Raw genomic sequence first — 55,671 nt, 5'->3', positions numbered from 1 at the left:
GCATTAGTTTGTAATGGACGTGCTGGATTGAGGGGGTGTTGCTGTACAGTCAGTGTTGTGTGTTTATTTGTTCACTGTGTGTGTGTGCATTAGTTTGTAATGTACGTGCTGGATTGAGGGGGTGTTGCTGTACAGTCAGTGTTGTGTGTTTATTTGTTCACTGTGTGTGTGTGCATTAGTTTGTAATGTACGTGCTGGATTGAGGGGGTGTTGCTGTACAGTCAGTGTTGTGTGTTTATTTGTTCACTGTGTGTGTGTACATTAGTTTGTAATGTACGTGCTGGATTGAGGGGGTGTTGCTGTACAGTCAGTGTTGTGTGTTTATTTGTTCACTGTGTGTGTGTGTGCATTAGTTTGTAATGTACGTGCTGGATTGAGGGGGTGTTGCTGTACAGTCAGTGTTGTGTGTTTATTTGTTCACTGTGTGTGTGTACATTAGTTTGTAATGTACGTGCTGGATTGAGGGGGTGTTGCTGTACAGTCAGTGTTGTGTGTTTATTTGTTCACTGTGTGTGTGTACATTAGTTTGTAATTGACGTGCTGGATTGAGGGGGTGTTGCTGTACAGTCAGTGTTGTGTGTTTATTTGTTCACTGTGTGTGTGTGCATTAGTTTGTAATTGACGTGCTGGATTGAGGGGGTGTTGCTGTACAGTCAGTGTTGTGTGTTTATTTGTTCACTGTGTGTGTGTGCATTAGTTTGTAATGGACGTGCTGGATTGAGGGGGTGTTGCTGTACAGTCAGTGTTGTGTGTTTATTTGTTTACTGTGTGTGTGTGCATTAGTTTGTAATTGACGTGCTGGATTGAGGGGGTGTTGCTGTACAGTCAGTGTTGTGTGTTTATTTGTTCACTGTGTGTGTGTGCATTAGTTTGTAATGTACGTGCTGGATTGAGGGGGTGTTGCTGTACAGTCAGTGTTGTGTGTTTATTTGTTCACTGTGTGTGTGTGCATTAGTTTGTAATTGACGTGCTGGATTGAGGGGGTGTTGCTGTACAGTCATTGTTGTGTGTTTATTTGTTCACTGTGTGTGTGTGTACATTAGTTTGTAATGTACGTGCTGGATTGAGGGGGTGTTGCTGTACAGTCAGTGTTGTGTGTTTATTTGTTCACTGTGTGTGTGTGCATTAGTTTGTAATTGACGTGCTGGATTGAGGGGGTGTTGCTGTACAGTCATTGTTGTGTGTTTATTTGTTCACTGTGTGTGTGTGTACATTAGTTTGTAATTGACGTGCTGGATTGAGGGGGTGTTGCTGTACAGTCAGTGTTGTGTGTTTATTTGTTCACTGTGTGTGTGTGCATTAGTTTGTAATGTACGTGCTGGATTGAGGGGGTGTTGCTGTACAGTCAGTGTTGTGTGTTTATTTGTTCACTGTGTGTGTGTGCATTAGTTTGTAATGTACGTGCTGGATTGAGGGGGTGTTGCTGTACAGTCATTGTTGTGTGTTTATTTGTTCACTGTGTGTGTGTGTGCATTAGTTTGTAATGTACGTGCTGGATTGAGGGGGTGTTGCTGTACAGTCAGTGTTGTGTGTTTATTTGTTCACTGTGTGTGTGTGCATTAGTTTGTAATTGACGTGCTGGATTGAGGGGGTGTTGCTGTACAGTCAGTGTTGTGTGTTTATTTGTTCACTGTGTGTGTGTGTGCATTAGTTTGTAATGTACGTGCTGGATTGAAGGGGTGTTGCTGTACAGTCAGTGTTGTGTGTTTATTTGTTCACTGTGTGTGTGTGCATTAGTTTGTAATGTACGTGCTGGATTGAGGGGGTGTTGCTGTACAGTCAGTGTTGTGTGTTTATTTGTTCACTGTGTGTGTGTGCATTAGTTTGTAATTGACGTGCTGGATTGAGGGGGTGTTGCTGTACAGTCAGTGTTGTGTGTTTATTTGTTCACTGTGTGTGTGTACATTAGTTTGTAATGTACGTGCTGGATTGAGCGGGTGTTGCTGTACAGTCAGTGTTGTGTGTTTATTTGTTCACTGTGTGTGTGTGCATTAGTTTGTAATGTACGTGCTGGATTGAGGGGGTGTTGCTGTACAGTCAGTGTTGTGTGTTTATTTGTTCACTGTGTGTGTGTGTGCATTAGTTTGTAATTGACGTGCTGGATTGAGGGGGTGTTGCTGTACAGTCAGTGTTGTGTGTTTATTTGTTCACTGTGTGTGTGTGCATTAGTTTGTAATTGACGTGCTGGATTGAGGGGGTGTTGCTGTACAGTCAGTGTTGTGTGTTTATTTGTTCACTGTGTGTGTGTGCATTAGTTTGTAATTGACGTGCTGGATTGAGGGGGTGTTGCTGTACAGTCAGTGTTGTGTGTTTATTTGTTCACTGTGTGTGTGTGCATTAGTTTGTAATTGACGTGCTGGATTGAGGGGGTGTTGCTGTACAGTCAGTGTTGTGTGTTTATTTGTTCACTGTGTGTGTGTGCATTAGTTTGTAATGTACGTGCTGGATTGAGGGGGTGTTGCTGTACAGTCAGTGTTGTGTGTTTATTTGTTCACTGTGTGTGTGTGCATTAGTTTGTAATGTACGTGCTGGATTGAGGGGGTGTTGCTGTACAGTCAGTGTTGTGTGTTTATTTGTTCACTGTGTGTGTGTGCATTAGTTTGTAATGTACGTGCTGGATTGAGGGGGTGTTGCTGTACAGTCAGTGTTGTGTGTTTATTTGTTCACTGTGTGTGTGTGCATTAGTTTGTAATTGACGTGCTGGATTGAGGGGGTGTTGCTGTACAGTCAGTGTTGTGTGTTTATTTGTTCACTGTGTGTGTGTGCATTAGTTTGTAATTGACGTGCTGGATTGAGGGGGTGTTGCTGTACAGTCATTGTTGTGTGTTTATTTGTTCACTGTGTGTGTGTGTACATTAGTTTGTAATTGACGTGCTGGATTGAGGGGGTGTTGCTGTACAGTCATTGTTGTGTGTTTATTTGTTCACTGTGTGTGTGTGCATTAGTTTGTAATTGACGTGCTGGATTGAGGGGGTGTTGCTGTACAGTCAGTGTTGTGTGTTTATTTGTTCACTGTGTGTGTGTGCATTAGTTTGTAATGTACGTGCTGGATTGAGGGGGTGTTGCTGTACAGTCAGTGTTGTGTGTTTATTTGTTCACTGTGTGTGTGTGCATTAGTTTGTAATGTACGTGCTGGATTGAGGGGGTGTTGCTGTACAGTCATTGTTGTGTGTTTATTTGTTCACTGTGTGTGTGTGTGCATTAGTTTGTAATGTACGTGCTGGATTGAGGGGGTGTTGCTGTACAGTCAGTGTTGTGTGTTTATTTGTTCACTGTGTGTGTGTGCATTAGTTTGTAATTGACGTGCTGGATTGAGGGGGTGTTGCTGTACAGTCAGTGTTGTGTGTTTATTTGTTCACTGTGTGTGTGTGTGCATTAGTTTGTAATGTACGTGCTGGATTGAAGGGGTGTTGCTGTACAGTCAGTGTTGTGTGTTTATTTGTTCACTGTGTGTGTGTGCATTAGTTTGTAATTGACGTGCTGGATTGAGGGGGTGTTGCTGTACAGTCAGTGTTGTGTGTTTATTTGTTCACTGTGTGTGTGTGCATTAGTTTGTAATGTACGTGCTGGATTGAGGGGGTGTTGCTGTACAGTCAGTGTTGTGTGTTTATTTGTTCACTGTGTGTGTGTGCATTAGTTTGTAATTGACGTGCTGGATTGAGGGGGTGTTGCTGTACAGTCAGTGTTGTGTGTTTATTTGTTCACTGTGTGTGTGTGCATTAGTTTGTAATGTACGTGCTGGATTGAGCGGGTGTTGCTGTACAGTCAGTGTTGTGTGTTTATTTGTTCACTGTGTGTGTGTGCATTAGTTTGTAATTGACGTGCTGGATTGAGGGGGTGTTGCTGTACAGTCAGTGTTGTGTGTTTATTTGTTCACTGTGTGTGTGTGCATTAGTTTGTAATTGACGTGCTGGATTGAGGGGGTGTTGCTGTACAGTCAGTGTTGTGTGTTTATTTGTTCACTGTGTGTGTGTGCATTAGTTTGTAATGTACGTGCTGGATTGAGGGGGTGTTGCTGTACAGTCAGTGTTGTGTGTTTATTTGTTCACTGTGTGTGTTTGCATTAGTTTGTAATGTACGTGCTGGATTGAGGGGGTGTTGCTGTACAGTCAGTGTTGTGTGTTTATTTGTTTACTGTGTGTGTGTGTACATTAGTTTGTAATGGACGTGCTGGATTGAGGGGGTGTTGCTGTACAGTCAGTGTTGTGTGTTTATTTGTTCACTGTGTGTGTGTGTGCATTAGTTTGTAATTGACGTGCTGGATTGAGGGGGTGTTGCTGTACAGTCAGTGTTGTGTGTTTATTTGTTCACTGTGTGTGTGTGCATTAGTTTGTAATTGACATGCTGGATTGAGGGGGTGTTGCTGTACAGTCAGTGTTGTGTGTTTATTTGTTCACTGTGTGTGTGTGCATTAGTTTGTAATTGACGTGCTGGATTGAGGGGGTGTTGCTGTACAGTCAGTGTTGTGTGTTTATTTGTTCACTGTGTGTGTGTGTACATTAGTTTGTAATGTACGTGCTGGATTGAGGGGGTGTTGCTGTACAGTCAGTGTTGTGTGTTTATTTGTTCACTGTGTGTGTGTGCATTAGTTTGTAATGTACGTGCTGGATTGAGGGGGTGTTGCTGTACAGTCAGTGTTGTGTGTTTATTTGTTCACTGTGTGTGTGTGCATTAGTTTGTAATGTACGTGCTGGATTGAGGGGGTGTTGCTGTACAGTCAGTGTTGTGTGTTTATTTGTTCACTGTGTGTGTGTGCATTAGTTTGTAATTGACGTGCTGGATTGAGGGGGTGTTGCTGTACAGTCAGTGTTGTGTGTTTATTTGTTCACTGTGTGTGTGTGCATTAGTTTGTAATTGACGTGCTGGATTGAGGGGGTGTTGCTGTACAGTCAGTGTTGTGTGTTTATTTGTTCACTGTGTGTGTGTGTACATTAGTTTGTAATGTACGTGCTGGATTGAGGGGGTGTTGCTGTACAGTCAGTGTTGTGTGTTTATTTGTTCACTGTGTGTGTGTGCATTAGTTTGTAATGTACGTGCTGGATTGAGGGGGTGTTGCTGTACAGTCAGTGTTGTGTGTTTATTTGTTCACTGTGTGTGTGTGCATTAGTTTGTAATTGACGTGCTGGATTGAGGGGGTGTTGCTGTACAGTCAGTGTTGTGTGTTTATTTGTTCACTGTGTGTGTGTACATTAGTTTGTAATGTACGTGCTGGATTGAGGGGGTGTTGCTGTACAGTCAGTGTTGTGTGTTTATTTGTTCACTGTGTGTGTGTGCATTAGTTTGTAATTGACGTGCTGGATTGAGGGGGTGTTGCTGTACAGTCAGTGTTGTGTGTTTATTTGTTCACTGTGTGTGTGTGCATTAGTTTGTAATTGACGTGCTGGATTGAGGGGGTGTTGCTGTACAGTCAGTGTTGTGTGTTTATTTGTTCACTGTGTGTGTGTGCATTAGTTTGTAATTGACGTGCTGGATTGAGGGGGTGTTGCTGTACAGTCAGTGTTGTGTGTTTATTTGTTCACTGTGTGTGTGTGCATTAGTTTGTAATGTACGTGCTGGATTGAGGGGGTGTTGCTGTACAGTCAGTGTTGTGTGTTTATTTGTTCACTGTGTGTGTGTGCATTAGTTTGTAATGTACGTGCTGGATTGAGGGGGTGTTGCTGTACAGTCAGTGTTGTGTGTTTATTTGTTCACTGTGTGTGTGTACATTAGTTTGTAATGTACGTGCTGGATTGAGGGGGTGTTGCTGTACAGTCAGTGTTGTGTGTTTATTTGTTCACTGTGTGTGTGTGCATTAGTTTGTAATGTACGTGCTGGATTGAGGGGGTGTTGCTGTACAGTCAGTGTTGTGTGTTTATTTGTTCACTGTGTGTGTGTGCATTAGTTTGTAATGTACGTGCTGGATTGAGGGGGTGTTGCTGTACAGTCAGTGTTGTGTGTTTATTTGTTCACTGTGTGTGTGTACATTAGTTTGTAATGTACGTGCTGGATTGAGGGGGTGTTGCTGTACAGTCAGTGTTGTGTGTTTATTTGTTCACTGTGTGTGTGTACATTAGTTTGTAATGTACGTGCTGGATTGAGGGGGTGTTGCTGTACAGTCAGTGTTGCGCGTTTATTTGTTTACTGTGTGTGTGTGTGTGTGTGTGTGTGTGTGTGTGTGTGTGTGTGTGTGTGTGTGTGTTTTTATTTGTAGGGGGAGACAAAAATACCCAAACGTTTCTTTATTGACAGCGGCGTTTATTCAAGGGGGCCTCTATTATAAAGCTGATACATGACTGCAGCATCAATACGAGGACGTCTTTCATTCGAGGGCGGCTCTAATTTGAAGTAATACGGTATTTTGTTTTTCTGTGATGAGTATCACAGTGAACATGCACATTGAAATGTGCACATGTATTCTTACATATCACTAATCATTAAAAGTACAAATTTAAAATGAAATCTAAAGAAATATACTATACAATAAAATAATCAGACAAACTTTCATTTCCCTAAAAAACAAATTCAATATGCAATTTATCAAATACATTCTGTACTTTATGCTTGTGACATGTAAAAATTCTGTAACAATGTCTTTAATTCCAAATCTCCAATATACTGGACTGCATTTGTTTTGTTGAAAAAAATACTAAATACCAACATTGAGACATTATTTATATTCTTGTAGCATCAACAGGTTCTCATAAAAAGATCAATGTATGAAAGTAGAAAAAATATTGAAGGTAATATTTAAAAACGTAATCTGTTTGCATTGTCGGCCAAGGCGCTTCGCTGCTGTAAGTCTCCATTTCCACCTTCCTTTGATTGATTAACGCAAACGCCTTCTGGTAAACAGCGCACCAATAGAAAGCCTAGGTGTCCAGCAGCTACAGGTAGTGGACAAAAAATTGGAAACACCTGGGTAAATGACACCAAGTATTTTGGGTGCGTCACGACACTTTTTCTGCCGGCTAGATTGCAGACGGGAGTCTGCGTCTGACGTCACGGTCTGTGCCGACGCAGCGTGGACAGCTTTGGAAGATGAACAACAGTTCTGAGCAGAACCGAAATGGAGGCGGTGTTGAGAGAAATTCTAATCGCAGAAGAAGTGGATGCAATCGAAGTTCACTTTGTGCTCCACCAGCGTCATAATTTACAGCATGATCAGAAAATGTATAGTAGAAACAGTCCCTGCTATAATGAGATAATATAAACGTATGTTTTGTGATGTGAGACAAATTAATATTATAACGGGCAGGATTCCTCCCCGTCCTCTCACAAAGGGGTTGTTAGACAATACTGTATTTTGATCTGGAACAAAAATAGTTCAAATACTTGCACATATGGTCACATATCTCACTTCAACTACCTGTTATTAAAGCTGATTTATTCTCCTTAATTCAAAGTAGGTTATTCCCTGTCCCTGATAGCCTTTCATCAATACCCAATTACACCTGCTGAAAATAACAGAGCGGTTTTACGTTTATTTCAACCGTTTAGCATTATTATTTACATGTTTAAACCTTTAGAATAAATATCTGAATATTTGAAAAGTATAATAACTGTGTGGAAAAAGAGTCAAATCATTTTAATTTGTATTACAAATCATTCATAAGATAATTAATGGCATGACTGGAAGTCGATTCACACCCCCTCACTAGGTGGCAGTAGCACATGGAGTGAGGATTGGATCTGGTTGCTACACGCTTCTGTTTTGCGCCGCTGCTGCTCCAGCGCAGAACCTCTTGAGAAGCTGCGCGGCTGCGCAGACTTTTAAACCCGTGGATGCGTGACCTGGTGACGTCATTCCGGCTGAGTTCACGCAGACGATGAATTTGAACGGGTTTTCCGCAGAACCTGCGCAGACTGAGCAAAGTCTGCGTATCGTGAACGCAGCCTGAACCCGTGTGAGACACGAGTTATGGCAAAGGGAATTGTATTTTTTGCTGCCTGAACTGAAGTCTTATTTTCACTTCGAAGAATAGACTTTTCTGTGTGGTCTAGAAAGTCAATGTATATCTGTTTGATACACATTTGAGCTAATCCTATTTAAAGGTATTACCGGAATAAAAAAAAAAAAAACACGTTTTCTTCTAAGTAAAACAATAAAATAATATTACAGGTTGATATGAGTCTTGCCATGGATGAGAGAGATGTGTCAGAATTTTTTACACAGATATTAGAAATATGGGTGTGCCGATACCCATAGTATAGTAATCGTGTTTTTGCTTACGATTGTAAGTCGCCCTGGATAAGGGCGTCTGCTAAGAAATAAATAATAATAATAATAATAATAATAATAGTAATTAAAGACAGAAATCCAGATTATTATTATTATTATTATTATTATTATTATTATTATTATTATTATTATTATTATTATTATTATTATGTACTCAATAAGAATGCTTCACTTCACATTCATTTCAATATAAACTCAATCTTACCCTTATTCAATTTACCAATATTATAATAATAAGGGTAAGCAAGATGAAACGCGGACCGGAAAGAACCGCGCACGTGAAGCACGAGCCTCCCTTTCCCGCGCGGGAGGGATCTTCCGGTCTGACACCGGACATTATCATAATGAAAGAGGCGTGTCTTCAGCAATTACGCACCTAGCATTCGAGAGAGGAGGAAGCAGAAACAACAACAGCGCCGTGTTTACCTGGTTAGGTATGAAATGCGACTTTGTGTATTTCTATTATACTCGATATAAACGTGTTATTAATGCAACGGGGAACTAGAGAAACCAGTACGGATAATATCTCAGCGTGTAAATAATGTGTTCTTATTATTTGAATCGTATAGGCTAGTAGTACAGGGACACACGTGGTAAAGTAAATGAATCTTTAAACGCTAGCTTAGTTAAATTGAAATGATATGCGGTTTGCTGTATTTGCACAATATTGATTAGAGAGTGCATTAGTTAACGGTAAAGATGTAAGATAATACCGTTGGAAAGGATCACTATTTCCACACACTTTCATTCTTCTAAGAGTGCTGTTTAAGATGGAGTTATTTCATAAACACACAGCAGCTCACTGAATGCAAACACGTGTGTTTGAGTAACAGAGTGTATTGTATGAAGGGGAGCCCCGAGCCCGCCTTCCATTCAAGATCTGTTGTATTTAATCCCAATTCAGACACACAGTTAAGTTTCGTTTGTTGTGAAATCATCACTCTCTCTCTGTCTCACTGCAGAAAGAATGGCTTCAAACTTGTGGTCAGAGGATCAGTTGAGCTGTTCAGTGTGTCTGGAGATACAGAAGGACCCAGTCACTATTCCATGTGGACACAGTTACTGTATGGGGTGTATTAAGAACTACTGGGATCAGACTGATTATACAGGTGTCTACAGCTGCCCCCAGTGCAGAAAGACCTTTACCCCAAGGCCTGTTCTGTGCAGAAACACCATGCTGGCTGAAATTGCTGGAGAATTCAAGAGGAGAAGACTCAATCCTCCTCCTGCTCAAAGTTATGCTGGACCTGGAGATGTGCCGTGTGATTTCTGCACTGGGAGAAAGTTCAAAGCTGTGAAATCCTGTTTGACGTGCCTGGCCTCTTACTGTGAAACACACGTCAAGCCACACAGTGAGGTTACTCCATTAAAGAGACACAAGCTGGTCAATGCAATTGGAAATCTGGAGCAGAAGCTTTGTGCTGCACACCAGAAGGTTTTGGAGGTCTTCTGCAGAACCGATCAGACTTGTGTTTGTGTGCTGTGTACAGACAAGGATCACAAGAGCCATGATACAGTCTCAGCTGAGGCAGAAAGGACTGGGAAACAGGTAAGGGTTTGAACCATTTCTGTGATATTTAACATGTCCATGTCCAAAGCACTTCACACACACAAAAAACAATTAAACCTTTCAATGAAAAACTGTCTAATACAAAATGTTATAAAAAGGAAATAAATACACATTGGGTATTAATTATGAAATTTGAAAAACAGTGAGATAAAAAGCTAATTGTAAAAATAGAACAATTAAAGTAAAATACAAAAAATGTTATACAATTGGAATAAATAAATAAAATATCCAGTTTAATTGCAAAATTTGAAAAACTAAAATAAAAAATCCAGTTTATAAAAATAGAACAATTAAAAACAGTCTAATTTTTTTTTTTTTAAATATTGGAATTAAGTCAAATAACAAATGTGAAAAAATATTAAAATCTCAGGTAATTTATGAAATGAGTTTTAATCTACATTTAAAAAGCATTAAAGTCCCATCTTCCTTGACAACAATGGACGCTCTAATTCCAGAGCTTAATAACAAAAAAGCCCTCCCTCCCGGTTTACTTTCATTAGTGTAAATGAGTGCGTCTCTTTTGTTCAGAGCTGGAGTGTTTCATGTTGTAATAATTAAAAATGTACATAATATTTGTAAGTATTTTTTTGTTTTTGTGTTTTCGGTATACTCATAACATTTTGCAGGATAAACAGAGGTGATATTTTGCAATTGAGATTGATAAGGTCGCAAAGTTCTCAATATGTCCATTATTTTAGTATTTGTATTACTCAAACCTTATAGGACATAACACCTTTACTGGGACAGGTGTGAATAACACAGCCTGCTCTGAAATATCCTGTGTTGGGTGTGACAGGATATCACTCAATGCCCCGTCAGAAATGTCACTGTGTCACTGTGTTTCTACACAGAAGCAGCTGGGAGAGACACAGACAGAAATACAACAGAGAATCCAGGAGAGACTGAAAGAAACTGAGGAGCTGAAACAGGCTGTGGAGACACTGAAAGTGGGTATTGACAAGAGGGGGTTATTATTATTATTATTATTATTATTATTATTATTAACAGATGGACTGGAACACATCTACAGAAGTTTACTGTCTATGCCTGATGTGTTTTTGATATCAATTCTAACCATGTCTCCTCTACTGTGTTCTTTCACTCAGAGATCTGCATGCATAGAAATAAAGGAAAGTGAGAAGATCTTTACTGAGCTGATCCGATCCATTGAGAAGATCCACACTGAGGTTATTGAGCTGATTGGAGCTAACGAGAAGGCTGCAGTGAATCAGGCTGAAGGACGCATGAAGAAACTGGAGCAGGAGATTGCTGAGCTAAGGAGGAGAAACACTGAGCTGAAACAGCTTTCAGAGACAGAGGATCACATCCATTTTCTACAGGTAACATCACTGCTTGTTAGAAAATCTCAAGTCCATAACTGGGACGGTTTCAGACAGACCTCTCCAAATGAATGAATCCTTGCTTTTCCCCAGGAATGTTTTGGACCCCATTCTGTTTCACTGAAAACTCCTTTTCTCCACTTTCCTGTTGTAGAATTTCCAGTCTCTCTGTGCCCCTCCTGAAGCTGGAGACTTACCCAGCATTACTGTCAATACAGACATCTCTTTTGGAGCTGTGAGGAAAGCTGTATCTGAACTTAAAGACCATATTGAGGACTTCTGCAAGGGGGAATTAGTCAAAATAACCACAACAGGTTGGTGTGAAATAGATTCCTTTGGTAGAGATTTCTCAAATAGACCATGGCTTGAGGAGGGACAGGACTTGCAAGACATTAATAAAGACCTCTTGCAGATTGTTGACTATATGAATATTGCAGCAGGGAGGAGGGAGGCAGCAGCGAAGAATGAGAAGGGAGGAGGGTAGAAGGAGATGTTTTATTTCAAATGATTTTCCCAGGTTGAAACGTCCCAACTCAATTACAGTGACATCCTGAGTGATGAGAGCAGGAAGGAAGAGAATTTCTAAAGACATTACATGAGAAAACAACACAATAGCATTCAAACACAGACAGAGGGATTCACACATTAAACACATTCATTCCATATAGGATGTGCTAACTTATAGCCCTGAACTTTCTTATCAGTTTTATAGGAATTGAAGGTCATGGTCTGTTTGTATTCCAAATCCTCGTCAGTAAAATCTTTTGGTTTTAAACAGTTTTCTCTATTTTATTTAGTGAATGAAATTGCAGTTTATACCGTGGGGTCTAGGAGCAGTGACAGACGTTTCAAAGGTAAGGCTTTTCTTCCAGTAAAACACATTTTTAATACAGAGACATTCTCCCTTTTTGGAAGGCCCTAGCGCCTCAGTGAAAGAGTGGCTGGAGATGTATTAGATTAGTTCTTGTGTGAAAGATTCCTGATGAGGGTGCAGTTAGCTGGGTCCTTCACTACACTGATACAGTGTTCACACCAATGCCCCCCGAAATAAAAAAAAGAAATGTCCTGCTGAATTTCTCTTAACGCGCCCGTGTGTCCCCCTTCCCAGACCAGACGCAATACCAACACAGCAAATGAATGCATGTTGTATTAGCATGACATGTCTGACGACAGGCTGATCTTTTTTACTTGTATGTTTACACTTGCGTTTTCATAATTAAACTCCCGTGGTTTTATTCTCCAGTCCAGTAGAATGCGCTCACACCCTCCCTGGTTACAATCAGGTTCACAGTAAAGCCTGGATGACATCATCAGGCTTGTTAACAACATGGCACTGCACAATATAACCTCGTATCCCTGTTACACCCGACTATTACTTCTGGAAGAATAAGTAATCAGCTTCGGCAGTGACTGTTGAAATGCAGGATATTATATTTGTGCTTAAAAATCCTGTGAAATTCATCCGCTGTTAACTTATCTATTTGCTAGACAAACTGTGTCTGATGTTTGGAGATATGGAGTGACCTAGCAAGTGAATGGGAGGAATGTGTGCTTCTGCATACAGTACACTTTATAGACAAAGGGCAGTAGATTTGTGAAACGAAAACCGCATCATTGATTTAAAAAATAAAATAATAATAAAAAAGTAGCCAACGGTAATGTTATAAAAGGATGTGAAATGTCTCTTCTATTGCAAAACATGCTAAAATTCAGGGCCAAAATAATACAGTATGTGTAAAACCGACCGGCTCTTTGTCATTTCACCAGTAGGCCTATAACGGCATGATTTTAATATATATATATATATATATATAATATATCTCACACACACACAGATACGCAGTGGACTACATTTTTTGGAAAGGGGTATTCAGGTTAAAGATTGCAAACCCCTGTTCTTGGTACAATGAATGTCCTCTACTCAGTGATACACCAGCGTCACTGTGACACATTTCACAATATTTTCCCCAACAGTGACAGTGAGTATTGTGGAGACAGCTTGGTTGTATCTACAGCTTTACAGATTTATTTTTTGTTCTTGAGAAACAAAAGGTCAGGAAACTCTGTTGGCATATTTAAAAGAAACAAACACAAATAAGAAATAGTGGTTGGTTCTGAATCAAACATATTAACCACCTCACTGAAGAAAATGTCCCCTTAAGTTTGAGAGGGGGCCATCTTGACCCTTGGTCTAAGTCTTGGAGCAAACACTGTGATAAACTGAACAGGTGCACTTTGTGTTTTAAGATTAAGAGCATGGCAGATTGCTGTTTGGAGTCTTGTGTGTGTTGTGTATTAATCCACATGTTTCAATTCTATTTCTCTCTCTTTTTTTCTGCCCAGTGAATGAAGTTGCAGTTTACAGTCTGCAGGCTCCAGAGCAAAGGAACAGAGCTGAGTTTTTAAAATGTAAGTCTGTTTGCACTGAAACATTTGATTGAAAGATGTGTCACTCCATTGTGAGAAGAGCTAACACTACAGAACAGGGAGGGGTGGAGCTTGAGGGCAGCAATTATTATTATTTATTAGTAATTGTGAAGCCATTAATCTACACTCCTCTCCAACAAGTATTGGTTCAGATGAATACATGCAGAATGACTGGGGGAGGGGCATTTGTTGCCTGTTTTTCCACTCTCTCCCTAAATATCTTGGTATCCCTGAATAGATAATCATCCCATCTTTTAATACATGTACAATGCATGTGAAACCAGTTGTGGGGTAAAATGAACAGCTATCCCTCCCAGTCATCCTGTGCTGGTAGTAAATGTATATTGCAGTATCACTGCACTTGTGGGATGGATTGCTCATTAAAATATTAGACAGATATTTGAAGAGTGGATGATATTCTATTGAAGATATTTAGTAAGCAAGGGGTCTGAGTGGGTAAAATGGCAACACATACCCTGTAGGAACATTAAGTGAACTTTAATTGTATGCAGAACTGCATTTGATTAGTTCCAAGTGAAAATAAAAAGAGATAACTTATCCAGTCAGGAATAAATCTCAAGTAAGAATTATAGATCAAATCCATTGATTATCAACCTTAAACATCACAATAAAGTAGCAGGGAGCATAGAGGAGGGAGGAGGCAGCAGGGAGGGGGGAGCTGAGAGGAAGAGGAGAGAGGAGAGCATGGCGGAGAGGAGCGAAAAGGGAGGAGACAGCAGGGATAAGTGAGGAGGGTAGAGAGATCATTGAGGAGGGATCCCCCAAAATAATACAAATAATCCTATTACTCCCTTCTGTACCTTCGTATCTCAATGCCTCTTCTGTTTTCAAGCTGTAGCCTCATGTCAGAAACAGCCATTATTAAAAGAACCTACTGTAATGTATTTCTGTCTTTTTGTTGGTTCTGTACCATTCAGACCTAGTGGAGATTTTCTCAGTGATTTGACTTTTCTAACCGTCTCTCCTCTACCCGTCTTCTTCTCTTCAATCAGATTCCTGTCAGCTCACACTGCACCCCAACACAGCATATAGAGAGCTCTGTCTGTCTGAAGGAAACAGAAAGGTGACTCGGAGGAGAGAGACCCAGCGATATTGTCATCACCCAGAGACATTTGATAGCTGGCCCCAAGTGCTTTGCAGAGAGGGTTTGTCTGGGACTCGCTGTTACTGGGAGATTGAGTGGAGGGGGGGAGGGGCTTATATAGGAGTCACATATAAAGGAATCAGCAGGAAAGGAGGGGATCATTCCTGTCTCCTTGGATTCAATGACAAGTCCTGGAGTGTGTACTGCTCTGATTCCAGTTACACTGCCCGGCACAATAACAATCAAACTGCAATAACTGCCCCCCGCTCCCCCAGAATAGGAGTGTATCTGGACTTTAATGCCGGCACGCTGTCCTTTTATGGCGTCTCTGACACAATGACCCTCCTGCACAGATTCCAAACCACATTCACTGAGCCGCTCTATCCTGGGTTTAGGCTTCATTATTATGATTCCACTGTAACAATCTGCCAGCTGAACTAGACTGTTTTGTGTTGTAAGAAACCCTTTGTATTGAACTCCCTGTCTGTCCTCTCCACTCCTCGGGTGAAGGGAATGTTCAATCTGACACAACTTTGGATGAAAGGGGGTAAAACGGCGCCATCTGCAGAGCGAAACGAGGTGAATTATTTGTTTTTATGCTTGGGGTGTAACATTTGTAATTGTAAACACTCACACCTGGACAGCTGTTTCAGCATAAAACGTTCAATATGTCGTGAGTATGATGAGTATCTCTTAAGGTGATTGTAGCTCACTAAATAATTCCACAATGTGTTCCTATATTGCACTTCTATTGGCTACATTGGTCTCAAATGTGCAGGTTTGAAAAACATGACAGGCAAGATTCTCAGAAATCCATGTTCTTGTTTCGAATGGGATTTTGTGTCTCAAATGGACATTTATAGTATATAGCTGAACTATCTGGGATTTAGGTACATCTGGCACATCTATAACCCTGGAGCTTCATGCATACCTTTATACAGGCAAGCAATAGGTACAAGATGCCTTTTCATCCTGTTATTATAATTTTGTTTTTAAATTATCTCTTTGAAAATGGTTGCATATTTACTCTAATGAGCATTTAATTAGATGCATTGGGTCTACTCGTCAGGTAGTTCAAAGTTTCAATATTATAATTGTTTGCTTATTTTAACTATAATGTGAGTGAAATATCATCACAAGAAAGAAGACATTTCCATGGATCTCGTAAATCACAATCAAATTGCATTACATGTGCAATCTGCCCACAGTGGAAAAGCAGAAACATGTTTTAAGCCTGGCCTTTGTCGCCCTCTTCAGGACAAACTCTGCAGCTGCGCAGAGCCTGATTGAAAGCAATTCTTTTCACTTGGTGTGGTTCCATTGGAAATGTAGGGCTCTATTCACACAACCTTCAGGACTGTTCCAAGCACTGTTCTGTTAAAGACTCTTTATGATTTGAATCAAGTTGTTTAGAGAGGGGGAGCAGTTTATTGTTTATTAATTTTATTGTTTATTATTATTCAAAGCACTGTTTAAGGTAAACAATCTTTTATAATCATGTTTTAAATTAAAAGCAAAACATGAATGTAAAGAAGGACCATTTTAATAACCATTTGTGTTTCTGTACTCTGTACACACTGTATACTCTCAATCCATTACTTCTCATTAACAGCACCCCCTCCTCAACACTCCCCACCCCACACTGTATACTCTCAATCCATCACTTCTTATGAACAGCACCCCCTCCTCAACACTCCCCACCCCACACTGTATACTCTCAATCCATCACTTCTCATTAACAGCACCCCCTCCTCAACACTCCCCACCCCACACTGTATACTCTCAATCCATCACTTCTCATGAACAGCACCCCCTCCTCAACACTCCCCACCCCACACTGTATACTCTCAATCCATCACTTCTCATGAACAGCACCCCCTCCTCAACACTCCCCACCCCACACTGTATACTCTCAATCCATCACTTCTTATGAACAGCACCCCCTCCTCAACACTCCCCACCCCACACTGTATACTCTCAATCCATCACTTCTCATTAACAGCACCCCCTCCTCAACACTCCCCACCCCACACTGTATACTCTCAATCCATCACTTCTCATTAACAGCACCCCCTCCTCAACACTCCCCACCCCACACTGTATACTCTCAATCCATCACTTCTCATTAACAGCACCCCCTCCTCAACACTCCCCACCCCACACTGTATACTCTCAATCCATCACTTCTCATTAACAGCACCCCCTCCTCAACACTCCCCACCCCACACTGTATACTCTCAATCCATCACTTCTCATGAACAGCACCCCCTCCTCAACACTCCCCACCCCACACTGTATACTCTCAATCCATCACTTCTCATGAACAGCACCCCCTCCTCAACACTCCCCACCCCACACTGTATACTCTCAATCCATCACTTCTCATGAACAGCACCCCCTCCTCAACACTCCCCACCCCACACTGTATACACTCAATCCATCACTTCTCATTAACAGCACCCCCTCCTCAACACTCCTCACCCCACACTGTATACTCTCAATCCATCACTTCTCATTAACAGCACCCCCTCCTCAACACTCCCCACCCCACACTGTATACTCTCAATCCATCACTTCTCATTAACAGCACCCCCTCCTCAACACTCCCCACCCCACACTGTATACTCTCAATCCATCACTTCTCATTAACAGCACCCCCTCCTCAACACTCCCCACCCCACACTGTATACTCTGAAACCATCACTTCTCATTAACAGCACCCCCTCCTCAACACTCCCCACCCCACACTGTATACTCTCAATCCATCACTTCTCATTAACAGCACCCCCTCCTCAACACTCCCCACCCCACACTGTATACTCTCAATCCATCACTTCTCATTAACAGCACCCCCTCCTCAACACTCCCCACCCCACACTGTATACTCTCAATCCATCACTTCTCATTAACAGCACCCCGTCCTCAACACTCCCCACCCCACACTGTATACTCTCAATCCATCACTTCTCATTAACAGCACCCCCTCCTCAACACTCCCCACCCCACACTGTATACTCTCAATCCATCACTTCTCATTAACAGCACCCCCTCCTCAACACTCCCCACCCCACACTGTATACTCTCAATCCATCACTTCTCATTAACAGCACCCCCTCCTCAACACTCCCCACCCCACACTGTATACTCTCAATCCATCACTTCTCATTAACAGTGGCGGCTGGTGGTCAAAATAAATGGGGAGGCAGAAAAAAAGCAGAGGTCTTGGGGTCCCCTTCAGCCACCATCAGCAGAAGAATCGTATTATTCTATTCTGACTGACAACACTTTTCATATCTTCTTAATGTTTTACCCCAATTCAAAGCTGTTAAACACAGCCAGCAGAACAAAGAAAACTGCAGCCCATCGTAATTGATTCTAATAAACGTGACTGCTACACACCGCCAGCGTATGTTTAAAACACAACATTAATACAGCATTTAGATTTCAAGACCACGTCACTTTAACATACTTTGCATAAAATATTTTCCAAGCAAAGTTGTTAAAGCAGGAGAAAGGCAGACACGAATCAAGCGCACCCTATCCACTTCATCTGTTCAACTTAATAAATGAACATCAGAATCATTCGATACCGTTCTGTTCATACGAAACGGATCTGTTTAATATAAAAGAAGCAATTCAGACAGACTTCAGTTCTGGAGCAGGAACATTACTGAGCTGTATGTCTTGAAGCAAAGCTGACTGATGGGAAACCGACACCGGTGTTATTCTGATCTGACAGTTTTAACATTCATTTTCTTGTTGGCTAATTGTTGTTGTTTTGTCTGATACGCAATTTACAGTTATATAATAAATCAGAGTGCTTATATGTAATAATAATGCGCGCAAGACCACGCAAGCTGCTGCCGTTTTGAAGAAACCACTGAAACCCCTGAATGTCGTGCTTTAGGAGCTGCGCACGCACTCGCACGGTGACGCAGGTACAGTGACGCAGTACAGTGACGCAGATCTCCGTTCTGCACACAAACCCTTCTCGATGTAGAACCCGCCAGAACTGAAAATTCAAACCACTTCCATCAGCCAATGGAAGGGCGAGAATAAGAGCCAATCAGAACGCATTCTGTTTGACCAATGAAAATACGGGTAGGGCTGGCGGACCTATTTTCCTCGTGGCCAATCAGGACGCAGACGGCTCTGTGTGTGTCCGGGATATCCCTGTAAGCGAAATGTCGCGATATCCGTGACGTGTGTGCTGACTGAAAATATAAATAAAAATGGTCTGATCTTAAATGAAAAAAGACAAATATCATGCTGTTTGGTTTGGAGAAAATGATACAAAATACTAGTTGAAATTTCTCTCGTGTTACGTGTAATACCACAGCATTGGGGGGTATATCTAGGGGTTTATATTGACACAACTCTTCAATTTGATAAACCCATTAAAGATGTATGTAGTAAAATTGGAAGGAAGCTTGTAGGATTGTGTGGTCAGCGCCACTGTGTAAGCTTTACAGCAAGGTTTAAATGAGTTACTTGTGTTCCCTATTCTAGACTATAATGATGTGATGTGCGGGTCTGCTAGTGAGGAATCGCTGAAGAAGATCGATACAATGTGTAACAGGATGTGTATCTGTGTGCTCCCGTGTACTCCGCTAGCGCATCACTGCAGCGCGTATTCTACATTAAACTTGCGATCGCCTGCTAACAGAAGGAATTATCACTGGAATCGGATTCTCTTTAAAGGGGCACACAACACATTACCAGTTTATTTAAACAGCTTGTTTCTGAGTTTACCTGTAAATACAGCCTATCGTAATGTCTGAGACACACAATACTTTAATATACCGTCTGGAAAAAGTGCTGTGGGAAGAAAGTCTTTCGTTTTGTTCTGCTGCTACAGACTGGAAGCTGTTACCCGCAGGACTGAGACCTGACATCTCCTGTGGGAATTAAAAAAACAAACCCTGTTGTTCTAGTGCTTAAACAGGCTTGTGTGTGTGCTGTGTAAATCTGAGGTGTACTTTGTGTATTGTCTTGTCATTATGCGTTTATATTATTTTTATTTTTGAAACCTGTAACCTGCTGCTGTTATTTCTAGCACGCTTTGTAAACGAGCTACTTGTAGCTCACATGGCCTTCCTAAATAAAGAATTAAAAATCAAATAAATAAATAATAAAGAGCGCGTCACGTTTACGGTTATAACCGCACTGAAATATACTGGCTTTAAAACAAGAAAAGACAACCGATGCAGCTGCGCAGCAGAGACAAGAGAACGAGGCAAGCGCGTTTATTGTTTGGAAAGTAACTGTAATGTTATTACTGCCATTAAAAGCTAAACGCGTTATATTACCTCGTTATTGACTAAAGTAATATTATTACAGTAAGGCGTTACTAAAGTAACGAGATGCCGTTCAAACCGTCATCACAAACATACGTGTAACAGAACATTCCTTAATTTTACATGTTATAGATCTGGGGCTAAAACACGAAGTCAGACTCTTCAGCCCTGATATTAAACAGTTGTTAATATCAGTTGTTTAATTCCTAATCTTAACATTGTAATATTTGTTGGGGGATTTAGAAACAGTTTCATAGAATATCTGATTCGGCAGTTTCTGCTCCCCCTGCTTGTCTAAACCTGGCCTCAGTCCCAAACCCCGCCTCTCAGAGCTTTACACAACTCCAGGAAATCAGCGCAGTGAAGTTTCGTTTCTTGTGAAATCGTCAGTCTCTCTGTCTCGCTGCAGCAGAAATGGCAGAAGCGAATATTCTGGTAGCGCATGACCAGTTTAGCTGTTCAGTGTGTCTGGAGCTATTGAAGGATCCAGTCACTACAGCATGTGGACACAGTTACTGTATGGGGTGTATTAAGAACTGCTGGGATCAGGCTGATCATACAGGTGTCTACAGCTGCCCCCAGTGCAGAAAGACCTTTACCCCAAGGCCTGATCTGTGCAGAAACACCATGCTGGCTGAAGTTGTGGAGAAATTAAAGAAGACAGGACTCAATCCTCCTCCTGCTCAAAGTTATGCTGGACCTGGAGATGTGCCGTGTGATGTCTGCACTGGGAGAAAGTTCAAAGCTGTGAAATCCTGTTTGACGTGCCTGGCCTCTTACTGTGAAACACACGTCAAGCCACACTATGAGGGGGCTGCTTTCAAGAGGCACAAGCTGGTCAATGCAATTGGAGATCTGGAGCAGAAGCTTTGTGCTGAACACCAGAAGGTTTTGGAGGTCTTCTGTAGAACCGATCAGACGTGTATTTGCTTGTTGTGTACACAAGATGAACACAAGGGCCATGATACAGTCTCAGCTAAGAAGGAAAGGAGTGTGAAACAGGTAAGGGTTTGAACCATTTCCTTGTAGCTATCCTAGAAGATAAGAATTCCCATGGATATTTAACATGTCTGTTTACTAGGTTATACAGTTTCACATTAGATCAGATTTTAATTGTATATTAAGAGCTATTTAAAGAGCCCTAGTTTTTTAATTGCTCTATCTAAACTATGATGTGCTACAATGTATTTCAGGGTGTAACAGGGGTGTTGTTATGGGTGTGGCTATCGCTGATTGACAGGAGAGACACAGGAGGTTTTCTATGATACAAAAACACAAAACATTCAAAACAAAACACTGCTCGAAAACAACTAGAAAATAAAATTTGACCAAACAAGAAAGGAGGTCCCGCTCCAGGAACAGTCTCCCTGACACCTCCTCTCTAGACTTGGGTGGGATTAAAATCCTGGATTTGAATATGCCCTACCATATCTAGCACACACTTGACTGGCAAAAATATTATTTACAATCAAACAAAAACACACTATTTACACGGGCAGGACCTCAGCCCTGCCTCACAGGGTAAGAAGGATTTGTTCAGCTGTTTTGTGGTGCATTGGAATTTGTAGTGTAAAATTAGCATGATTTATATTCCTAGTGTTTTTTATGTATCTTGCAATTTAATAAAATCATAGATCAGTTTCATTGTTTAAGACATTATAGTTTAATTAGTTAAACTTTTTAAAAATGACATTCCCAGAAAAGTCAATCACCTAATTTAAAAAAGCAAAAAGATCAAGATTAATATGATATAAAATATACAAGATTAATATGATATGGAGTAGTGTTTCGGGCTCTGGTTTCTTGACCGGAGGGTCGTGGGTTCAGTCCCAGGTGGGGGACACTGCTGCTGTACCCTTGAGCAAGGTACTTTACCTAGATTGCTCCAGTAAAAACCCAACTGTATAAATGGCTAATTGTATGTAAAAAATAAAGTGATATCTTGTAACAATTGTAAGTCACCCTGGATAAGGGCGTCTCTTATGATAAAAATTAATAATATACAAGATTAATATGATATAAAAAATACAATATTTACATGATACACAATATAAATCGGGCAGAAAAAATAGCTTAATTTGGTGCGTTAAAACACATTTTTACATGATTAAAACAGATATGTTTAAGTTAGTTTAAAACGAAATTTAATAACCTATGTGGGATTTTGTTTGTTAAAATCTACAATTTCTTTCGCTCACCCTACTAGTCCCCTCTTTCCTTTGCTCTCTTCCACAGTGAAGTCCTTCTGCTCACGGGCTCATTCTTCTGGGGATTTTGTGTATTTAGGCATTTTTTACACTGATTTCATTGTTTTGTATCAGTGCTGTTTTATCTGTGTTTATCGATTGAAAACGGAAATCAGAAGCCCTAAATATCCATTAAAGAGAAAGCTGCTTCAGTTTCCTAGGTGCTTAACAAAACAAACATGTAACACATGCTAGATCAGCCATCATTCACTGTTACTAGTATGAAACACTACCATCTAGTGGACAGCTACTGTGGATCAAGTGTCCTTTTGTATTGCTGGCAGCTGTGCACTAGATGGTGCTGTATCTTACTACTATACACACATGTTGTCTGAAAGTGCTGCCTTTGTCCAAGTTTAAACCACCTCCAAGGAAGTTTTCAATTTAATTCAGCTATCACATTTAAACATGGATTAAAATGAGTGGTGCAATTTCATTATATTTAATCTTTTAAATGTTTAACCTTGGATTAATTTTAAACAAGAATTAAAGTTTTATGCAACATGATTCAAATATAATCCTTGATTTAATCTGGGTTAGTGGTTAATCCACGCTGGTGCATTCGACCCTTAGGGTATCTGTTTACATAATGTGTGTATTGTTAATCTAACTCCATATTAAGGGGAGAGAGGTGTGAAAACACAGCCTGCTCTGAAATAGTCTGTATTGAGTGTGACAGGATATCACTCAATGCCCCGTCAGAAATGTCACTGTGTCACTCTGTTTCTACACAGAAGCAGCTGGGAGAGACACAGACAGAAATACAACAGAGAATCCAGGAGAGACTCAAAGAAATTGTGGAGCTGAAACAGGCTGTGGAGACACTGAAAGTGGGTATTGAAAGAGGGGGTTATTCTTATTATTATTATTATTATTATTATTATTATTATTAACAGATGGACTGGAACACATCTACAGAAGTTTACTGTCTATGCCTGATGTGTTTTTGATATCAATTCTAACCATGTCTCCTCTACTGTGTTCTTTCACTCAGAGATCTGCATGCATAGAAATAAAGGAAAGTGAGAAGATCTTTACTGAGCTGATCCGATCCATTGAGAAGATCCACACTGAGGTTATTGAGCTGATTGGAGCTAACGAGAAGGCTGCAGTGAATCAGGCTGAAGGACGCATGAAGAAACTGGAGCAGGAGATTGCTGAGCTAAGGAGGAGAAACGCTGAGCTGAAACAGCTTTCAGAGACAGAGGATCACATCCATTTTCTACAGGTAACATCACTGCTTGTTAGAAAATCTCAAGTCCATAACTGGGACGGTTTCAGACAGACCTCTCCAATTGAATGAATCCTTGCTTTTCCCCAGGAATGTTTTGGACCCCATTCTGTTTCACTGAAAACTCCTTTTCTCCACTTTCCTGTTGTAGAATTTCCAGTCTCTCTGTGCCCCTCCTGAAGCTGGAGACTTACCCAGCGTTACTGACAATACAGACATCTCTTTTGGGTCTGTGAGGAAAGCTGTATCTGAACTTAAAGACCATATTGAGGACTTCTGCAAGGGGGAATTAGTCAAAATAACCACAACAGGTTGGTGTGAAATAGATTCCTTTGGTAGAGATTTCTCAAAAAAACCATGGCTTGAGATGGGACAGGACTTGCAAGACATTAATAAAGACCTCTTGCAGATTGCTGGCTATATAAATAATGTAGTATTGAGAAGGGAGGAGGCAGCAGAGAGGAGGAAGGAGTGAGGAGGCAGCAGGGAGGAGGGAGCAAGGAGGGCAGAGCAGGGAGCATTGGAGAGGGAGCATGGACGGAGAAGAGAGAATTAAGCAGGGAGGATGGAGGAGAGGGTGGAAGAGAGAGGAGGGAGCAGGAAGGAGAGATCAGGGAGGAGACAGAAAAGAGGCAACAGGGATGAGGGAGCAGAGAGAAGGGAGCATGAAGACTGGAAGAGACAGCAGGGAGGAGGGAGCATGAAAGAGTGAGCAAGGAGGAGGGAGCACATAAGTGGGAGGAGGCAACATGGAGGAGGGAGCAGAGAGAAGGGAGCAGGGAGGACGGAGCAGAGAGTGATGAAGCAGACTGGAGGGAGAAGGGTGCATGCAGGAGGGAGCAGGGAGGTGGTAGGAGGGAGAATGGAGGATGGAACGGACTGATGAAGCAGAGAGGAGGAAGTGATGTGAGGATGGAGCAGACATTGACTGTTGTATGTTTGATGCACAAGGGTGTCCTAATATGGACACCGTACTGTTGGGCAAAGATATGTGATGGAGAGGAAGGAACACAAGACTCTAGTGCAGTGGCAGACGTGTTCACATTGACTTTGGCTGCTGCACCGATACAGAAGGAATACATATTCATTGTAATCATGAACATCTTGAAGTACGGATTTTTACATCCTGAAATGCCGTGAATAAGCCTTGTTTCTTTTCAGATTGCTGTTTGGAGTCTTGTGTGTGTTGTGTATTAATCCACATGTTTCAATTCTATTTCTCTCTCTTTTTTTTACACACAGTGAATGAAGTTGCAGTTTACAGTCTGCAGGCTCCAGAGCCAAGGAACAGAGCTGAGTTTTTAAAATGTAAGTCTGTTTTCACTGAAACATTTGATTGAAAGATGAGTCACTCCATTGAGAGAAGAGCTAACACTACAGAACAGGGAGGGGTGGAGCTTGAGGGAAGCAATTATTATTATTAATTAGTAATTGTGAAGCCATTAATCTACACTCCTCTCCAACAAGTATTGGTTCAGATGAATACATGCAGAATGACTGGGGGAGGGGCATTTGTTGCCTGTTTTTCCACTCAGACCTTTCTCTCCCTAAATATCTTGGTATCCCTGAATAGATTATCATCCCATCTTTTAATACATGTACAATGCATGTGAAACCAGTTGTGGGGTAAAATGAACAGCTATCCCTCCCAGTCATCCTGTGCTGGTAGTAAATGTATATTGCAGTATCACTGCACTTGTGGGATGGATTGCTCATTAAAATATTAGACAGATATTTGAAGAGTGGATGATATTCTATTGAAGATATTTAGTAAGCAAGGGGTCTGAGTGGGTAAAATGGCAACACATACCCTGTAGGAACATTAAGTGAACTGTAATTGTATGCAGAGCTGCATTTGATTGGTTCCAATTGAAGAAGTTTGATAAGATCGAGGAATTATAATGAACAAAACAATCAAACAGCAAGAGGGTTTAAAGGGTTCATAAGGACCTTTGTATTTTATTGTGTTGCATGTTCCCATGTGTTGCTACAACTGTTTACGTGAGGTGTGTGTATTGTTTTAATTATTTTTATTTTTATTACATTTTGACCACTTTTTTATACTTATAGATAGCTTCACATGTAACTGCATGGGCCTCTCAGAACTACATTTCCCATCATCCTCCTGCTTGCATATGTAATTAAGATGGAATTACTAGTGAGCAGGAGGATGGTGGGAAATGTAGTTCTGAGAGGTCCATGCCAGTCCACGGGAAGCCATCTTGAGGCAGAAAATGCAATTTAAAAGTTTAAAAAAGTGGTCAAAATGTATTAAAAAAAATAATTAAAACAACACACTCACCTTCCATAAACAGGATGTGAGGATGCAGCAGACAATGACTGTTGATTTTCTCAGTGATTTGACTTTTCTAACCGTCTCTCCTCTACCCGTCCTCTTCTCTTCAATCAGATTCCTGTCAGCTCACACTGGACCCCAACACAGCGTATAGAAACCTCTGTCTGTCTGAAGGGAACAGAAAGGTGACACTGAGGAGAGAGACCCAGAGATATCCTGATAACTCAGAGAGATTTGATAGCTGGTTCCAAGTGCTTTGCAGAGAGGGTTTGTCTGGGACTCGCTGTTACTGGGAGATTGAGTGCAGTGGGGGAGGGGTTTCTATAGGAGTCACATATAAAGGAATCAGCAGGAAAGGAGGGGATGATTCCTGTGGCCTTGGATACAATGACAAGTCCTGGAGTTTGTCCTGCTCTGGTTCCAGTTACACTGCCTGGCACAATAACAATCAAACTGCAATAACTGCCCCCCGCTCCCCCAGAATAGGAGTGTATCTGGACTTTAATGCCGGCACGCTGTCCTTTTATGGCGTCTCTGACACAATGACCCTCCTGCACAGATTCCAAACCACATTCACTGAGCCGCTCTATCCTGGGTTTTATATTTATTCTGGTTCCTCTGTAACAATCTGCCAGCTGAACTAGACTGTTTTGTGTTGTAAGAAACCCTTTGTATTGAACTCCCTGTCTGTCCTCTCCACTCCTCGGGTGAAGGGAATGTTCAATCTGACACAACTTTGGATGAAAGTTAGGGGGTAAAACGGCGCCACCTGCAGAGCGAAACGAGGGGAATTATTTGTTTTTAGCAACGAATGGATTTCATACGAAGTAACTGTATTTAATTTATTTTTTAAGAATTGTTATGTTTTATATATATTTTAGAAAATGGCATTCAATAGTCAGTGCTGTAACAGTTTTAAAAAAAGTGAACTTAAGTTTGCTTTATTGTGTGTGTGTTTTTGTTTTTTGATTTCCTTAAAATGTTTAATATTTCAGATTTTAGTAATGTGATTTAATAAAAAAAATTAACGTGATAGACTGACTTTTTCTTATTTCTTAATACTCATTAACATGGTTTTTCAAATGAGAATGAGAAAGAAAGAGGGGAATGAGAGAGAAAGAGGTGTGGTAAAGCATAGGGAAGCATTGTAAAGCACAGAGAGGTGTGGTAAAGCATAGGGAAGCATTGTAAAGCACAGAGAGGTGTGGTAAAGCATAGGGAAGCATTATAAAGCACAGAGAGGTCTGGTAAAGCATAGGGAAGCATTGTAAAGCACAGAGAGGTCTGGTAAAGCATAGGGAAGCATTGTAAAGCACAGAGAGGTCTGGTAAAGCATAGGGAAGCATTGTAAAGCACAGAGAGGTCTGGTAAAGCATAGGGAAGCATTGTAAAGCACAGAGATGTCTGGTAAAGCATAGGGAAGCATTGTAAAGCACAGAGAGGTCTGGTAAAGCATAGGGAAGCATTGTAAAGCACAGGGAGGTCTGGTAAAGCATAGGGAAGCATTGTAAAGCACAGAGAGGTCTGGTAAAGCATAGGGAAGCATTGTAAAGCACAGAGATGTCTGGTAAAGCACAGGGAAGCATTGTAAAGCACAGAGAGGTCTGGTAAAGCATAGGGAAGCATTGTAAAGCACAGAGAGGTCTGGTAAAGCATAGGGAAGCATTGTAAAGCACAGAGGTGTGGTAAAGCATAGGGAACCATTATAAAGCACAGAGAGGTCTGGTAAAGCATAGGAAAGCATTGTAAAGCACAGAGAGGTGTGGTAAAGCATAGGGAAGCATTGTAAACCACAGAGAGGTGTGGTAAAGCACAGGGAAGCATTGTAAAGCACAGAGAGGTGTGGTAAAGCATAGGGAACCATTGTAAAGCACAGAGAGGTCTGGTAAAGCATAGGGAAGCATTGTAAAGCACAGAGAGGTCTGGTAAAGCATAGGGAAGCATTGTAATGCACAGAGAGGTCTGGTAAAGCATAGGGAAGCATTGTAAAGCACAGGGAGGTCTGGTAAAGCATAGGCAAGCATTGTAAAGCACAGAGAGGTCTGGTAAAGCATAGGGAAGCATTGTAAAGAATACATAGGTCTGGTAAAGCATAGGGAAGCATTGTAAAACACAGAGAGGTGTGGTAAAACTTAGGGCAGCATTGTAAAGCACAGAGAGGTCTGGTAAACCATAGGGAAACATTGTAAAGCACAGATAGGTCTGGTAAAGCATAGGGACGCATTGTAAGCCACAGAGAGGTCTGGTAAAGCATAGGGAAGCATTGTAAAGCACAGAGAGGTGTGGTAAAGCATAGGGATGCATTGTAAAGCACAGAGAGGTGTGGTAAAGCATAGGGAAGATTGTAAAGCACAGAGAGATCTGGTAAAGCATAGGGAAGCATTGTAAAGCATAGGGAAGCATTGTAAAGCACAGAGAGGTCTGGTAAAGCATAGGGAAGCATTGTAAAGCACAGAGAGGCCTCGTAAAGCATAGGGAAGCATTCTAAAGCACAGAGAGGTCTGGTAAAGCAAGCATTATAAAGCAGAGAGAGGTCTGGTAAAGCATAGGGAAGCATTGTAAAGCATAGGGAAGCACAGATAGGTCTGGTAAAGCATAGGGAAGCATTGTAAAGCACAGAGAGGTCTGGTAAAGCATAGGGAAGCATTGTAAAGCACAGATAGGTATGGTAAAGCATAAGGAAGCATTGTAAAGCACAGAGAGGTGTGGTAAAACATAGGGCAGCATTGTAAAGCACAGAGAGGTCTGGTAAAGCATAGGGAAGCATTGTAAAGCACAGAAAGGTCTGGTTAGCATAGGGAAGCATTGTAAAGCACAGAGAGGTCTGGTAAAGCATAGGGAAACATTGTAAAGCACAGATAGGCATGGTAAAGCATACGGAAGCATTGTAAAGCACAGAGAGGTCTGGTTAAGCATAGGGAAGCATTGTAAAGCATAGGGAAGCATTGTAAAGCACAGATAGGTCTGGTAAAGCATAGGGAAGCATTGTAAAGCACAGAGAGGTCTGGTAAAGCATAGGGAAGCATTGTAAAGCACAGATAGGTATGGTAAAGCATAAGGAAGCATTGTAAAGCACAGAGAGGTGTGGTAAAACATAGGGCAGCATTGTAAAGCACAGAGAGGTCTGGTAAAGCATAGGGAAGCATTGTAAAGTACAGAGAGGTGTGGTAAAGCATAGGGAAGCACTGTAAAGCACAGGGAGGTCTGGTAAAGCATAGGGAAGCATTGTAAAGCATAGAGAGGTGTGGTAAAGCATAGGGAAGCACTGTAAAGCACAGAGAGGTCTGGTAAAGCATAGGGAAGCATTGTAAAGCACAGAGAGATCTGGACTCTAACCCTGGGCTTGAGACTCAGCTCAGTGATTTGGATTCCTGAACAGCTTCTTAGTAAAGGTATTATTCAGCATGCCGCCGCACCGTGAACTAATAAGAAAAGACTTTCAGTACCTGGCAGGCTCTTGTGACATATCAGGAGGGTCATTCTCTTTACTCCTTCTTCTTCTCCTTGGAGTCGGGTCCATGCCTCTCTCTACTGAATCACTCGTTCCTCAGTTAGCTGTGTTTCTCCTCTGCAACACAATTGAAACAAGTCCGTTGTTAAAGAGTACAGCGCTTCAAATGTCATTTTTCTTTCTCTTTCTTTAGAGCGGCCCCTTATCTTTTCATGCTGTTTGAAAAGATAAGTGTTCGTTTTTGGAAACGTCTGTGTTGCTAATTGAGTGTCATGGGGTGGGGGTTACACTGCCATCCCTACCTAAAGGAATGTGCAGCAGGTGTCCAGGTGTCAATCAAAGAATTGATCATCAATTACCCCTTTGTCTTCGTTTGTTTGTGCTGTGCTTTCACCTTCTGCTACGGTTGCCACCTTTGAGATACGAAAATACCAGACGCCCCCCCCAGCACAAAATAAATAAATAGGGTACACACACACACACACACACAGACACACACACACACACACAGACACAGACACACACAGACACACACACACACACACACAGACACACATATGCACACACACACAGACACACACACAGACACACATATGCACACACACACAGACACACACACACAGACACACACACACACACAGACACACACACACACACACATATGCACACACAGAGATAGTACATTGTCTTACCTTAAACTTCTATACATGGACATGGAAGATGCAGTCTTGGTAAATAACTTTAGTTTAGCCATCTCCGAATGTGAACTTTTTCCTTTTTCTGAATTTTGAACTGTTTCCATTATACTGTCCAGTTCATTTCTTGAAGCTGTATTTTTTGTTTGATTTAGCCTGTTCTGGATACTGACATAAAAAACCTCAAGACACGAGTAGTTCAGATTGCATCTAACACAAAGTTCACTTTTAACTGTGTCAATGCTGAGGCGATTTCTCTCGTCGGTCCACAGATTTCCCATAACACTGAACACGCGTTCTATGATCGCATTACTGCAAGGTACTGAGAAGACATGCTGAACCATTCTCAGAAGTGTTGGGCATTCCACTTTCTTGAAAAATGCACACCATTTCTCCACAGGCCCTGTGAGAGTCATCCTCAATTAGCGCTGGGGCAGCGGTGCGTAAGACGCAGTACTCGTGTACAGATCATCATTCATGCCCGCCGCAGAATTTGCTTTCAAAAGGTTGTCCAGCTTCATCAAATCATCCAACGATTGCACAGTCTTGAAGTTTAGTGAAGAAAATACTTTAAAAGGGGAATCTTTGAAAGCGAACCACTTCTCAAGGTAAGCCACTGCACGTGGCAATTGCAGTTTGCCTGAATGATCAGAGGTTGCAGAGCCTTCCATTTTGCAAAGACAGAACAGTTTTTTCCATAATTGACGGATGTGTTGTCTGCCCCGTGAGCACACCCGTCCTTAACGTCCAGCCCATGGTCTGTCAGAGCACCAGGAATGCACTCAAAAATGGATGCTGATGTCTCATCAGACTCCTCATAAAAATCCTAAAGAACATTGCTAACCCCTGTTCCTATGTCAAAAAAACGGGCAGCCAATGGGAAACATTTTCTGTTTCCCTTGTTAGAGGCATCTGTCGCATCTGCAAATGGAGATCGGCTGTCTTTCAGTTTCTTAACTGCGGTCTCAACAGAAAAAGAAAAAGGCCCGAGTACATTCACCACCAGACTCTGTATTTTGGTTCGACCCAACTGCACCTTGCTTGCTCCGGGTGAATCAGCATGCAGTCGTGTAACAAGTTTACTGCCACAATCCATTGACAGAAAGCTGTAATGATGTTTAACACCATGAAACACGTAGGCTAACTCACTTGCCGTTACAGTGTCTTCTCTCGCTGTATTCCTGGGTGGTCTTGGTCTTGCATACACTGTCTACAGCTGCTTCATGTTTTTTTCCCTTTCCTGTGCTGCTTTACGGCATCGACACCATCAAACTTCACAGTGAACTTACACTCGCAGGCAGTACCACGGCAATCGTACTGTCTGCCGTTTTAGCGAGCCAGTCTTTAAAGTCTGATTCTTTTAACCAGTCGTCATTGAAGACACAGGTCCTCTTCCTCTTAGCTTGTGCTATCTGTCTTGGTGGAGTGGTGGGAAGATTGTCATCTTCTTCATTTGTCTCTGCCATGGTGACTAACGTTACAGTTTCGCTACTTAATAGTTTCGCACTTCTTCATTCAAAGGGCTGTCAAACTTAACAGCAGCGCGCATGCTCACACCAGATAACACACAGCGGTGAGCACTCAAGAAAAACATCACGGCACAGCGTTTTGGTGGCTTACGTTGTTACCTCAATTCTTTCTGGTGCATTTACACACCGCTGTGTTATAGTATTTGAGTTTCACTCATACAAGCACAACATGTGATATTAAATTGTTTATTGTAACACATTTTTTAGGAACACATCCAATAGCGTAGAATGATTAGAATTACCAGACATCTTCCAAAAAAAAGGACAGGGGGTCAAAGTACATAAAAATACCGGACAGTCCAGTAAAATACTGGCGGGGTGGCAACCCTAGCAATCATTAACGAGGGGAGCACAGAGCACCCCGATATACTCACAGCAGAACAGCCTCCATTCACAAAACCTATAGCAACGCGATCATTAACGAGGGGAGCACAGAGCACCCCGATATACTCACAGCAGAACAGCCTCCATTCACAAAACCTATAGCAACGCGATCATTAACGAGGGGAGCACAGAGCATCCCGATATACTCACAGCAGAACAGCCTCCATTCACAAAACCTATAGCAACGCGATCATTAACGAGGGGAGCACAGATTTGCAATTTCCAGTCAAATGTAATGTTTCTATATTTCAATCTGTGCCAAACGTCACTTTAAAACCCGTGTATTATGAATGTAAAGCCTAGTCCGGGTCTGTCCCGCGACACATGCGTTTCATTTACACTATAATGCGGACTCACAGGAACATAATATTTCTACCTGTGCTGAGTGGGAGCTGCAGAGGGACTGTGTTTTACGTAACTTCGTTAAACTGCAATAAACTCTCTGTCAGACTTTCTGTGTCCTCACCTCGGACTGTATAAAGCAGGATAGGACAGTCAATCCCGTGATGCAGTTCGGTGCTCAATTACAGGCGCCATTTGTGGAGCCCACTCAGTACTGAATACATTGCGGAGATGCTGTGGTGCAGCGCCAGGATAGACCGGTGTTTCTTTTAATAACAATACAAAATATCGTTAATATAAAGAGACTGACTTATTTATGCTTGATTATGTCAAGAAACATTTTGCCAGGGCGAGAGTGAATACTTTAAAAGCATTGCGAGCGCGCTGTGAAAGAGCTCTACGGGCTCCGGAAATGTGTCACTGTTTACTAACTCCACCCACTTGTGACATCATTGTCCTATCCTTCCTTATATAGTCCTAGGTCCGCCCCCAGTGCTTCGTAAAGCCGACAGCTATTGGCTGGTCTCGACACACATCATACAAGAGATCCGTCAGACTTTCCAACAAGCAAGACTTTCATTTGACGCGCGTTTTATGGAGCCTCGTTATCATAACGTCTCTTATTATCATTAACGCCCGAATTATAATTATACAATTTTAAACCATCAAAAACGAAACCTGCCGAACCTCTGGAACCAGACCGATAAAAAGAAACGCAAAGCTGGATGTCAAAAACGGAAGCAAAAGACGACAAAATAAATAAACTGCAATAAACACACTGTCAACCTTTCTGTGTACATTTCAAAATGATTATTCCTGTGAAGGAAGTGTTCTGTTTTCTGTTAACTGTTTACTAAGTAGGCTAAAGTAAAAAAAAAAAAAAGGGCGCTACAGGTAATAATTAGATTATACTGCATTATTATTATTATTTCTTAGCAGACGCCCTTATCCAGGGCGACTTACAATTGTTACAAAATATCACATTACAGATAAGAGCCGTTATAAAAATACAGTCAAGTCAGCGGCAAACAGGAGCAAATTCAACTAACAATACAGAAAATAATCACGTTTGAGAGCAAATTCGACTAAGAGCCGTTAAACGTCTCATAAAAATGTCGCGCCCCCAAAATAAATATAGCTAGACTACGCCACTTATGTTTAAAGAAAATAAGGAATTCTGTTCTATTATAATTACCTTCTACTTTCATTGACACAGGTTCGAATTATCAACAAAGGGGGACAGCAACTAGCCCACATCAAAGAACACAGAGGAGTAGCAATATGCAATTCTTTATTAAAAACAGGAAATAGTCAAAACTTGGCATTAATATAGCACACCTCGTCACTAACAGGAAAAGTCAAAGTAATACAGTAAAATAATGTGCATGACCAGTCCTTATTCAATATTGCACTTGCCCTGGCTGGATTGTCGGTAGGGGACGTCGTTCCAATCTCCTGCCACCCCAAATTTCAAAACTGCTCAATTATCCTTTCCCCAACAGGGGGCGCCACTCCACCACTGAGTCCAAGCCAACAGACTAATAACACCAAGCCTTCCCCAGAGTCAATTGAGTGGAGAAAGAACGTTTCAATCTGCAACAGAGCAGGGCCTCCAGTCTCGATCTAAAATAAGATATTGCACACGACACAGGTTTCCTAATAAAAATAAAGCAAAGGATCAGTGCACTTCAAGACATTTCAATTCATCTGCTAATTTATACAACAAATTAAAATAGTATAATAAAACCAGAGAGATTACTATTAAGCAAATTACTAATTAAAATTAATCACACATATCTATAACCATATATCAATACACATATATCTAGATCTAAGTATAAATACAGTATAATCTAGTAATAGATATAACCTAGCAGCATATACAACCTAGCAGTTTTATGTAGTTTAGCAACAGATACAATCTAGCAACGTTATATAATTTTAGCAGCAGATACAATTTAGCAGCATTGACTAGTGTAGCAGCCAAGTATAATCTACCAGCATTTGTAGCAGTAAAATACAGCCCTGCATCAGTTTAATTCTGGCTGTAATATAAGGCAGGGAACAGGGAAAAGACTCCGCTGATAAGTTATAATACAAAGTAACAATAGCTCAATGAGAAGGTGTGTGACTACTGCAGTTCAAGCATAATGCACCACAACAAAACACTTAGCTGATGGATGACGACCCACAACTCCCAATCCAGCGTCTCGGGCAGCTCTCTCTCTCAAAGTGCTCGTGCTTTTCACTTCTCTGCAATCAACGCCGCTCAGCTGGTCGTCTTCAACTCCTCACGTCCCGATTTCTCTTCAGTCTCGTTCTCAGTACACCAAGTGTCCCGTACTACTGCCAACAACACCCCAAATTCCTCATATCCTGGTCCCGTGCCGCTACCTGCAACACTCCGATCTCCTTGCTTTCTTTAGTCTTATATTTGTGTTGTTCTTTTCTCTATCCCCGCATTCTGCTTTCTCCCTATCTTGTTTCTTCCTCTTTCTTTTCGTTCCGCCTTGTTCTAACTTCGTTTCCTTACTTTGTTTTCTGACCTCATTTTCTGAACTGCGTCTCTCTATATCATTTTTTTTACTCCCTCTTTATAGTGCACAGCTGATTAAATTATTGTCCACACCTGCGATCCAAACAGTGATTTCAAGCGGTAGACACCGGTGACGTTGCCATAGGAACAGGTAACACAGCGTGTGTACGAAAACGTAAAAACAAAATAAATCAATACATCAATAACGTGCTTAAATTAATCATTCCAACAACACATTGTGAAAAAAAAGGAAAAATAAATAAAACATTCTAAAAATCACAACAATATAATTCAATAAATCACATACACCCGTGACAAAAACAGTGAATTCGGTTTCCTTTCAAAGTAAATTCAAATACACGATACAGGAAATAGTTCTAATTGAGAGCAGTAGATTGCTCCAGTTAAAACCCAACTGTATAAATGGGTAATTGTATGTAAAAATAATGTGATATCTTGTAACAAGTGTAAGTTGCCCTGGATAAGGGCGTCTGCTAAGAAATTAATAGTAATATTGTAATAATAATGATTAATAAAAGCGACAGAGCGGTGTGTTCTTGTTATTGGTAAAGTGAATCTGGTTTGGTGTGAATGGGATTTCCTTTGCGTCACTTTGCCCCTGTTGTTAATGTAGATTTTGTATCTATATCTGGATATTCCCTACTGGAAATTTACACAGATTTATTGTATTAGAATGCAATACATTGTGACAGAATTGTATTAAAACATATTTTACATGTGTATGTGTTTGAGATGAGTCATGCGAATCACATTTGAAATGCATATTCAACAGATAATCACATAAGAAATGTATATGAAAGACATTAAAACATGATGGAAATGCATTACATTTGAAAACAGGTTTTTGACGTGTTTCTAATGCATTTTGTTGAATCACATTCATTTCGAAGTGTAGTTGATTTTCAAACTGGAGTCCCCTTATTCTCGTGTGTGCACTAAATAAACTGCAGGGCCTGCATCAAAACAATGAAATATCCAACACAATACCAAAAAGAAACTTCACAAGTTTAGAATATGAAACGTTAGTTTGTTCTTCTTCTTTGGATCATGTAGGCAGTTTCATTGATAGTGTTGTATTTAAGGGGAAGTACAGCCTATAGGTGTTTTACATTGTTTACAATTGAATCATCTTAAATGTTTTTGTTTTTCTAAATTGCTTGAATCATAAAAATGTTTGCAAAGCTTTAAAATGTGGAACTTTGCTGACATTAATCAAAGACAAAGCGCGATTCGGTTAGAGATTGCAGCCAAAATCCCCACAAGGCAGCAGTGTGATGGAAAGATGCACACAGAGCATTTGTGTTTGATTTTTCTGCAGTAAAATGGTTAAAAGCTTCCACACCAATTCAAATATTCTCTTCATGTATTGGCACAGTAAAAATCAGCCTTCAAAGCATCCGAAAATGATAACGCAACATTTGTACAGTTTACCATGTAGGCTGCTTTGTTACGTTTGTTAACACAGTGTTTAATACAGCATTTCACAATTGAAAACGAAATGTATGCTAAATACAGCAGCATGACTGAAGTAAAAAAATGAGCCTTTTATAAAAATAGATTCACTAGAACAACATTGACAATTAACAGAAAATAAAATCTAAAAGCAACGCTCACTTTATTACTGTTATTATCATGACGTGATTTAGCAGACCCCCTTATCCAGGGCGACGTGCGATGCATGTAACAATACAAATCAATACAATACACCGGTTCCAGTTTGTACAAAAGAAGGTTTGTTGGTTAATCCTTGCAACTCGAGTCTACCCAGCAATGATAAACAGTGTCCAGAAAGCAGTCTCGCTGACCTTTAGTCCTTATGATTCGCTCCATTTGAAAGCGCTACATTGTGATCACGTGTAGCGCGCTGTGCGGAAAAATGACAAGCCCCTTTAACATTGCACGAAATGCCTGCATCTTTCCTGTCATTTGCAGCCATCGGTTTAGATGTGAATGGGTGCCAGCCAATGAATAAATAAATAGATAAATAGATAAATAAAACCAACAGGAATTTTGCAGCCATTTTGTTAGCTGTAACATTTCTGATGTTTTCTAGTTTTTCTAGCAGGGAAAGCACATATAAATCTATAATATTTTCAAACGTCATGATTTCTGGTTTGATCGACTATCATCCCAACCTGAGTAACACATGAACTCGTCTCTCTCTAGAACATTTGGGAAAGCACAAATATACATTCTGTCATTGGCTGACGTAATGACACATTCCCCCCCAAATCTAAAGGTGAAACTGCAGTCTCCTGATTAATATCCTCCACTTCACATAAAAAGGAACATTTAATTGAGAAATGTTTCCATTTTACATGAAATCTCTTCACAATCTGCAAAGGTCTTAGGATGACAACAAAATCTCTCCTGTCTGGAAAGGACACTTGAACCAGAGCAGTAATGAATGCAAATCTTTCGTTAAAACATACAGCATAATTAGCTCTCCTAGTCTGCCCTGTGTGAGTAATAGAGGAACATTTTACATTACCAATTTTAAATCGAGTGTACTCCTCTGAAGCCAAACCTGATAAACTCACATTATATAATACTTCAAGCACAAGTCTATGAGAAATGCCCACTTCATGACAATGACCAAGACATTCAACATCTGTACGCACTGCTAAAATACTCCTGGGAGTGAAGGACTTAAAGAGCTGATGCAACATAACAGCACATTCATGGCAAGCATTTGCAAAATAAAAACTGCTATTAAATGGCAAATCCCTCAGAAGGCAAACATTTCTGAATATTTGCATTGGAACACCTTTGAACCCATGACAGAAACCAAGAATACAATGATTAAATGATTCAAAAGGAAAGCATGACCAAGCCCACATAGGACCCCAATCGCGGACAGCTTGAGGAATATACAAGAACAGATGAACACTGTAAGAACTGTGTTCCTTTCCATACAAAGGCTGGACTAGTTCTAGAAAAGAATTGAGATGTAGCTGCACTGCATCTAGCTCTATGATAGAGAGTTCTCTTTGGAGTGGTGCATAAATTGATGCAACTAGCAATGACCAGTGAACATAAAACTTCCACCCCAAACGTCCTCGCAACAAAGGTAGGGAATAAAAAAGGAAAAAGCTTCTCCATTCATTTGCCTTCCAGTACTTCTGTACTTTTACAGACCGTGGGTATCTAGTCACTTCCTCTGGAGGCGTCAAGCGCTGTGGCTCATCATCTATGGCTGTAATCTTACCACCCATATACCAAGGATCTGCGTGATGACAAGAGTCAAACCACAATGATGCCATTTGTTTAACTACACCTAACAACACTGCATGCATATAATCGGGTACATAGCCATCAACTGCATCAAAACAAGGAATAAGCATCAAAGGAGACGGACCCTTCACTCCCTTTTTGGGCTGACCACCATCCAGGGCATCCAAAGAACATTGTAGCATTGAATCATGAGTTTGCACTACATTGGAAAAGACATCGGGCTATACATGACAAAACCCCCTACCCTTGGGCACATGCTCCCTTTTCTGTTCACACCAGCTACATCCATACTCTCCATTACACTGTACCAGATTCTGTAAAAGAGGCCTTGCAACCCTGTCACATGTACACATTACAGGAAAAACCCTGCTAGTCACAGAATTCGGAGTGGAAGGGTTTTCCCACACAAACCCCTCATTACCCAACTTTACAGTTTCTCCAACAAATGGTTTAAGGAAGGTGTCAATGCGTGGTTTGGAGGTGCCACACCACAAAGCTGTTAAAAAGGAATGTTTCCTGTGCAGCTCTGGAGCCATTTCATTTCCATGGAACTGTAGGGGCTAAATTGAATACAAGGATGATTTAAACACTGCTACTCTATCAAAATTCCATGTTAGGGAGAAGTCATTTTTGCCAAACTGTCAACCAATTTTTCAAAACACAATCCATCATATACATCACAAAAGACATGACTTTTGGTACATTTTTCCCAGTCTATGATGTGTGTAGCTGCGTCAGTAAATTGCTAGAAATCTTTTAAGTTGTTTTTCAATTGGCAAATAAATAAAATAGCTCTTCATGTTATCAAGTAACAAGGCCTCATTCCAGTCTGGGCAGCTGGTGCGTGATGGATCAGCTCCACAATAAGAAAAACAAACATGGCAATAAAAGAGAATTTCACAACAATCTTTGTAGTTAGAGAAGTGTTTTAACAGTTGGAAAACACCAGGAGGAAACACACCTGGACATATGACATCTAATAACTGTGATAGATCTGTTGTTGCTTCTGTACTTAAACCATGTTTCAAAATAACAGCATAACCCAATAGAATCGATTGTGCCTTGGTGACAGTGGAGCCGTGGAAAAGTGCATCATCACCATTTTCAATAGAATAATATGATGATTCTTGCTGAATGTCATCAGTTTCATGAATATTAGTTGAGTTACTTGGCACAAAATTCCTTGATCCCAATTCCCAATACAGCATTGTTACAAGATATCACATTATTTTTACATACAGTTACCCATTTATACAGTTGGGTTTTTACTGGAGCAATCTAGGTAAAGTACCTTGCTCAAGGGTACAGCAGCAGTGTCCCCCACCTGGGATTGAACCCACAACACTCCGGTCAGGAGTCCAGAGCCCTAACCACTGCTCCACACTACTGCCCTAATTGTTTATAAATGATCTCTTTGGATTTCTGAAATGGTTGGATAATGTTTTTCCTTGTGATTATTATTATTATTATTATTATTATTATTATTATTATTATTATTATTATTATTATTATTATTATTATTATTGTGGTTTAATTGTTTTTAAATTATCTCATCGGATGGTTGAAATGGTTGGATAATTGCCCTAACAAGCACTTAATTAGATGCATTTCGTCTACTCATTAGGCAGTTCAGAGTTTCAATATTTATTTATTTATTGCTTACTTGAACAACAATGTGAGAGAAATATCATTAAGCGTGGCCTTTGTCGCCCTCTTCAGGACAAACTCTGCAGCTGCAAAGAGCTGATTGAAATCCATTCTTTTCACTTGGGAAATGTAGAGCTATTCACACAACCTTGAGGATTGTTCTAAGCGCTGTTTTAAAGACTCTTTATATATATATATATATATATATATATATATATATATATATATATATATATATAGATATATATATATATATATATATATATATATATATATATATATATATATATAACAATGACCACACAGTGTTGCTTTAACTAAACAATACCAGCAGACCAGTCTATTTCATACAGGTCTTTGTAACTAAAAAATACCAGCAGACCACCCTATTTCATACAGGTCTTTGTAACTAAACTATACCAGCAGACCAGCCTATTTCATACAGGTCTTTGTAACTAAACAATACCAGCAGACCAGCCTGTTTCATACAGGTCTTTGTAACTAAACAATACCAGCAGACCAGCCTATTTCATACAGGTCTTTGTAACTAAACAATACCAGCAGACCAGCCTATTTCATACAGGTCTTTTTAAGAAGAAAAAAAAGTGCGATTCAGCCTATTGAATCTTTCAAAGGTTTGCCTGCCAGTTGAAGGAGCCAATGATAGCAGGGTAATACTATTGTGAAGCTGCTCAAAGAACACTACAGGTACAGTCCTGAATCCTCCCAGAAGCTGAGGGTGTGAAGTATAGAAGAACTGAAATGTCTGCTCTGGATAGACAAACACCAAAAAGATAACAAAGTTACAAACTGAATGAAAGGAGACAGTACAATATTGTGGGATCAAATAAAAGCAGGTTTTTCACATCTTCAGCGTGCCCAGCTGGCATGAGCCAGTTAGGCTCTGTAGTCTTCAGAGCGCGAGCTCGGGTTCAAATGATTTCAGTCGCTTCTCGACTCTGGGATGAAGCTATCAGACACTTCCAGATGGTTAGTCAAGCTAACAGCCCCTAAAAGACTAAAACATCCCATTTAAAACACATGAAAGCCCCGTGCAGCCAGTCTACCCAGGCTAAGTGCTTGAGAAAGAGAGAGGGAGCGAGGTGTAAAGGGAAGGGGTGTATATCTCACTGCTCATGAACACACTGCTCCCAGGTAGGAAACCCACTGAAATCATTTGAACCCGAGCTCGCACTCTGAAGACAACAGAGCCTCACAGGCTCGTGCCAGCTGGGCACGCTGAAGATGTGAAAAACCTGCTTTTATTTGATCCCACAATATTGTACTGTCTTTTTTGTTTTTTTATCTTCTTTCAATTAGTGAGAATCCGTCTTCATGACATAAGAGAGGCAGAGCTGAGGCTCTGATGCCATGAACATTGTTCTGTTCACTCTCAAAGCCCTGCTAGAATATTTGAATGGCGAATGTTTTATTTTTCATAATGACTGTACATTCTAATAGGTCACAGTGATTATTATCCTTAAACGGAAATACAAACTAATAAAACACAGGTCTAAAACTCATTTCAATATGTATCTTTTCTAAATGGTAACATGAGTTCATATCCTCTTCTCCCACATTCCTCACTGCTCCTGTTTAAACACACACTGAGAGCAGGGAGGGGGGCTCCATGTTAGCAGTGGAACAGGAACATTTGCTGGATGCCATTCCACCACAGGGAGGGGCCCTGTGCTGGTTGCCATGGTGACAGAGTCTCCAGTATCTCTGCAATGGACTCTGACCAACACATGACTGACTGAACCTGTAATAAGCTGATAAAACAGGCAGTCATAAATATTAACAAGCAAACAAACTGTCTATGCATGCAGAAATGTGGAGAACCTTTGATCTGTCTGCTTGGCTATCTTTCTGTAGAAACTCCCCTCTCACACTGATTCAACAGTCTCTGCTCAGCCTGCTTGTCTAAACCTGGCCTCAGTCCCAAACCCGCCTCTTAGAGTTTTACACAATTCAAGGAAATCAGCACAGTGAAGTTTCTTTTGTGAAATCGTCAGTCTCTCTGCCTCACTGGAGCAAGAATGGCTTCAAACTTGTGGTCAGAGGAGCACTTCAACTGTCCAGTGTGTCTGGAGCTATTGAAGGACCCAGTCACTACAGCATGTGGACACAGTTACTGTATGGGGTGTATTAAGAACTGCTGGGATCAGACTGATCATACAGGTGTCTACAGCTGCCCCCAGTGCAGAGAGACCTTTACCCCAAGGCCTGTTCTGCGCAGAAACACTGTGCTGGCTGAAGTTGTGGAGAAATTAAAGAAGACAGGACTCAATCCTCCTCCTGCTCAAAGTTATGCTGGACCTGGAGATGTGCCGTGTGATGTCTGCACTGGGAGAAAGTTCAAAGCTGTGAAATCCTGTTTGACGTGCCTGGCCTCTTACTGTGAAACACACGTCAAGCCACACTATGAGGGGGCTGCTTTCAAGAGGCACAAGCTGATCAATGCAATTGGAAATCTGGAGCAGAAGCTTTGTGATGAACACCAACGATTATGTGAGGTCTTCTGCAGAACCGATCAGACGTGTATTTGCTTGTTGTGTACACAAATTGAACACAAGAGCCATGATACAGTCTCAGCTGAGAAAGAAAGGAGTGTGAAACAGGTAAGGGTTTGAACCATTTCCTTGTAGCTATCCTAGAAGATAAGAATTCCCAGGGATATTTAACATGTCTGTTTACTAGGTTATACAGTTTCACATTGGATCACTGCTCGAAAACAACTAGAAAATAAAAGTAAACCAAACAAGAAAGGAGGTCCCGCTCCAGGAACAGTCTCCCTGACACCTCCTCTCTAGACTTGGGTGGGATTAAAATCCCCTAAACTTGTTCCCTATTCCTTCCAGTGCTAGCGATCCTGGTTAACTCACACAGTGATCCGAGATACATTTTTCCTCTTGTGTTTTTCTCACCCTGGTTAACACACGCAGTCGTGAGGATCCTACAGCAACACTCTCCTTCCCAGACAGTCTGTATCCCTGCTTGTAGAACCAAGAAACTGTCTTTTCAGACCCTTTTTAAAGGCATGTGGCCGGGGCTAAGAGATAATCAATTAATCAATTAACACCTGGCCACATTCCACACCTGGATTTGAATATACCCTGCCATATCTAGCACAAACGATTATCAAAAGCATTATTTAAAATTAAACAAAAATACACTATTTACACTTGCAGGATTTGTTCAGCTGTTTTGTGGTGCATTTTTAGTGTAAAATTAGCATGATTTATATTCCTAGTGTTTTTATATGTATCTTGCAACTTTATAAAATCATATGTAAGTTTTATTGTGTAAGATATTATAGTTTAATTGGTAAAACTGTTTAAAAATAGCATTCCTAGCAAAGTCAAGCACCTAATTAAAAAAATTATTAAAAAATAAAAACAAGATTAATATGATATGCAATGTATAAGATTAATATGATATTCAATATACAAGATTAATATGATACACAATATACAAGATTAATATGATATTCAATATACAAGATTAATATGATATTCAATATACAAGATTAATATGATATTCAATATACAAGATTAATATGATATACAATATACAAGATTAATATGATATTCAATATACAAGATTAATATGATATTCAATATACAAGAATAATATGATATACAATATACAAGATTAATATGATATTCAATATACAAGATTAATATGATATTCAATATACAAGATTAATATGATATACAAGATTAATATGATATACAATATTCACAGGGCTTCTGTTTTTCAGTGTTTATTAATTCAGGGGAGACCTGTACTGACTATCTGGCACATGCGTATTGCTGCAGGTAGAGGGCAGCAGTCTCCTATGATCCGCCTGTCAGTCATGGCGATGACACGGAGAGGTGGTGAAGAGTGTGTGTGTGTGCTTTCCCTCTCTCTGAGTGTTTGAGAGGGGGGCCATGGGAGACTGCTCGGTCCTTAAGAACGGTGCTTTAGGTGCACTCGGGTGGCCGGACTGGGGAACACACCGTGACCCTGACCGCAGACGTCAGGTGTTAAAAAGGAGGAAAACGAGGCAAGTCTGGCTGAGGATAACAGCCGGCCTGAAAATAATTAAACGAGAAATCAAAATACGTAGCTACACACCCAAGGGGACGGGTTTAGTTATACGGGGGAACTCCGGCCATCCCAGTTTAAAGCAAGCGAGCGTAGGACGGAGGCTCGTGCTGACCGGCTTAGCGGCAATGGGGGCACTGCGTAAGCAGAACTTTTGTTTGTAGGTTTATTACTGTGTTTTATTTTCCCTTTTTCTTTCGCCTTTGGTTTTCATTATTATTTACGAGCACTTGTTGTGCCCTTGCTTGTGTACCTGTTGTGGTACAAGCCGTGGTGCTGGTTACTGTCGCCAGTATCCAGTCCACGGACAACAACGCCATCTCCTGGACGCAATAAATCAGTGCGCCTGAGCGGCGTTTCAAATAAAGTACTGTCTCCTGGTGTCAGTGAGTTGCCCACCCCCCTCCCACACTTCTTAATAAACTAATACATCACATTTTAAACAAAACTTTAATAATTGTGTTTTGAAATATAGTAAACAAAACCCATGCCTTTAAAAGTGACACATACACATCTATCTGCACTGGCAGAGCTGCTGTGCCCGTGCCTTTAAAAGTGACACATACGCATCTATCTGCACTGGCAGAGCTGCTGTGCCCGTGCCTTTAAAAGTGACACATACGCATCTATCTGCACTGGCAGAGCTGCTGTGCCTGTGCCATGCCATTCTTGCCAGTCTGCACACAATGAGAGGTGTGTTTTTGAGAGGCTTGCTTGTACACGTATAATGTTTTATCTTTGAATTTATAACCACCATCTACCTGAGAAGAATTGTTTTTATTGGTTAAGTGTTCATCTTTTTGCAGACATATTTTCTTTATTTTAATTATGAAAGCTCAAAGTCAGTAGAGGGCATAACTCAAATCCAAGATGGCCGCCAGGCAGAAACAGTAGCTGAATTTGGTGCATTAAAAACATTTTTATATGATTTAAACAGATATGTTTAAGAAATGTAATAATCTATTTTGGATTTTGATTGTTGAAATCTACAATTTATTTCGCTCACCCTACTAGTCCCCTCTTTCCTTTGCTCTCTTCCACAGTGAAGTCCTTCTGGTCACGGGCTCATTCTTCTGGGGATTTTGTGTGTTTAGGCATTTTTTACATTTCTTCACAATTTTCAATTCTGTTTTAAATTCCACGAGTGTGTGAATCCTCCCTATTGAACTGTAATATAGCTTTAAATCCCACGAGCAAGAACAACCCTCCGTTTCTAATTGTAATCTCGTTTTAAATCTCACCAGCGTGTGCAATCCTCCAATAGAAATGCAGGAATGTGCTGCCACTCAGTTTAAAGTATTCAGAATGAATCAATGATAGATTCAAGTCAGGAAGGAGGTTCATTGCCCGACTGCGCTGGGAAAGGTTGTTTTTTTGTTATTCTTTTTTTTGTTTTAGGTTATTTTATTGTATTTTTTCACATGGAAAGGGGTGAAGTCAACATGAATTGAGTAACCATGTCCAGTGTTTGTCTGGTGTTTATTGGGTATAAACTGATTTCATTGTTTTGTATCAGGGCTGTTTTATCTGTGTTTATCAGATAAAACCAGAAATCAGAAGCTCTAAATATCCATTAAAGAGAAAGCTGCTTCAGTTTCCTAGGTGCTTGACAAAACAAACATGTAACACATGCTAGATCAGCCATCATTCACTGTTACTAGTATGAAACAGTACCATCTAGTGGACAGCTACTGTGGATCAAGTGTCCTTTTGTATTGCTGGCAGCTGTGCACTAGATGGTGTTGTATCTTACTACTATACACACATGTTGTCTGATCTAGCCTGTGCTACAGATGTCTATAGCGTGCAACTAGAACTGAAGAGCAAATTATATTCGAGAACCACTCAGAATTATAGCAAACATTGTAAAGAGGTTAGGGGACAAGAAAACATAAAATATATCTGAACTAAAATGATTCTGTCAGTTTCAATAGCATACTTAAACAGGCCTGTGATGGGTGTGAAAGGATATCACTCAATGCTCCATCAGAAATGTCACTGTGTCACTGTGTTTCTACACAGAAGCAGCTGGGAGAGACACAGACAGAAATACAACAGAGAATCCAGGAGAGACTGAAAGAAATTAAGGAGCTGAAACAGGCTGTGGAGACACTGAAAGTGGGTATTGAAAAGAGGGGGGTATTATTATTATTATTATTATTATTATTATTATTATTATTATTATTATTATTATTATTATTATTAACAGATGGACTGGAACACATCTACAGAAGTTTACTGTCTATGCCTGATGTGTTTTTGATATCAATTCTAACCATGTCTCCTCTACTGTGTTCTTTCACTCAGAGATCTGCATGCATGGAAATAAAGGAAAGTGAGAAGATCTTTACTGAGCTGATCCGATCCATTGAGAAGATCCACACTGAGGTTATTGAGCTGATTGGAGCTAACGAGAAGGCTGCAGTGAATCAGGCTGAAGGACGCATTAAGAAACTGGAGCAGGAGATTGCTGAGCTAAGGAGGAGAAACGCTGAGCTGAAACAGCTTTCAGAGACAGAGGATCACATCCATTTTCTACAGGTAACATCACTGCTTGTTAGAAAATCTCAAGTCCATAACTGGGACGGTTTCAGACAGACCTCTCCAATTGAATGAATCCTTGCTTTTCCCCAGGAATGTTTTGGACCCCATTCTGTTTCACTGAAAACTCCTTTTCTCCACTTTCCTGTTGTAGAATTTCCAGTCTCTCTGTGCCCCTCCTGAAGCTCGAGACTCACCCAGCGTTACTGTCAATAGAGCCATCTCTTTTGGAGCTGTGAGGAAAGCTGTATCTGAACTTAAAGACCATATTGAGGACTTCTGCAAAGGGGAATTAGTCAAAATAACCAAAACAGGTTGGTGTGAAATAGATTCCTTTGGTAGAGATTTCTCAAATAGTCCATGGCTTGAGGAGGGACAGGACTTGCAAGACATTAATAAAGACCTCTTGCAGATTGCTGGCTATATAAATAATGTAGTATTGAGAAGGGAGGAGACAGCAGGGAGGAAGAGGAAGGAGTGAGGAGGCAGTAGGGAGCATGGAGGAGGGAGCAGGGAAGGCAGAGCAGGGAGCATGAGGGAAGGAGCCTGGAGAGAGTAGGGAGAAGTGAGCAGGGAGCATGGAGGAGACCATGGAAGAGGGAGGAGGGAGCATGAAGGTTGGAGCAGGAAGGAGAGAGCAGGGAGGAGACAGGTAGGAGTCAACAGGGAGGATGGAGCAGAGAGAAGGGAGCATGAAGACTGGAAGAGACAGCAGTGAGGAGGGAGGATGAAAGAGTGAGTAAGGAAGAGGGGGCACGTAAGTGGGAGGAAACAACATGGAGGAGGGAGCAGGAAGAAGGGAGCAGGGAGGAGGGAGCAGGGAGGTGGTAGGAGGGAGCATGTAGGATGGAACAGATACTGATGAAGCAGGGAGGAGGGAGTGATGTGAGGATGGAGCAGACAATGACTGTTGTATGTTTGATGCACAAGGCTGTCCTAATATGGACAATGTACTGTTGGGTAAATATATATGATGGAGAGGAAGGAACACAAGACTCCAGTGCAGTGGCAGACGTGTTCACATTGACTTTGGCTGCTGCACCGATACGGAAGGAATACATATTCATTGTAATCATGAACATCTTGAAGTACGGATTTTTACATCCTGAAATGCCGTGAATAAGCCTTGTTTCTTTTCAGATTGCTGTTTGGAGTCTTGTGTGTGTTGTGTATTAATCCACATGTTTCAAATCTATTTCTCTCTCTTTTTTTCTGCCCAGTGAATGAAGTTGCAGTTTACAGTCTGCAGGCTCCAGAGCCAAGGAACAGAGCTGAGTTTTTAAAATGTAAGTCTGTTTGCACTGAAACATTTGATTGAAAGATGTGTCACTCCATTGAGAGAAGAGCTAACACTACAGAACAGGGAGGGGTGGAGCTTGAGGGCAGCAATTATTATTATTATTTATTAGTACTTTTAAAACCATTAATCTAGACTTCTCTCCATCAAGTATTGGTTCAGACGAATATATGCAGAATGACTGGGGGAGGGACATTTGTTGCCTGTTTTTCCACTCAGACCTTTCTCTCCCTAAATATCTTGGTATCCCTGAATAGATCATCATCCCATCTTTTAATACATGTACAATGCATGTGAAACCAGTTGTGGGGTAAAATGAACAGCTATCCCTCCCAGTCATCCTGTGCTGGTAGTAAATGTATATTGCAGTATCACTGCACTTGTGGGATGGATTGCTCATTAAAATATTAGACAGATATTTGAAGAGTGGATGATATTCTATTGAAGATATTTAGTAAGCAAGGGGTCTGAGCGGGTAATATGGCAACACATACCCTGTAGGAACATTAACTCTTTGTGGTCCTATGTCGGACCAGATCCGACATTGCAATTTTCCCTTTCCGGTCCAATGTCGGTCCCTGTCCGACATCGTCATAAAGACGCAAGAAACAGGTCTCTAGTTGTTTTTTCTCCGGAAAAAGCCGAGAAAACCATTCAATGGCGGAGTAAGACAGATAGGAGCCGAAAGGGGGAGTGTGACAGGGTGATGAGGCCCAGAGACAGACTGCAGTTCAAACAAAAGACTTTTATTAAATAAGACACAAAATAAACAGGCACGAGGGCCAAACAAAAAGGTTCTTAAACACAAAAAATAAACACAAAGTACAACTTACATAAATAAGGCTTCCAGGCTGAGCTGTGCCTTCACTGGAATGCAAACATTCAAAAAACAGCACACAAAGAAAAACCAGCAAGCAACACAAAATACCCGCTTGCTTCCTCAGCTACCTCTCTCTACTGAGGAGATGAGGACTCCTGTTATGTCAGGTGGCTGGGTGCTGATTGATTGTTAATTACTCCCACCTGACACAATAAACCTGGGCAGGGAGGGGAATTTAAACCCATCCCTGCCAATATTTAAGGGAGTTTCTCATGAATACAGATAGCCCCGACACCACATAGATAACACGGACATAAACAAACGAGATAGCTGCTTCCGCATCCAGCGCTCAAATAATATCACAGACATTTGCAGAGCTTGTTTTAGATGTTATAGTAATAAAATAATGACTTGGATCGCATTATTGAGGAGTTTGGTGATAAAATGAGAGATCAGGAGATAATTTATTGGTATGCACGACTATGAAGAGGTATGTGATAAATACAGCAAACAAGGAGCGGGGCTGGAGATGCAGTACTGAGAGTCCTGTTGATATGCAGAGACTTTTAAACCTGTTTAACTGTGAAATAAAATACTTTTAAACAGCGCGTCTAAAATAAACTGCATGTGTGAAAATAAATTGGACCCGACGTGCCTGAGACACGCTGAATAAGTGAACTGTAATTGTATGCACAGTTGCATTTGATTAGTTCCAATTGAAGAAGTTTGGTAAGATTGAGGAATTATAATGAACAAAACAATCAAACAGCAAGAGGGTTTAATTAGGAAGAAGGGAAGAGGGAGCAGTAAGGAGGGAGCATGGAGGAGGGAGCAGAGAGCATAAAGGGAGGAGGGAGCATAAAGGAGGGAGGAGGATTCATAGAGCAGGGAGCAGGCAAAAAGGGAGCATGCAGGAGAGATGAATTGTAACTGGGGTTAAATTAGGTGCGATCCTTATTTTTCTATTTTAAACGTGATTCAAATGCGTTTGTCTCTAGACTGATGTGAACTGGAGGAACGCTAATCAAAGGTTATCAGCGTTTATATTTATGTCATGTAAACTAGATAACTCTGCTATTCAGAAGAAGCTTCTTTTTATACATGGGATACAAAAAGAAAAACTGTGTCATGCAAGATATAGCAAAGTTATATTTGAAAAACCAAGATGTGAAACAACACAGAGCACAGGAATGACACATTTTTGCATTGTCGTTGAGACACTAATGACTCAATAATCATCAATTGAATTTGTAAAGGGGAGGAGAAAAGGACAAAAACACAGAAAAAAATAACGTTAATCAGACGACACTTAACATGTGACAGTGTGTCATCATGATGTCACAAATAGTCATGTGACCCACAAAAGTGCAATTTGTCCCACAGAAAAGGTATTTTGTGCACATAATTAGAATTTCGTCCCATAAAATGATAGCTATGTGTGGCAATGTGCCTCGCCCCTGTGTGCATTTGTGTGTTATGTGTTGTATGTTGCGTGTGTTAATGTTGGTGTATAGAGATTAGTACACGGGATATAAACGGGTCTGTGTTTCACGTGTATTTAAAAATGTAGATTTATATTTAGGCACGGGATTGCACTATCACTTCACGTGCATTAAAGTATGTAATAATATGTGAGCACGGAGTTGCACGTAATGAATTCACGTGCTGGGATTCAAGTGAATAATTAATTAGTAATTGAATCCCAGCACAACAGTATATATAGAGACATTTTCATTCCCAATACCTTTTACAACACAGGCTGTATTGAACAAACTTAAATACACCTTGTCAAACACACGTACAGCATGTACACAAGCTGACACGCTATATTTTTTAATAAGCAACCAAATAAAACAAACAAAATAAACAACTAACTCTTTCCGAGCACTAACTAAACTTTCGGGAACACCCTGACTATAAGTGGAACTGCTAAGCCGTTTCCCCACCAAACACAACACAACACAACACAACACCGAGGTGGGAGGCCAGCCAGCGAGGTCTACTCGACAGCGGGGATGTGGCAAGGCCTAGCCCCGTGGAGGAACTGTGCTCTCCCAAGAAGGAAAGAGAAAACCACTCGCGAGGGTGACTGCACAGGCTGTTACTCACACACGACAGACAGATAAGAAAGAGCAGGCTACCATGCAAGCGAGGATGCCACTGAAAGACAGAAAGGCAAAAGGCTCTGTCTTTTTCAGAGTCATTGATTCTGGGAAAGCAGCGAGCCAGCTTTCAGCACGAATGCAAGGAAAATACAATCAACTTGATCGTCTCGAGAAGCTCAGCTGAACACAGAGGTCCTTACCGTACCATCTTGAGAAGGAAAAAGAGAAATTGCCTCCTCAGGATGGTGGTTTTAATCCCTCTGTGGGCGGGACCGAGTGCGTCATCCTAGGAAGGGGCCTATCGGCAGCTCTGCTATAGAAAGCTCAGCGATATCTATCCAATGGGCAGGCATATCCCATGCATAATGTTGTTGGTGCCGTCTTCAAATTTCACTATCTGTGAAACACACAATGTGGAAATCCCTGCCTAAAACATAACATAATAATAATACTACAAATAAATTGATTTACTTACCACAACATGCAGATCCGCTATAAGTCAAGCTGACCATTACTCCAAAATTGTGTTGAACATCACTGATCGTTAATTAATTTTTAAAAATGTTTTAATGTTATTGAATATTATTAAACATTTATTATATAACCATTCATTTTGAAACTCCAAAGACGTGCAAACTATATACAGTCAGTTTTCTTCAGTGTGCACAATTTATTTACAGGCTGTTATCCAGGAATGCAAGCCTGTCGTCCTGCTCTGGATTCAAGGCAGCGCGCTTTTTTGTTTGTTTGCATTGAACACAGAGAGGGGCGTGTACTTACAAAGCATTTTCAAATCTGATTCGCTGGTAGGATGGGACCAGCAAATCAGATGCTAGTTAACACGAGCAGGAGAAGAAGAGCCCGCCCACTGCTTGTCTGTCAGAAGTACTGTAAGGCAGGGCGTTTGGTGCAGTTTCACTGATAAACTTAAATAATGTCATTAACTATGCGTGTTACAAAAATGTAATTATTGAATCGATTATTCAGTATTTACATCGATGTATATAATGAGGAATGGAATCGAAAGAAAAAATCGATTTTCTATTTAATCGTAGCAGCCACAGTCCTGAGATTCTGCAGTTCAGTAAAACACAACAATTGGGGATGGGCAAAAATACAAACCATAATTGGCATGAAATGGTTATTATTGCCTTTGGAAAAGAAGGTGCAATGAAATTAGTTATTTACACCAGGTTTATTGTTTACAAATCATGCACAAAAGCGCCTTGGCTGGCCACAACATCGCATTTCATTTTGAATTTACTGACTTTCCTTGATGAAAACGAATCCACGTCTGGGAGGTTACTAGACGTCCTCTGCTATTCACCAACTCTGAGGACAAACTCATCTTTTTCATCTTTCTAACAGCACAGTAATGATATGAATGCCTTGCTTTCTTGTATTTAACATGGTTACACTGGGAAGTCATGTGACAGGATGTTAAAAGTGAAACTGAATTCACAAATGCACTGTTTTCTTTTTACCTGCAGTGGAATCCATCCTGTCCTGCTAAGAGATGAGTTTACTGTTTTAGACACGTAATCAAATATGCATGGATCACTTTCCATCAGTACTGTTCAATTGGTAGCAGCATCCTGTGTAAATGACACGCCAGAGGTCCAGGCTCTGTATTAATAGAGGGGATCGTATCTCACAGGATCAGATATGACAGGCTCTGTATTAATAGAGGGCATTGTATCTTACAGGATCAGATATGACAAGCTCTGCTGTATTAATAGAGGGGATCGTATCTTACAGGATCAGATATGACAGGCTCTGTATTAATAGAGGGGATTGTATCTTACAGGATCAGATATGACATATGACAGATATTTGAGGATGGCGCAGACAGTGACTGTTGTATGTTTCAATTCTATTTCTCTCTCTTTTTTTCTGGCCAGTGAATGAAGTTGCAGTTTACAGTCTGCAGGCTCCAGAGCCAAGGAACAGAGCTGAGTTTTTAAAATGTAAGTCTGTTTGCACTGAAACATTTGATTGAAAGATGTGTCACTCCATTGAGAGAAGAGCTAACACTACAGAACAGGGAGGGGTGGAGCTTGAGGGCAGCAATTATTATTATTTATTAGTAATTGTGAAGCCGTTAATCTACACTCCTCTCCAACAAGTATTGGTTCAGATGAATACATGCAGAATGACTGGGGAAGGGGCATTTGTTGCCTGTGTTTCCACTCAGACCTTTCTCTCCCTAAATATCTTGGTATCCCTGAATAGATAATCATCCCATCTTTTAATACATGTACAATGCATGTGAAACCAGTTGTGGGGTAAAATGAACAGCTATCCCTCCGAGTCATCCTGTGCTGGTAGTAAATGTATATTGCAGTATCACTGCACTTGTGGGATGGATTGCTCATTAAAATATTAGACAGATATTTGAAGAGTGGATGATATTCTATTGAAGATATTTAGTAAGCAAGGGGTCTGAGTGGGGAAAATGGCAACACATACCCTGTAGGAACATTAAGTGAACTGTAATTGTATGCAGAGCTGCATTTGATTGTTTCCAATTGAAGAAGTTTGATAAGATCGAGGAATTATAATGAACAAAACAATCAAACAGCAAGAGGGTTTAAAGGGTTCATAAGGACCTTTGTATTTTATTGTGTTGCATGTTCCCATGTGTTGCTACAACTGTTTACGTGAGGTGTGTGTATTGTTTTAATTATTTTTTTTTTTTTTACATTTTGACCACTTTTTTATACTTATAGATAGCTTCACATGTAACTGCATGGACCTCTCAGAACTACATTTCCCATCATCCTCCTGCTCACATATGTAATTGAGATGGAATTACCAGTGAGCAGGAGGATGATGGGAAATGTAGTTCTGAGAGGTCCATGCCGGTCTACAAGAAGCCATTTTGAGGCAGGGAATGCAATTTAAAAGTTTAAAAAAGTGGTCAAAATGTATTAAAAAAAATAATTAAAACAACACACACACCTTCCATATACAGGATGTGAGGATGCAGCAGACAATGACTGTTGATTTTCTCAGTGATTTGACTTTTCTAACCGTCTCTCCTCTACCCGTCCTCTTCTCTTCAATCAGATTCCTGTCAGCTCACACTGGACCCCAACACAGCGCATAGAGAGCTCTGTCTGTCTGAAGGGAACAGAAAGGTGACACGGAGGAGAGAGACCCAGAGATATCCTGATCACTCAGAGAGATTTGATAGCTGGCCCCAAGTGCTTTGCAGAGAGGGTTTGTCTGGGACTCGCTGTTACTGGGAGATTGAGAGGAGTGGGAGAGTGGCTTCTATAGGAGTCACATATAAAGGAATCAGCAGGAAAGGAGGGGATGATTCCTGTCTCCTTGGATACAATGACAAGTCCTGGAGTTTGGAATGCTCTGGTTCCAGATACACTGCCCTGCACAATAACAATGGCACTGAAATAACTGCCCCCCGCTCCCCCAGAATAGGAGTGTATCTGGACTTTAATGCCGGCACGCTGTCCTTTTATGGCGTCTCTGACACAATGACCCTCCTGCACAGATTCCAAACCACATTCACTGAGCCGCTCTATCCTGGGTTTTGGCTTCGTTATGATTCCTCTGTAACAATCTGCCAGCTGAACTAGGCTGTTTTGTGTTGTAAGAAACCCTTTGTATTGAACTCCCTGTCTGTCCTCTCCACTCCTCGGGTGAAGGGAATGTTCAATCTGACACAACTTTGGATGAAAGTTAGGGGGTAAAACGGCGCCACCTGCAGAGCGAAACGAGGTGAATTATTTGTTTTTAGCAATGAATGGATTTCATTTCTTTAAGAATTGTTATGTTTTATATAAATTTTAGAAAATGGCATCCAATAGTCAGTGCTGTAACAGTTTTAAAAAAAGTGAACTTAAGTTTGCTTTATTGTGTGTGTGTTTTTGTTCTTTGATTTCAATAAAATGTTTGTTCTGTTTATTTTTTCAGATTTTAGTAATGTGATTTAATAAAAAAAAAAAATTGATTAACTGTGACTTTCTTATTTATTAATACTCATTAACATGGTTTTTCAAATGAGAATGAGAAAGAAAGATAGATGGGAAAAAGAGAGTATGAGGTATGGTAAAGCATAGGGAAGCATTGTAAAAGCACAGAGAGGTCTGGTAAAGCATAGGGAAGCATTGTAAAGCACAGAGAGGTCTGGTAAAGCATAGGGAAGCATTGTAAAGCCCAGAGAGGTGTGGTAAAGCATAGGGAAGCATTGTAAAACATAGAGAGGTCTGGTAAAGCATAGTGAAGCAATGTAAAGCACAGGGAGGTCTGGTAAAGCATAGGGAAGCATTGTAAACCACAGAGACGTCTGGGAAAGCATAGGGAAGCATTGTGAAGCACAGGGAGGTCTGGTAAAGCATAGGGAAGCATTGTAAAGCACAGAGTGGTCTGGTAAAGCATAGGGAAGCATTGTAAAGCACAGAGAGGTCTGGTAAAGCATAGGGAAGCATTGTAAAGCACAGAGAGGTCTGGACTCTAACCCTGGGCTTGAGACTCAGCTCAGTGATTTGGATTCCTGAACAGCTTCTTAGTAAAGGTATTATTCAGCATGCCGCCGCACCGTGAACTAACAAGAAAAGACTTTCAGTACCTGGCAGGCTCTTGTGACATATCAGGAGGGTCATTCTCTTTACTCCTTCTTCTTCTCCTTGGAGTCGGGTCCATGCCTCTCTCTACTGAATCACTCGTTCCTCAGTTAGCTGTGTTTCTCCTCTGCAACACAATTGAAACAAGTCCGTTGTGGGGTTTTGGATTTGGTCCCCACCTGACTACCGAGTCCCCACTTGGTGGATGTGTAACCACACCTAAGACCCCACTTAGATAGGTAGACAACAACACAAACACACACACAAACACAAATACACACAGGAACTGACACACACAAATACACACAGGTACTGACACGCACACACACACAAAAATACACACAGGCGCTGACACGCACACAAACACACACACACACACAGGTACTGACACGCACACACACACACAGGTACTGACACACACACACACACACTCACTCACTGAGACACACACAAACACACTGACACACACACACACTGAGACACACACACACACACAGGTACCGACACACACACACACACACACACATACACACACACCGACACTGACACACACAAACATACACATTGACGCACACACTGACACACACACACACACACAGGTACTGACACACACACACACAGCCTTATACACACACACTGACACACACACACACACACACAG

The 55,671-nt window shown here is 40.9% G+C and overlaps 3 protein-coding genes across 3 annotated transcripts; all 3 read left to right on the top strand.

Moving 5' to 3' along the window:
- Positions 1–8,480: 8,480 nt before the first annotated feature.
- Positions 8,481–16,209, top strand: LOC117433146 (tripartite motif-containing protein 16-like). Its single transcript, XM_059016513.1, has 8 exons — positions 8,481–8,652; positions 9,181–9,767; positions 10,640–10,735; positions 10,895–11,128; positions 11,283–11,442; positions 11,926–11,982; positions 13,472–13,537; positions 14,569–16,209. The coding sequence occupies exons 2-8, from the start codon at positions 9,186–9,188 to the stop codon at positions 15,099–15,101; spliced, it is 1,728 nt and encodes a 575-aa protein (XP_058872496.1). The 5' UTR covers positions 8,481–8,652; positions 9,181–9,185; the 3' UTR covers positions 15,102–16,209.
- A 3,522-nt stretch (positions 16,210–19,731) lies between these two features.
- Positions 19,732–27,348, top strand: LOC131723106 (tripartite motif-containing protein 16-like). Its single transcript, XM_059016517.1, has 6 exons — positions 19,732–20,959; positions 22,938–23,033; positions 23,198–23,431; positions 23,586–23,745; positions 24,677–24,742; positions 25,845–27,348. Exons 1-6 carry the CDS (start codon positions 20,372–20,374, stop codon positions 26,372–26,374), a joined length of 1,674 nt encoding a protein of 557 aa, XP_058872500.1. The 5' UTR covers positions 19,732–20,371; the 3' UTR covers positions 26,375–27,348.
- Positions 27,349–41,576: 14,228 nt separating this feature from the next.
- LOC131723138 (tripartite motif-containing protein 16-like protein) lies at positions 41,577–54,383 on the top strand. Its single transcript, XM_059016598.1, has 6 exons — positions 41,577–42,190; positions 45,684–45,779; positions 45,969–46,202; positions 46,357–46,516; positions 47,423–47,488; positions 53,494–54,383. Exons 1-6 carry the CDS (start codon positions 41,609–41,611, stop codon positions 54,021–54,023), a joined length of 1,668 nt encoding a protein of 555 aa, XP_058872581.1. The 5' UTR covers positions 41,577–41,608; the 3' UTR covers positions 54,024–54,383.
- The last annotated feature ends 1,288 nt before the right edge of the window (positions 54,384–55,671 follow it).

The sequence above is a fragment of the Acipenser ruthenus genome, chromosome 53, assembly GCF_902713425.1.
Source record: "Acipenser ruthenus chromosome 53, fAciRut3.2 maternal haplotype, whole genome shotgun sequence".
NCBI lineage: Eukaryota > Metazoa > Chordata > Actinopteri > Acipenseriformes > Acipenseridae > Acipenser > Acipenser ruthenus.
This window is presented reverse-complemented; position numbering and strand designations above follow the sequence as displayed.

Coding starts and splice junctions, on each gene's coding strand:
- LOC117433146 (XM_059016513.1), top strand. CDS start 9,186: ATGGCTTCAAACTTGTGGTCAGAGGATCAGTTGAGCTGTTCAGTGTGT. Junction 11,129..11,282: donor ATCACATCCATTTTCTACAG/GTAACATCACTG, acceptor TTCCTGTTGTAG/AATTTCCAGTCTCTCTGTGC. Junction 11,443..11,925: donor AGTCAAAATAACCACAACAG/GTTGGTGTGAAA, acceptor TATTTTATTTAG/TGAATGAAATTGCAGTTTAT.
- LOC131723106 (XM_059016517.1), top strand. CDS start 20,372: ATGGCAGAAGCGAATATTCTGGTAGCGCATGACCAGTTTAGCTGTTCA. Junction 23,034..23,197: donor AGGCTGTGGAGACACTGAAA/GTGGGTATTGAA, acceptor TCTTTCACTCAG/AGATCTGCATGCATAGAAAT. Junction 24,743..25,844: donor CAGAGCTGAGTTTTTAAAAT/GTAAGTCTGTTT, acceptor CTCTTCAATCAG/ATTCCTGTCAGCTCACACTG.
- LOC131723138 (XM_059016598.1), top strand. CDS start 41,609: ATGGCTTCAAACTTGTGGTCAGAGGAGCACTTCAACTGTCCAGTGTGT. Junction 42,191..45,683: donor AAGAAAGGAGTGTGAAACAG/GTAAGGGTTTGA, acceptor GTTTCTACACAG/AAGCAGCTGGGAGAGACACA. Junction 46,203..46,356: donor ATCACATCCATTTTCTACAG/GTAACATCACTG, acceptor TTCCTGTTGTAG/AATTTCCAGTCTCTCTGTGC.